This window comes from Lepidochelys olivacea (assembly GCF_965140295.1).
Source record: "Lepidochelys olivacea isolate rLepOli2 genome assembly, chromosome: 5".
Classification (NCBI taxonomy): domain Eukaryota; kingdom Metazoa; phylum Chordata; order Testudines; family Cheloniidae; genus Lepidochelys; species Lepidochelys olivacea.
This window is the reverse complement of record NC_140415.1, coordinates 59,871,998-59,944,086: the sequence shown is the minus strand read 5'-3', so window position 1 is coordinate 59,944,086 and position 72,089 is coordinate 59,871,998. Positions and strand designations below refer to the sequence as shown.

Sequence of the window (72,089 nt, the reverse complement as noted above, 5' to 3'; positions counted from 1 at the left end):
AAATCTATGGTCTGATCAAGCTTAATAGCCTAAGCTTTTGGAGCCGCTCAAGGTGTGGGAAACTGTGGGTGCTGGCCCTGTGACAAGCAGAACTATTCAAGGGAAAGGTCAACTTTCCACAGCAAAAAAAAAAAAAAAGAAAATCTAGCTCTGTCAAAAAGAAATGTTCAACTGTCCAGAGGTTGGAAAAATTATTCAGCAAGTATTCTGCTGCCTTGGAAGGCACATTAGGAGTTAAAAATCTAACCTTTTGTCTTCACTGTCAAACAAAAAAAAAGTGTGTTTTTCCCCACTGGGTTAGCTATCCCACTGTGAAATCCTAGTGGAGACAAGGCACTGTGGTTTTTACCATGAGGTAGCTAGGTTAGGTGACCCATGAGCAAAGGCATAGTGCTTACTTCGTTTAGCTACCATGCAATAAAAGCTATGATAGCAAATGTGTGTGTTAGGTTTTCCAGCTGTAAACCTTCCTTCTCCCCACCCTACTTTTTTCCAGCCTAGGGTTCACTACATCAGGCAATAAAGCCAAATCTCTTACTTTTGGATTATTCCTAATAAAACATTTGCCTCTGCTCTGTGTTCCTAGACCCCTGTTTCCATCACAAGATGACATGGTGTCAGAACTGACTGAAACCCACTTCCAGAGATGAGAGACAACATAAAAGGAAAGGAATAAGAGTGTCTGAGTGAGTGAGAGAAGAAACTCCGGCCTTGTGAGGAAAAAAAAGAGGGTTTGTTTACCTAAACTCCAATCACGCTGGGAGCTCTGCTGCTGGAGCGTAACTGAGAAATGCAGGAGAAAGAACAGCTAAAGCTCTGAGTAGAATTGCCACAGCAGGAAGAGCCCCCACTTCAGGACAAGCAGTGTTGTCAATTATCATGATCGTATTGTGAATCTTGCAATATTTGGTGCTTTTTTGAAAGCTCCAGTTTCTGGAATCAATCATCACAGAATCTCAGCTCTCACTAAAAAAAATAAATAAGTGTCTAGCTATTATGGCTTCAGAGAAAAGCTTGCAAACGTGAACCCCTAAATGTTCTAATACTAGAAGGCAAATAAAAAGAACTGCAAATTTATTATATTTTTTTTAAATCTCATGAGTTTTAAGCCAATCTCCTGATTTTTGGGAGCCTAACATGATTTTTGAATGCATGGGGTTGGCAATACAGGAGTTGGAAAGGATAGGGCAGAGAAAAATAAACTTAATTAAGAGGCATCTCTCGAGGAAAACTGGGCTGTAAGCCAAAATCAAAGAAGCTGCAGTGAAGAGCTTCAGGTCCCATAAAAACAGAAAGGGAGGCCCATTGAGAGAAAGAAAGAAAGAAAGAAAGAAAGAAAGAAAGAAAGAAAGAAAGAAAGAAAGAAAGAAAGAAAGAAAGAAAGAAAGAAAGAAAGAAAGAAAGAAAAAGAATTCAAGCTGTTTTATAGGCTAAGAAACAAACAAACAATACCATAAAACTGAATTTGTAAAGAAAAACAAGTAGAGCCAGTTGGAAATTTTTCAGAATGCAGGTTTGTCGAACTTGAAATTTCTCAAGAAAGTGAGTTGGGTTCGTTGAACTTTCAACAAATCACAGACACAGTTCCAACAAAATACTGCCAGCTTGCCTGGTGGGCTGCTGGGTATTCCCATCATACATTCTACAGGACTCAAGCCTTATAGGGTTTGCGACTCCGGAGCAATTTCCTCTTGGAAACACCAAGTTTTTGAAACGTTATTTTTCTTTATTTATTTGTGGATCATGAGAAATTTGGAAAAATTTCATTCTGATTTGGAACAAACCAGATTTGTGTGGATTTGGCCTGCAATCTACCTACTGACTACCCTTGCTGTACACCATGGCAGATGAGGCATGTGCCAGATTGATGGCACGTGATCTAACTCGAGATGAGAAGGATATATATAAAACAATGGACACTGAGGAACCCACACAGAATAAAAAGGGATAATACAAGTATGCAGATTTCATCATAATGAGGTTAAAAAACTCAAAAGAGAATAGGCTGACCAGATAGCAAGTATCAAAAATCGGGACAGGAGGTGGGGGGTAATAGGTGCCTATGTGAGAAAAAGACCCCAAAATCAGGACTGTCCCTGTAAAATTGGGACATCTGGTCACCCTAAAAGAGAAAAACAAATCAGCAACTTAGAGCAACTCAATCAGAAGGTTTAAGGAACATGCAATACAGAATGGAAAACTATGTGTAGAGGACACGGTAAATCTTTTATTCTGTTAGCTTTTACCTGACATGCAGGAGAGAGAGCCTGCCCAATGGGTGGATGGGGGAGTTTGTGGAGGCAGAAGATTGACTCAGGTGGCATCGTTGGGTTTTGGGAAATTAAAACAAATAGAAAAAAGGTCCTGTTGAGTTTAGGGAGGCAGAAGTGGTATCACTGGGTTTTAGACAGTAGTGTTGTGAGAACTGGGGATGTAGAAGAGGCACATGCTGGCTCAGAGGGATAAAAAGGGGGGACGAGGAACTTGGGAATGCAACGTTTAGGGAAAACATTGGGTTTCTGGGTTTGTGTTTTGAGGTAGCAGAAAGTGGGGCCTGCTAGGTTGTAGGGGTAGGGAAGATGTGTGTGCGGCTAGGTCTACACCATGACTTAGAGGTGTGATTCCCCTGCTCGTGAATGCATCCTTGCAGTAACTTGAGGAGAGTTAGACCTCGCAGAAATAATAGCATAGTTGCAGTAACATTGGCAGTGGCAGCCGAGGCATGGCTGAGCCATGCAGGGTACATACCCACAATTTTCTGGTGGGTTTGTACTCGGCATGGCTCAACCATTCCTCTTCTGCTGCTGCCTCTGCACAGCTACACTGCTAATTATACTTGTGCTAGCTCCCCAGCTGCTGTGAGTAGTATGTGTATACAAGCAGGAAAAGAATCACTCCCCTACTTTGTAGTGTAGACAGGAGAACTGGGGAGGAAGAAGGAAGAGGCCACTGAATTGGGTGGGCAAGTCAGGGGAACTACTTGCTTGGGAGGACTGGTCTTGCTTGTGAAGAGTGGAACAGAGAGTCTGCTGTATTGGAAGTGCCAGAGGAGCAGAAGCTTTCTGGTCTGAATTAGGACTTAGTTGAGGTTGAAGGGCTGGTCCCTAGCAGTCAAGGTCTAGGTCGACTTTCTGCACTGCAAAATAGGCAGCAGAAGCTTAGGGAGCAGGTGTCTCTGTTGCTGGGTGGGGGTATTGTGGGAGAGCACCAGCTGTGGCTCAGCTTAGCCTAGCAGCACCAGGAGCCAGCAGCCCCACCCACTGTATGTTCTGGTACTGATCTAAAGTCAGCAAATACCCAGTTTTATCAAGCCTAAGACCTGAGAACGGGCTCCCAAAATTGGGAGAGTTCTGTTAAACTCACATGGTCTCTTCCAGAGCTTTTTAAAAGAGCTATAATGAGCTCTTTGGAGCTACTCAATGAATCTCATGATGGATCCAATAATACAGTAACAAATGGTCTGTCTGCTTTGGTCAAGGAAATACTAAATAGTGACTCATTGAACTTCTCATCGAACTTACAAAGAAGCCAGGAAGAGAATTGGATATTCAACACCGCTGTAGTCAATGTCAAGATTTGTTGGATAAAATCATGTTGAATTTTATTTTCCAGAGACGGTCTGTAACTCCTAATATTGACCAGGAAGTGTCATTTTAACACTGCTACTTGTTTTTGTTCCCAGCGAAATTTCACCAGACAGATTAATGAGAAAACACTAAAGGGCATTGTTATGGTGCATCCACCCAGGTTTCCTTCCTGGTCTCTCTGAGTGCACCCCCCTTCAGGTCTTTTGCCTTTCCCCTCTCCTCGAGTAGAATCACATGGTCCTCCTTCTCTTATACCAGGACCTAGGCTACAGCACCCTGTGTCCACCGTTCTTACCCTGCAGGTCCTACTGGGTTCAACACTTGCAGTTCTTCTCTTTGGGGCACTAAGACCAGTTGTATACAGTTATCAGGCAGCCTTCAAAAACCAAAGTTTTATTTATTCAGGGTTTTCAAACTTCATTGCACCATGACATGCACAAAAAATCCTGCGGCCCTGGGGGGAAGAGGGGAAGGGCAAAGTGCGGGAGGCTGTAACCTGAGACCTACCGCCCAGAGCTGAAGCTGAAGCCTGTGTCTCACCACCCAGGCCTGAAGCCCCAGGACTTTGGCTTCAGCCTCGGGGCCCAGCAAGTCTAACGCCAGCCCTGGCAACCCCATTAAAACAGGCTCACGACCCACTTTGGGGTCCCAACCACAGTTTGAGAACCGCTGGTTAATTTTAATAGTAGGAACAAAGCATTTAGAGAAAAGGATTTTAAAACAGTCTACACACATCTATCTTAACTGGAATTTTACCATTCCTGATTGTAAGCTAGGCAAGTCTACCTTCTTCAGACATCTGATTGGGTACATGTATTGCAGTCTGGTTCCTCCAAAAAACTCCCTCTTCTCCTGAGAGAGTAGTTTTATTTATTTATTTTTTAAAAAAGCAGGAATTTTCTGTGTTCCTGGGCTTTGGCCCTTGTGGTAAAAACTAGTCTCGTAGATTGGCTGGGGAGGAGGTAAAATCTTCAAAGCTAAGAGTTTGGACATTAATAATTTGGTCCTTAATGGTAAAAAAACAAAGGTATTTCAGTGCCTAACTCCTAGTAAAATCAATAGGAGTTAGATGCTTAAATAGCTTTTAAAATCTGGGCCTAAGTGTCTACCATGGAGTGGCTTTGTCTTGAACTACTCTTTGCCCTTCCTGCTTGTTTTTCCTTACAGCTCTTTTATTGAACCAATATATTCATACAATAAACATCCCAATAACCAGGTCAATATACAAAGTGGTTCCACTTTTATCACAGGCATACGAAACAACATCCTACATAAAACTATTTAAAGTTATCAGAGATTCATAAAGGGGGCTCCTTTGAAGCAGAAGACCCTACAGAGATATCAGGAGGCCAAATAGATTATTTAAGACAAAAATGAAGCTGCATGTCTGACCACAGAGGAGCTGATATGTCTCGAGAAGTTACCTTGTAGTATTTCAATTATTTGATACATAACTTTCTTTTCTAGGGAATTGAATGTAATGGTAAGAAAGAGGACTCATTTTTCCAAAGACCAGGAAGAAGATTGGTGTGAAAAGAGAGAAGAGAGAGACCACCTGAGGGAGAAAAGGAGGAAGAGATAAGAGGGAATAATCAGTCAATAAGAGGGAAAAGCCCACTGTTCTTCCCATTTAATTGTAATTCTTATCCCTCCCCTATCTTTTTCATCACATATCTTCTTCTTTTTTCCCTGCTTCCTTTCTTCCCCTTTCAATCCATCTGCCCTGTTCCTTTCTCATTTCATGTTTGTTCCCTCCTCCTTTGAATTACTTTTCTCCCTTTCTCCTGTTTGCTTCTCTCTCATTTTGTCATTTTACAAGTGTTTCTTCATCTCTCTCTTTAGTGCTCTCCTTGTTTCTGTTCCATCTTTACTTCCTTTGGCCTCCTTTATCTCTACTTTTCTCTAGGAGTGTAAAAAAACCCACATACATTTTCTCATTTCTTCCTTTATTCCTCCTTGCTTCTTCCCTCATCCTTTTTTCCCTCTCCTCTTCCCCCACCAAAACTTAGGCAGAAGATCAAACTCTTCAAACTCAGCAACACAAATTAAAGATTTGATGGAACTCAAATGTAACTAATAAAATACTTTTGGATTAGCCACAGTTACTAACAGTTTTTAATAGCTGACAATCGGCAGTTTCTAATAGGAGAACAAGAGATTTGGGGGCATAAGTGGACAAAGTGGGTGAAGCAATTAAACTGACAATTCCTTGTTACAAACCGGTCCAACCCACCACCCTTTTTCTGGATATTCTGAATTTATCCTGGTTTAAATGGTATGCAAAAGTTTAAAGAACTGGGCTAAACACATTTATTGTAAAATATGGTTCATCTGAGATGCAAATTACTTGAATTTGTATTTTTTCTCAATAAATATCCTCTCATTTCACTTTCAGTCACTGAAAGGTGGAAATGAGAACTACATTTAATGATTAGAGCATCAGTACTATTTCATAAAGCTTGTTTTCAAAGATGCAATCATCCAGATGTTGCTGCCTTCAGTAACATTGTAATACTATGCATGTTCACACTTTGGTGTGCACTAAAGCACAGTTTATAAATGTATGAGATGCATAACTATGTCCGCTTTGAAATATCATTCTAAAATATATTAATTATCTCCAATAATCACATTTTCTAACCTTTTAATTGACTGGTATTTAGTGTTTAGCTATTTAAGAAGTGATCATAGCTAATCATCCACTGAAGTTAATTATTTGTAGATAGAGCTGGTCAGTAAAAGTATGCCTTTTCTGTGTTCAGAACGTGGCACTGTTCCAATTTCGTAATGGGCTACATTTAGAATGGTAACTCTGGTAGAATATTGATACTTCTAGCATGTGTATTACAACAGAATGAGTCATATGACAACACCTCTGATTAGGGTATGTGATGAACTGACCTGACTAAGGGCTATATCCTGAGCTGGTGTAAATCAGCACAGCTCTATTGATGTCAGTATAGTTGCTCTGATTTATACCAGCTAAGCAGTGGGACCTAAGCAGGGCAAACAAAACAAACACTTACTGATTTGCAAATACTGGATCATTCAGGATGAATACTGTCACTATAAAACATGTTTTTTTAAAAACAAGTAATTTGGAGCAAATTCTCCTTTGAGTTACACTGGTATGTATCTGGAGTAACTTCTCTAAAGGTAATGGTGTTACACCAAATTTACTTTGGTGTAAGGCTCAGATCACAATTTGGTCCTTACATAGAATGACCAGTAGTCCAAAATGTCCTGAAAAGATAGTTTCATTAGTGTTATGTTGTAAGACTTTTTTAAAGAAAAAAAACCCCTTAAATTGGTTATCTCAAATAGTATCTCCAGTTACCACTAATGACATAACAGATTAGGAATTGCACTAGTACATAATTTCCTAAGTACTCTGCAGTGCATCTATATTTTTAATTTTTGTTTCCTATTGAGCACGTGCAGGCTATAAATGTCAGCCCTTTAATAATGTCTCATATACAGAGTAGAACACAAAATTTCAAGGCTAGCACACACACACACACAAAGCCAGCAGATGGAATCTGAGCACATAAGAATGACTAGGTCTCACAACAACCATTGGAGAAGAATATACACTGATTTTCTATACATTGAACAGCTACTAAATCCAGGATACAGCTCTGTAATGAAAATCTTTTTCAAGGCAGTTTTAGCCTATTGCTGTGAGATAAAAGTTGAGCAGGAGATAGCAGACGCCTCTGTGCAACTGATATTCTTTTCATGACCACCTGATGCCAAACTTTCATTCACCAGCTAGAACTGAGTAAAGTAATTCATAATTCCTTATTCAGTGGCCATACCAGAGCAATTTTTGAGTGATCCATCCCCTCTTATCTACTTCCAGCTTCTGGCAGTTAGAGTCTTGGCCAGGAATACAACCCCAGGCTATCTTGGCTAATAGCCATTTATGGACCTATCTTCAATGAACTTATGTAATTCCTTTTTGAACCCTGTTATAGTCTTGGCCTTCACAACATCCTCTGGCAAGGAGTTCCACAGGTTGACTGTGTGTTGTGTAAAAAAATACTTCCTTTTGTTTGTTTTAAATCTGCTGCCTATTAATTTCACTGAGTGATCTCTAGTTCTTGTGTAATGTGAAGGAGTAAATAACACTTCCTTATTTACTTTCTCCACACCACTCATGATTTTATAGACTTCTACCATATCCCCACCCTTAGTTATCTCTTTTCCAGGCTGAACAGTCCCAGTGTTTTCAATCTTGTCTCACATTAATTGCAGTGTAGACATATGTGAGTTCATCATTAACATCCCACGGACTCAAAGTTTCTCTCTCTTTTTTCACATACTTTCACCTCTTTACCACTATGAACTTACACTATAATTATTTGTTCACCATCTCGCTTGGTGCTGTGTTTACAAATGATGGCCCCAATCCTGCAAACTGATCTGCATGAGTGGATTCCTGGAAGTCCCACTGACTTCAGCAGGAGTCCACATAGATCTCCATCCATGCAGATCAGCACGCAGAATCAAGGAGTATATGGGAATATCTAATTCATTTCTTTATGGGCCTCAAATGCACCTAATAAAGCCAGCAAAAATTTGTGGTTCCCATAATCTACCACAAGAAACTAATATCTGCTGTCTTAGCGCAGCAGCAAAGGAAAAAAGAACTAGTGGTATATTAAACAATGCATAAATGCACAGAAATCAGGAAATTGGATTGTAAACTCTTTAGGGCATGGACTGCATTTTACTCTGTGTTTGTAGAGTGCCTAGAACAATGGGACACTGACCCTGAATGGAATATGTGAGCACAAGTAAAATATAAATGATAACAACAGCATCCAATTTATAATAAAACAAAATGGTCTTTGTATGTGAAAATGGATGCATTGGGGGTTGGACTAGATGACCTTCTGGGGTCCCTTCCAACCCTGATATTCTATGATTCTATGATGCACCTGAAAGTGGATGTACCTGAAAACTTTTACCATTACAATTATGAATTTGCACTATAATTTGTTTGTTTTTTATCATCTGTTAGACAGAGAATATCTGCCACTAAGTTGTTTTCTATTCAAATGAATTCCAATTTTCTGATTATTGGATCTTATCAGAATCTTTGAAAATCGAACTTTTGAGCATCTTCATATTATGCCTTGTTTTTTCTCCTGGTATATATTACACTTCCTATTGCCAATTACCAAGTACCTTGCAACACTTTAATGGATATTAATTTTTAGATAAATGATAGCTTTTCACCTATTGTACTGTTTTTGATATAGAAATAGATATCTGATAATCTTTTATTGTATGTATACACTGAACAGACTTCATTGTTTTTAAATCTCTATAATATAAATTTAAAGTAATTAAAACCATATTATAAAAATCTGATGAAGTATCCAACACCAATTCAGGAGAAGTAAATGATTTCTCCTCATTTGAGCAACTTTCCTGTCCAAAATTATATGAAAAACCACAAGACTGAGAAAATCAAAACTAACTTGGAAAGTTTCAGAGAGGAATATCGTATCTAACAGAAATTTCAGAGGAAATTTAGGTAGGCAGAATGTGATTATATACATTGAAATTTGTCTAAGAGACTACGGCTAAAGTGCTAACTATTTTGCATAGTGCCACAGCATCTTTAATCACCACATGTGGTCAGGACCTCAGTTTTAACTGAAGTGTTATCTTAAAATGAATCCTCAAGCAGCTTAGTGCCCACTAATGCAATGCTTGAGCTCCAGTCCAATACTCTGAGGGAAGAATCCCATCTAAGATCACCAGAACATCATTCAATATCACTTGTATTTTCCTTAGAAGTTCCTAGCCCTATCCAACTACTGACGAGGACCAACCTTGCTGAATATGTTATATCTATCAGGACCACAACCTAAGGTGCTTGATCTATGCAAGCAGATTAATGTCCAACTAACGGGGTATGGGAGGAGCCTCATATTTTGAAGTTCTCTGCATGTATTTTTGACTCAGGGATGTGAGTGCTACTGGGGCTTAATTGGTATTCTCCCATTGGAAATAATACGTTGAGGTCCTGATTACAGAAAATCCAAAGAGGGGTTCAGATGTACCTTTTAAAATGAACCAAAATATGGCCATTGGGAGATGACTTTGCAATTTATTCTTCTACCTATAAGCAAAGAACAAACATATACCACCCTTACTATTGTTAATTGGAGTTACCTATGTAAATTCTCTAATAATGAATGGACAAAGAGATCCCTTGTCCTCCTTCAAGGAATACGTCTCAGTGGGTATTTTACTCAGCTGACTATTCTGTCTTGGTAATATTCCATAGTTCATGCTTGGAGGAAACTACAGAAAACATTTCTAAGGAGCTGAAGTTTTAAGCTTTAAAAACAGTAGTCATGGCATTCAAGAAAGTTAATAGCAGGATATAATAATTAGGCTAGGCATATCTTCCACTGAATCTCATGTAGCAAGAGCACAGACTCAAGACATCAGGAGAGGCAAATAAAAAGCACATTGATATTAGCTTAAAAATTAAATAGTAGAATTTTATATGGACCGTTACTTTGTAGCTGAGATATTATTTTCAATTTACAGTGAAAAGTGGAGGCCAGATCCTGAAATCAGTGGTTTTGCCTGAGAAAGGACTGACGTGTCAGTTTGTAAAGTTATTATGGAATATGATTATTTCCAGTCTGTTCAGACTCGTAAAGTGAGGCTCTCTCCAGTTAGCTGATTCAACAGAAACAATCCAGTAAAGTATATGCTATATTAGTTAAAGGTTTACCAAGTGAGTTCCCATGGTTTCCTTTTCCCTCACTGAATGCATTCACATGGACTGGAAAGGAACTGTGAAGTGGAATGCATCCGGGGTTAGGCCTCAGGATGTATTATTTGAGGCATATCAGGTTGTCTGGTCTACTGCATTTACATGGGAAACTTTTAAAGTTCCTTTCCCTTGTGCCAATTCCAACGCAAAAGTTCACGTTAAATGAAATCATTTTTGGATTTGTATTAATTTTGGAAGCAATCTTAGTAGACTATAGCTGTGTTCACACAATGTGTGTTGGAGACGAAAGGGGACTCAGGATGGCAGACCTAGGTTTTTTAAATGTCATGTTTCAGATGGGATGTTTATTGTTTTCCCCCAGTGTGACTGCATTTCAACAGAATTATATCGTAAACACGTATAACCTTCCTGCCTAGTGTAAATATTGTACTCCTGCCTTCAATTCCAGATTTCTGGTAAATAAATGATATTATGGGGTGGCAATGCTACAACCAGAAAAATATAGTCAGATCTTCTGATCCGCAAAATGAAGCATTCAGAGAAGATGCTGGTGTTTTTCCTGGTACTGTTCCTTGGAAGTCTTGGTGATGAGGGTTATATTTCATTCAAAGAACTTCAAGGGCAGCTTTGTTGGTTTATTAAAACTGATGTGGTACCAGATCATAAAGGTAATTTGACTGATTTGGTAATGTTCTGATTAATGCACTAGCATGAACAGAAAACACAGATTAACCATAATATGAATTGTAACACAACTAATTCCTCACTGTAACTCTAACAGTTGAGTCACATGCCGTTTCAATTATTTTACATGTTTGGCAGCCATTCTTCCCCAATGGAACAATAAGCATTAACTCAATAATCTGAAAGAAGCTTATAAAAACATAGTTGACATAACTTATTCTCTATTAAGAAATATGTTTACAGTAAAATGCCAGTTTTGTTTTTAACCACACTTGCATGTACATTTGAAAAGAAAGATCCTGATCTGAATGCCTTGAAAATACCTTCCGATTTGTCATGCTCCTCTAATATGTCAAATCATTGCGAGCTCAATAAATTAATGTTATTGCAAAGTGAATGCATGAAACATAATGGGCAGTGGGAGTTAATGAGAAAGAACTGTGCTTGAATTAAATAGAGCTTTAAGTTAGAAACACTTAACAGCAGAACAACAAAAGTGCTTACAAGAATAATCAACTCCAAATAATGCTTTCAATCATAGATCTCAAAGCACTTTACAGAAAAAGGTAAGTAGCCTGATCCCCATTTTACTGATGGACAAACTAAGGCTGAGAAATTAAGTGATTTGACCAAATCCACAAAAGGAGTCAGTGTCAGAGACAGGATTAAAACTCAGAAATTCCTGACTCCCATTTCTGTGCTTAGACCCTAATTTTCATTCTGTTCCCTCTATGGAAGGTAAGAAAAAACTGGGGAGGTGGCATATTTTCATTAGTTTTCTGCATTCACATTTTAACCCAATTGCACTGAGAGATACCAAACTTGCTATACTATTGCACTCACCATGCTGAACACATTAAATCATCCCATGACAAGTTATTAAACGATAGACAAACCTAGAATCTGGACAATTAGTTCAATTCCATTACTCTGCCTGGATGAAAAAGTTGTATGATTACCAGAAACGTATTCAGGTTTTACAGTTAAAGGTGATTTCAGAAGGAGAAAGAGTTTTTGGGGGTGGCTCCCTGTGCTCAGCCTTCTTGTGAAGGAACTTTCTGTCATACAGTGGGATTGCAGCTTCTTGGAAAGGCTAGCCATTTATCACAATCCCAAATGAAAGCATTCCTTGGACACAAATGTCTTTTTCTTCCTTTGTGTAATTACTGAGGGGAAAAGTGAGAAGGAAATGTCAAAACAGTGAAACAGTGGTGTATAGAGAGCAGTCACTTTGGAGCTCAAGCAGCTTTTGTGAGGATCTGGGCGATTTGTCAAACGATTGTGGCATAAGTCAAGCCCTGGGGTTGAAAGGGCTTGACCTAAGGAGTGCTGAAATCAGACAGTATAAGCACGGGGAATGCTAGGAGTTTCAGCTGTAGTGGAGATGAACAATGATGAGTGCTGGACATCACAAAACCTCATCTGCATAATTCAGGTAAGTAATTTTATTGGAACTGACAAGTATGTGACAGGCAGAGAAAGAGAAGGGAACATGCTCTTGCTGGGAACCTTTAAAGCTCTTCAGTTAGGTATGTGAAAATAAATGACAGCCAATCTCTTTACTAAAAAACCCTGTAAACAATGCCATTTTACACAGGGCTCACCCATGACCCTTTCATAGATCAGGCTATCCACTTTCAGGCCAGGCCACAAAAGTATCACACACAATGAAGTGAATTCATATTATGCAATACGAACTTTACTTTCCATAATTACTTTGTATGTAGTTGCTACTCAGTTTGGCAGGTACACTGCCACAGACAGGTTAGAGCTTAGACAGGTCTAGTACAGAGCTTATTTATTAACCACAATGGTCTATGTGAAGGTATTTCACCAGACGGATTGCATTGTTTTTCCTTTACAGTTTTGGTTTGCATGGGTCATACTGAAACTACAAATCTCAAGCTAAAAGGTCATAAGGTGACTAGACAACTCAACTTCTTTAAGACCTGTTGATGCGATTGAAGTGACCAAGGCTTTCAAGATCCTTCATTGACCTATTTTTAAAAAAAAAATATATATTTTTTTATTTTATCCTCTTGCCTGCATTTTAAGTCTTCTTTAGGTAGTCAACAGTACATTTCAACAGTGCAGCTCTTAAGAAAAATATACAATAGAGGCTTTTGAAAAGAAGATGCTTAACAGTGGCTTCTGATGACAAAAAAGGAGTATGCCATTTTTCTGATTGAAAACTACTAGACAAATGTAACCTGGATACAAGTATAACTCTTACAAGGAGTAGTTGAAAAACAAATCTAGCATTTGTGTGAAATAGTTACAGCTATCCATCAAAAGAAATAGGCAATGGCCACTATATCAATCGGTAGTTTTCCTTTTTTGAATAATTGAATTTTTGAGAGTCATTCCTTAATCTAAGCACTGAATTTCCTATATAAAATAGCAGTTGATATCTATATAAAGAGGCTTTCTTGCCAGATCCAGACCTCTAAGCCTGACAACAAGATAATTTATTGTGCAGACGGCTGAAGGATAGGAAAAAAACCCTCAAAATATAGAATAGCACAGTCTGACTGTGATTTGCAAGAGAAAAAATACAACTATAAAGCTTTTCAAACAAGTACAAATATCAAAACCACTTTGTCAAACATGAGTCACAAAATCCCTAAGCATTTCTGTATTACAGATACACAGCGGTTCTGCTTTCTATCTGCAGTGTATGGAGCACATGCATATTTGGACCAAACTGGATGATTTTACCTAATGAGAAGCATTTAAGGGTTCTGGCTGGATCAAATGTGGATCTCAGTATTATAAACAGTCCAATGCATAATTCACAAGGCTTAATGAATATTCCAATTCATGACAGCCAACTGGCTCCATAGGTCACACCTCCCAGTCTCATATAAATAAAGAATGAGATACTGGAAAGCATACCAGCTGAACCCAACTGAGTGCCAAAAACATGCATATTAATGAGGCACAATAAAAGATATACTTGACTGTCAGGAAGTGCCTGTGTTGTTTTCTAGTGGAGAGAAAGTTTGCAGTGTACCATTAAGTATACCGTACCGAGGAGCAGAAATTGAATTATATTCATAACATTTTAAATCCCATCTCATCATAATCCAGCATCCATAATCACTCCCATCACAACAGCGAAACAGTCTGGAGACATTCACACCCTCTGCACCCATGTTCCTTTGCAAGTCCCAACTTGGTAACTAAGGAGAGGAAGTGCTTCAACAGTGCTGTTCTTTTATGTTTTCTGTTTAGACCTTGGAACAGGATGAATGGTAGCTTAGATGAATGTATTTGTGCCATTTTTCTTGGCCCCAGACTATGTTTCCTCACTACCATGACATCTGAACAGAAGGAGAAAACATCTCCCTTTTGTGGCAGGCTAATTTAATTTGTACCTTCCACCTAGGGGTAAATATGTTTGTCTGTCTGTCTAAGCTCTCTTTGCCCACTTTCTTTTCTCACGGGAAACCCTGCTGAGTCAAAAGCAGGATATTGCTTAGTGCTCTAACTTTATTTTAAAGTAATTTAATTTTAAGCATACTCACACCCACCCTAAAGTGAAGCAACTGTAGAAGCTCCCTTGGGAGAGCCTTAATGACTTTTGCATGTCTCTTGTGTCACAGACGTCAAGGGCTTGTTGTTAGGGAGGTATTTGTCTTTTGGAATAAATGGTTTAAAACAAGATCTCTCTTTTGCAGTATTCTTAGCGTAAGATGTGTGTTTCTTTTTTTCAAAAATCCCACAGCTTTGCACATTGACCTACCACCTTTAACCACCCAGCATTATAAACCATTGACCTTTGCTCTTAGTTGATCTGGTATTATTTGAGATTTGACCTTATTTTGTCTGGAAATTCAGTCAAAAGATTTAAAATAAACAACTAACATTTATGAAAAAAACAGAAGTGAAATATGCCTCCAACAGCCCAACATTCATATTGTTCATCTGATTTATGCACAGCTTTTTTAAAATCAGCAAATATATTAAACTTTAGGGCATTATTTGAGTTAATGAAAAAAAAACTCTCTCTCAATTAATAAGGAATTTAAGATGGGGGTGGAGGGGTGGGAATGAAACTTAAATCCAAATTAAACTCATTTACAACACTTTTTGTTTATGCTAACACCACAAGTGTTTCCAAATGGTCTTACCATTAGATATCAAGATTTAAATGGAAATCTAAACAGCTCATTCAAGAAGCTGCATAGTAAGCAATTTCTTGCACATTATTCTAGTTTTTTTTTAACTCTTTCAGTGTTATTCCCCAATAAATGTTTGCCTATCACAGTTTTGTAATACTCTCAAACGAAGATCATATAATACTTTTAAAATAATAAACTATAGTTCTAATAGCTGCAGTAGTAAGTATTGCGATTACTGTTTCTGTTCATGGTTATGAGTTATTCATTTTTGCAGAAACATTTCACGAACACTTATTCAAAATAATTCGCATCCTGCGTTCTGATAGCACATAGGCATTTATCTACAGATAATCAGAAAGTTAGACACACATGGGGAGGGAATTTTTAAGATTAATCATAATAATATTAATAATTATAATATTGTTGTTTTGCTGGGGAAACTTGTTTCATTTTGTTTCTCGCTCATGCTCATTATAAATGAACCATACGATTTAGAGAAAGGAGACTCCTCTCTGAGCCAAAAATATGACGTAAATGATGTTATGTCCGTAGCAACAATAACCAAAGATTCTTGGGTTGTGCTACAATGCTAGCAAAAGGAACAAATCCAGTTTCTTCCCTGCCCCCCACAGCTACACAAAACCATAAATACTTCAAAAATGTTTCCCTTCGACTACCTGGAGCACCAAGCAGTGGAGATCACATTCATGGGGATATCACACTTCTGTGGGCATTGCATAAGTATGTCAGGATTGGATAGTGGGAGTGTTGTAGCTGGATGTGGCACACTGGCCTGTATATAGCACAGATTTGAAAAGCCTCAAAGCTAAAGGGGGGAGCAGCACACTGCTATTCCTCCCCACATTCTGCACTAGACGTTCTAGGTCCTACTTGGGGGTGTTTGGTGGGGATGCTTCTGTTGTCTTCAATCTCCATGTACTTCCTGAATTGCCTTGTACTTGTGCTTTGCTCACCCATCCAGGACTTAGTCCTAAGTGACACTAATTGCCCAGGCTTGTACTTTCTACCAACTGTGAACTGCACAATGTCAACACAATAAATAATTATAATTATATGAGGCATTTATTTAAAAAGATAGATCTAAGTATGGTCAAACAACATATCCAAATTAAATCTGGCCTATGTACTATATTACAAAAAATATGTTCAGCTGTAGTGAGATAGGGGAGGAGGCAAAAAGAATCCCTGACATGTTTCTCAGTGTTCTAGCCATGGGCCTCTTGTAGTCACAGTGCTTCAAACAACTTCCCTCAAGATTTGAAACTTTCACTTTCAAATCGAAACTTAACTCTTAAGACATTGCCTTTGACAAGAGTGCAAAACCTAGTTAGTAGGATTCCTTATGGATTTGCTTTGCCGCCAGGTAAATTCACTGTCTTTCCAGGTCATAAAGTGGTCACAAAATGCATGGCAGCAAGGAGAGAGTTCTCTTTAGGCCTGTAAAAAGGTATTTCCAACATCATTGCTAAACTGTATAAATCAAGGCCATCCACCAGTCCATTAGAATCTAGGCTCTTAAGGCCTATATGGACAAAGGGCTTAGTTGTTTATGTAGCAACAACATCTGCTTACACTCAGCCTCATTGTCAAAGAGTGGTGGGTTAAAAGCACAGGATCTTTATTCTGTCCATTTCACGCTGTATTATGTTTCATGTGGGAATATCCAGTCTCTAAGGCTTGATCAGTGCTTTAATCTGGTGGACTTTAAAGACTTAGCTGCTTGTAGTGAGAATCAGATCATCACCACCATTGCAGTCAGGGGACCACAACCAGGCTAATTTTGCTGAACAGTTTGAAAAATTTCATTTGGTCTCCAGACACCTTTGTAAAGTATTAGCTTTCCTCTGTTGCTCTGAAGCTAAAGCTCCTGTGTAAACATTTCTCCAGTTCAGTTTAACATACAATATAGTGTTTGGACTGGAATTCCTCTAATATTACATGTGCACAACAAAAGTCTATTCATTCCAAACCGACAGCAAAAAATATAAAGAATCCAAGCTCTTCTTCAGATCTGATTTTTAATACTACACTAAAATAAAATGTTTCTGAGCTTTGCATACTGTCAGGAGATAGCTTTCTGCAGCCCACACTCATTAAGAGAGTCTGAAAAGACAAAGTCTTTTTTGCAGTCAGTTTTTAACCAGAAATGTTTCTAACAGAAAACATACAAAGGAAGTGAAAATTGTCCTGTAAATATGTAATTGTGCTGCTCTCTCCCATCTGTTCCTTCGCCCCCACCTCAAGAAACAAAAAGCTTTGATGCAGTATAAATTTAAACAGTCAAGACAAATTTCTCCTCTCTGATTCATGTTATGGAGCAGTTATTGGTAACCCAGTTCTCTGCTGCATATTCCATCATTGCTTTGCATGTACAAGCTCCATTGACGTTGATGGGAGTTACTTGTGTCGAATATGCCATAGAGATCTGTCCTGTTGATATAAGTGTGGATCAGAAAGAAGAAATTTGCCCTCAGGCTGTATGCTATTTTAATTGCACTATACCAATTAACTGTACATCACTTTACCACAATATCACATACCACATTATAGCAATATGGCTTGCTATACAATACTTTGATACCTGTGCTACTGAATGCAAGAGCTAACAACATTCAGTATCATGGGACAAAGGTGTAAGAACTCCCAGTTGATTTATAAAAAGGAGGACTTGTGGCACCTTAGAGACTAACCAATTTATTTGAGCATAAGCTTTCGTGTGGTTAGTCTCTAAGGTGCCACAAGTACTCCTTTTCTTTTTGCGAATACAGACTAACACGGCTGTTACTCTGAAACAGTTGATTTCTGTATTTTAAAATATACATGTGACAATGTATCCTCATCTCTTTAGGCACAATAAAAAAAACCACAACAGTAGTTAATAACACTTACCAGTAGCAAGCTGCTGACTGTTACAAAATGGCCACTGAAGGGCTACAGGTGCCTCCTCTGCCAAATTCAAAGGACCAGCCCTTAGAAAGGCATGCTGGGAAAAAGCCTATGACAGGGCAAGCCTATCTTATGGAGGGCTAGTAGGGAACCTATCATTCACAAATGAAGTTGCTCCAGGGGAGAGGAGTTGCTTCTGTGTGTTGTATACCACCACTGTATCACATAGAGATATCAGTTATCTGTCATTTATTTGTCAAATAGACTAATACTGCTTGAAGAGTGTGTAAAGAGAGATTGATAGACTCATAGATATTGGCACCTATACACTTATAGTTATTGACAGAGCTTAACTCTTTTCAAGAACCTTTTAACTAATATTGGCATTCTGTTTTACACATTGACACTCCACCTGATGTACTGGAGAAGGCTTTCATACTTCATGTGTTTAACCAAGGTTTATTGTCATCAGTGTTTAATGTAGTTTACTACAATCATGTTTTTATTTTAAGGCTGCTTGGTTATATATGAATCAACAATCTAATATCCCTTATGAGAATGTGTAATCACAGTGGAACGGTAATCGCATGTGAATGCTGATAAGAGAGTTATATTGTATGTTTTAATCATGTATATTAAGATCCATGGGGGTTCCCTTTCTGTCTTCAGTAAGAAAAACTTCTAACAAAGTCAACAAACCCAAAGTATAACCAAGTTATAACTATAACTAAGGCCACTTTAGAGAGTGGGGTTTTTAGTCACTTCCTTATTTTACACACACTACACCTGAATTTAGTATATGATGCTTTCCATGATAATTAAGTTCCTGAATTTTTAAAAGGTTGATAGAGTAGTAAAACAGAGTTGGCAAGGGGCACTACACAGTCCTTACCCAGGACAAGAACAAATCAGTCACTGGAAAGGCTGCCTCAGGGAAGGAAATTGAGATGCTTTGCATCATCAATCTCCACATGCCATTGGGATGAATGAGTAGCATTGTATCATCACCAGGGGCACCAGTGAGGAACAGAATACCGGGAAGCAAGATTAAAGGAAGAGTGGAACAAATGGACAAATTCATGAAAGGAATAATGGGTAGTGTTTCATTTGTAGAATATTAAGGAGTTACTGATAGAGTATTTGGAGTTATTTCTTCTCTTCACCTAGAGAGAATCCCAGTTCTAGCACAATCACTCAATGTCTTTATAGGAATGGATGACTTGCCTAATAAGAGGGTCATATTCACATTTGAAGGGTATGCAATATGGATGATATTCATACTTCTGAATCTGAATCCTAATCACATCTGTGCACCACTCATCTCATAGGCCTTCTCTCCTACTTCTTACTGCTCCTCAGTGTGGTTTTTCTGGTCCCTCCAGGGGACTGGACTGGATGTGTGGATCTGCATTCTCTTTTCCTTGAGGCTATGGGATGCAGCTGCTGGAGTAATTATTTCCCCTCCTCTTGTGTCTCCCTTCTCCAAATTTTTAACAAATAGAATTAAGCTAAGGAGAAAGGCAGGAGCATATAGCATCTTTGAGATTTGCTTCTCACTGGTCTACAAGGAATAATCATGTACACCCAACTTTTCTCCATTGAATCACTGTGCTCAATTCACCACAGTTGGTGGATAGCAGTGATGGAAAGTATCTCTCTTTACACAGGTAGGGGCTGCTGTGGCCCAGCAGATTCATTTATAGGCAATTGCAGGTGATGTATGCCCTGTCACCCTCCCTCAGGGTCTCTGCCAGGTGAAAGGACTATTAACTTAAAGACTAGACTGCATAGGTCTCTGCCAGGGGAAGCTGTTCAAGGCTGAACGTGTGCAAAATGACTGTACAACCCAGATTTGTAAATGGTCACTAACAGCAGAAATGTGCATTATATTTATTTGATGTAGTATTTAAGTCACAGTACTTCCAAGGCACCATTTCTGTCTCTCTCTGCTCCGTCCTCCTGGCCCCTCTTATTTATTCTTCCCAGCTTACATCTTTTAATGAGCCACAACTCTTGATCCTTCTGCTTCAAGACCCTTCTTTTTTTTCTCTGATAGCCAGTTTGGGACACAACTTTCCTTGGTTGTACCCCTCAGCTGTGCTTGGCCTTCTCTGTCTTTGAGTTCCCCCTCTTTATTATATGGCCCTCATTTCTTTTTTCCTCTGATGAACTGTTTCTCCCCCTAGTTTTCATAGCCAACTATGAAAATCATTTCCTCATAGGAACATGCTATGAGGAAATGATTTTGACAATGGTTTCAGGTGATACAGTTTTGCATGTCACTGCCAGCCAGTGTGAATGGAGTGCAACATTTTTAATGATAGTTTTTGGAAATAATTCTGGAGATTAGCTAACCATTGTCAGGATTAGTTTTTGAAAATGATTTCGTAACAGAACCCATTTGGTGGAGCAGACAGGACTCATTCTTCATTGCTCTCTCTCTCTCTGTATTCCAAAGCCTCTCAGCTGTCTCTGTCAGCATCTTGGATCATATGTATTTCCCTTTCAGTTCTGATCCTGTTGCCCTTTGCACTTTCCAGGGTCCCGCACCATACACACACACACCCCTGATTAAGTGGAAAAAGTGACATCCTCAGTTCTCCGTCTCTAATGGTAGTGGGCCATGGAAGTTACACTTAAGCTCCACTTATGATTTCATGGGCCATGCAGGTGGGACTCAGAGGCTACAAAACCAGGCCAGATGAAAGTAAGAAATCATCCCAGCCTGCATGGGGATTACAGACAAATGTGAGATGATGGCAAAGCAGAGATGTGCCCAGTGCCAGGTGGGAAAAAAGCTAGAAGTATTCTCCCAGGTGTTATTTTACATAGGGCCCAAAACACCCCAACCCCTGTATAATTTTCTTCTACTGGCACCAATATATTTTACTTGTAGCTGGAGGTATTTGAAGAACTAGTCAAGATGTTTTCTGACTATTTATCAAAGGTGTAATCTCACATACTGCATGGTGCTTAAAATTCACTGTGCTAGAGGCAAAACAGCAGATAAGGTGTTAACATACATGTCACTGCAAGCTGGAGTGCTTCAACTGCTTCAGCAACAAACAAGAAGCCTTTCAACTAGCAAGATGTATTAACCAGGGCTGTATGCTTTAGAGTGCATAGGGTATGGGAAAAAAATAGAGAACGCAGTCCAACCTTTTAGAACCAAGGTGTAGAACTGGCTCCTCAGAAGCCTCTCCTCTCACTACCAGGTAGTCATTATTATAGCATTCTTGTGCTTGCCTTTCGCTGCTGAATCCCGTGTTCAGTCTCCAGTCCCACTGCAGGCTGGTCTACTCCTAAAACTTAGGTCAACTTAGCAGGGGTGAAAGTAACTTAACGGACTTACTGGTATGCAGGGCAGCCGGGATCCTGGGCAAGGTGCGGGGGTGGCTCTGGGCCCCTGGAAAGGGTGGGGCCCCGGGCAGAAAGGGCGGAGCTGGTGCCAGACTCCCCCAGGGCTCTGGTGGCAATGTAAAGGTCCCAACCTCAGCCTGAACCCCAGGCTTGGTTCCTGGCCATGGCTCTGTTCCTCACCCCACTCCTGGCCTCAGACCCACCCCTAGCTGTGGCCCCAGCCTTGGCCCCCTTACCCGTGTCCACATCCCTCCTCCCCCGGGAGCCACGGTCCCACTCCTGGCCCCGGCTCCCAGGGGGGCACGACCATGAAAAGTTTGGGGACCACTGCGCTGCACTGGTTTACAGATATGCCTCTATTTGTTAAGAGCCATATTCAAAACCCATTCAAGGGAATGGTATGACTCTCAGTGATTTCTGTGGGATTTGGGTCAGGGCCCAAAGTGGGCACGATTTTGTTTCGCTCTCGGCTACATTGTTTTAGATTTCCAGTATGAAACACCCCATAATTTCATCTTCACCCACAGAAGTGACAGAGCTGACCTTGTTAGTGAAAACAGAGGCAAAAAAAGCATTGAGTACATTAGCTTTTTCCACATCCTCTGTCACTAGGTTGCCTCCCTCATTCAGTAAGGGGCACACACTTTCCTTGGCTTTCTTCTTGTTGCCAACATACCTGAAGAAACCCTTCTTGTTACTCTTGACATCTCTCGCTAGCTGCAGCTCCAGGTGCGATTTGGCCCTCCTGATATGATTCCTACATGCCCGAGCAATATTTTTATACTCTTCCCTGGTCATATGTCCAACCTTCCACTTCTTGTAAGCTTCTTTTTTATGTTTAAGATCCGCTAGGATTTCACCATTAAGCCAAGCTGATCGCCTGCCATATTTACTATTCTTTCGACTCATCAGGATGGTTTGTCCCTGTAACCTCAACAGGGATTCCTTGAAATACAGCCAGCTCTCCTGGACTCCTTTCCCCTTCAAGTTAGTCCCCCAGGGGATCCTGGCCATCTGTTCCCTGAGGGAGTCGAAGTCTGCTTTCCTGAAGTCCAGGGTCCGTATCCTGCTGCTTACCTTTCTTCCCTGCGTCAGGATCCTGAACTCAACCACAATTTCTGTGTCTCAAGATAAAGGGGCAAGACTACTCTGAATGAAAATGTGCACCTTTTAGCTACAGACTAGGGACCGAATGGCTAGGCAGCAGTTCTGCGGAAAAGGACCTAGGGGTGACAGTGGACAAGAAGCTGGATATGAGTCAGCAGTGTGCCCTTGTTGCCAAGAAGGCCAATGGCATTTTGGGATGTATAAGTAGGGGCATAGCGAGCAGATCGAGGGATGTGATCGTTCCCCTCTATTCGACATTGGTGAGGCCTCATCTGGAGTACTGTGTCCAGTTTTGGGCCCCACACTACAAGAAGGATGTGGATAAATTGGAGAGAGTCCAGCGAAGGGCAACAAAAATGATTAGGGGTCTAGAACACATGACTTATGAGGAGAGGCTGAGGGAGCTGGGATTGTTTAGCCTGCAGAAGAGAAGAATGAGGGGGGATTTGATAGCTGCTTTCAACTACCTGAAAGGGGGTTCCAAAGAGGATGGCTCTAGACTGTTCTCAATGGTAGCAGATGACAGAACGAGGAGTAATGGTCTCAAGTTGCAGTGGGGGAGGTTTAGATTGGATATTAGGAAAAACGTTTTCACTAAGAGGGTGGTGAAACACTGGAATGCGTTACCTAGGGAGGTGGTAGAATCTCCTTCCTTAGAGGTTTTTAAGGTCAGGCTTGACAAAGCCCTGGCTGGGATGATTTAACTGGGAATTGGTCCTGCTTCGAGCAGGGGGTTGGACTAGATGACCTTCTGGGGTCCCTTCCAACCCTGATATTCTATGACAGCAGCCAAATCATACTCCAAGTGAGATGAGAAGCAGTAATAATTTTGTGAGCAAGTCACCATCAAAATCTTGCATATATTTTAGTGTTAACATATGGCTGTTCGTTTCCTTTCTGAACTGTATGACAGCGTTGTTTGTTTTGTGCATGGTAAATATTGTATATAGCACAAATCACAATGAAATTACTGTGAAGTCACTTGCTCATTTAATTATAGTTACATAATAACTCCATGGCTATTTAAGCCCTTCAGATTGCATTAATTATACTTGGAGTTAATTATTCCCATCCACTGTCATGGATGTATGTCATACAGTTTGGTAAAAACAAGATATATTTTTTAGAAACTTGCAGTGACTGAAGTGAGAGGTTTGAAAATGGCATGGCCATTTCAGCCTTAATTATATCATTTGGCACTGTGAATGCTATAATTTATTTAGCCTAATGTAACATAATGCAGTTATGTTATTCTCAATGAAGCGGTCATGCATTGCAATTTGTAGTTTACGTATACATATAGGTATGGATGAGAATTTAATTTTCAAATACATAAATATCAATTCCATAAAAATGCAGTCACAATACAGAGTCACCGTACAACACCATTCTTAGTGTTCAAAAACTAAACTTCAATATCTATCTGGTCACCAGGAGCTGTTTCTTGAGTTTCTGAGGTCCAAATCCTTTCTCTGTGCTCAGGCTTTGCATAGGATTCTCCATGAGAAATTAGGGGCCAGGTACTTAGATATTTTCCGACACAGATAGAACATGTAGAGTTATTCACAGAGGAAGGATGGGCTTCCATTTAAATGTATTTCTGAGATCTAGGTTAATTTCCAGCTGTATCACAGGCTTCCTGTGCCACAAACTTCTTGGTTTTCACCTCTATGTGCTACTATGATACAAATAAAAAAACCCCCACAATTCTGGTTTCTCTTCAGCCCAGAATGCCACACACTAGTGTGTGAACATCTGGGTCTTTTAGAAGTAGCCAAGTTTAAATTTGGTTGTCTTTGAAATAAGTCTTCCATTTGCAGATCTTATGTTCGATTATCGTTTAATTACAGTTTAAAAACACATAAAGAGGTGTGGCAAATTGCCAGCACGATTATGATGGGTCCCACGCTTCCTCTTCTTGTGTGTGGGGGGAGGGGGGACTTCAGGGCACAGTTTCCTGCCCCTGAACTAGGGTATCTACGGTCCCACTAGAAACCCAGAGAAGAGTAGTGGAGAGGGAGGGACCCAGGCCTGCCCTCTACTCTGGGTCCAAGCCCAGGGGCCCTAGGGATAGTGGCAAATCACTTGAACTAGTGCTTCCTTCCCCTGGGCTACTTCCCTCTCCTGCTCTTCAGCTTGTGGGGCTTCCTGCCCTCTCTCTGCACAAGCCGGGTGTCTCTTTACCTAGGGTCTTGGTCTTCTAGCCAGCCACGGCACTTCTCCAAACTCTCCCCTACTTCTACTTCTACTTCTCCAAGCTGCTCTCTGTTCTAACTCCTTTTCCTAGCTGATTGAAGTAGGGGGTTTTTATCAGGTGACTGGCTTCAGGTGGTCTAATTGGCTTCAGGTACTTTTAATTAATCTATAGCAATCTTTCTTTCCCTCTACAGGGAATAAGGCTTCTTCCTCCTGGGGCTTACATATCTCTCCTATATCACTCTCCTGCTGCCTTCTGGCCATGCTGTATCACAGAGGTATAGCACTAAGTTCTGCATTGACATGCTTCCGAAGCAACTTCATTATTTTCAGTGGAACTGCATGGGGGATCACTCAGAGCAGAATTTAGCCAATAACGTGTAGTACATTGAAATATATTCAAAGCCTAATATCCTATGTGGTGGATTAAACTGAAAATATGCAGCAGGAACACCACTCACAGGTATTATTTTCCCCCTCCATCCTGTCCTGCGCGGTGCAATTGGTATTGTATTTATTCTGGAATTAAATCCAATGTATTTTATGCTGTGACCATATTCTCATGTTATGGCAGCTGGATAGGAGAAAGCTGCTGCTTTTCTCACCCAGGAAGGCATGTTGAGTTTCCATGTGTTTTGGTGTCTAGGAAACAGTAGAGGCTTTTATATAGGGGCATAAGAATATAAGAATGGCCATAATGGGTCAGACCAAAGGTCCATCCAGCCCAGTATCCTGTCTGCCAACAGTGGCCAATGCCAGGTGCCCCAGAGGGAGTGAACCTAACAGGTAATGATCAAGTGATCTCTCTCCTGCCATCCATCTCCACCCTCTGACAAACAGAGGCTAGGGACACCATTCCTTACCCATCCTGGCTAATAGCCATTAATGGACTTAACCTCCATGAATTTATCTAGTTCTTTTAAACCCTGTTATAGTCCTAGCCTTCACAACCTCCTCAGCCAAGGAGTTCCACAGGTTGACTGGGTGCTGTGTGAAGAACTTCCTTTTATTTGTTTTAAACCTGCTGCCCATTAATTTCATTTGGTGAGCCCTAGTTCTTATATTATAGGAACAAGTACATAACTTTTCCTTATTCACTTTCTCCACACCACTCATGATTTTATATACCTCTATCATATCCCCCCTTAGTCTCCTCGTTTTCCAAGATAAAGTCCTAGCCTCTTTAATCTCTCCTCATATGGGACCGATTCCAAACCCCTAATCATTTTAGTTGTCCTTCGCTGAACCTTTTCTAATATCTTTTTTGAGATGAGGAGATGCATCTTCTTTTTTTCTCCCCTTTTAGGATAGAGGCTAGAAATTATTTTAAATTTGGAGGTGAGAAAGAGATTGAATATCTCATTCCCTTCTGCAGCAAACCTTGACAGCAACTAACTCCCCTTGACATGTAACCCTATTCAATATCTTCCACTGCATTCAATAAAAATGTAGAAGTGCTTTCACTTGAATTTTCTGGTAAATCAGTTGCAGTGAAAACGTTACAAGTGCTGACTTTTAAACTACCATTGTTAGGCTTCAGAGTGAACACACACTAGAGACAAATAAGGCAACTTCCATTCATTAGTCATGGGAATGTTTGGCATATTGGCATGGTCATGGATTCACTGGCCCCACACCTCCTGACTTTCACACCAAACCAATGCCCAATAAGGACCCTCACCCTGACCTTTCCCTTCAGGAGTTGCACACTCCCTGTCTTCTCTTGCAACAGTTTGACTGTGGCCAGGCTCTCCCATGCCCATGGGGCTGGGGACAGGATTGGCTCCTTAATGAAAAGCAGTGATATAAGAAATTTCAATAATTTGTTTTTTTTAAAGTCTTCAAGTATCTATTTAACCATTTCCTGAATTTAGCCTCAAGGAGTCCTAAGAACAGTATTGTTTCAGCTGTAATATTGCTACAAAATGATTTTCTTGAGAAATAATAGCCCTGTTCATTCTTGATACGCTGGGAAATTCAGTTTCCAAGTGTTGTGTTCAGCTGCCTGACTACATTTAAGGAGACATACCACACTTCTGGTGTTCTGAACATTATGCCAAACATAACTGTCAATATCGGTAAGGGTAATGGTAAAGGCGTTTGTTTCTGGAACGCTGGCTGCTTTCTCTCAGTACATTTTGTCTGTGAATTGCCTTCCCAATTAGGTATGCCACTATCATTTAGGATGTTTCCTGACTACTTACTATTAGTTTTCTCAAGAAGCAGTATTTTAGAACAGAAAACTCAATAGGTCTTTCCCATGAAGTCAAAGAAACCAAACTAATTAATGAGCGAAGTTGTTACATGTTGTGTCCCTGCTTACTGGGATCTTTTTGAATCAAAGCATTAAGAATTGATACTGAGGTACACGACTAACAGCTTTACTGAACGTGTCTCCACTGCACAAGTATCTGTATAGCACTGATTAAACCCCCAAACTGCTGTGCCAGCATGCCCTGCGCTCAATGTAAAACCAAAAGTGGTTTTTTTGGGGTTGCATTTTCAGGTGTTCCAAATTCCTACTCTGGAATCTGGAAGATAAATTCCCAGAACATGATTCTTATAGGTTTACAAAGGGCAATGCCAAAAGGCACAATTGTGATCATCTAATCTTACCTCCTGTAGAACACAGGACATAGAACTTCCTCAAAATAATTCCTAGAGCTGATCTCTTAGAAAAACAGCCAATCTTGATTTAATAATTGCTTGTGATGGAGAATTCACCATGACCTTTGGTAAACTTTTCCATTTGTCAGTTACCCTCAATGTTAAAAATTCACACTTTATTTCCAGTCTGATTTTGGCTAGCATCAACTTCCAGCCATCGGATCATGTTATACCTTTCTCTCTAGATTAAGAGCCCATTATCAAATACTTGTTCCCCATGTAGATACTTTCAGATTATAATCAAGTCACCCATTAACTGTCTCTTTGGTATACTAAATAGATTCAGTTCCTTGAATCTATCACTATAAGGCATGTTTTCTAATCCTTTCTTCATTTTCAGGGCTCTTCTCTGAACCCTCTCCAATTTATGAACATCATTCTGGACACCAGACCCAGATGCAGTATTCCATCAACATTAGCACCAGTGCCAAATACAGAGATAAAATAACATCTGTACTCCTACTAGAGATTCCCCTGTTTATGTGTACAGGGATCACATTACCCTTTTGACCAGTGTCATATTAGGAACTTATGTTCAGCTTATTATCCATCATGGTCCCCAAATCTTTTTGAGTCACTACTTTCCAGGATACAGTCCTCCATCCTTTAAGTATGGCCTATATTCTTTGTTCCTAGATGTATACATTTATAGTTAGCCATATTAAAATAGTTTATCAAGTGATCCGTTCCGTAACAGTGACCTGTTCTCTTCATTATTTACCACTCCCCAATTTTTAGGTCAGCTGCAAAGTTTATTGGTAAAGAATTTGTTTTCTACCAGGTCATTAATAAAAATGATAAATAGTGCAGGGCCAAGAGCCACCCTCTTCAGGACCTCACCCAATTGATGATGATTCCTGGTACACAATTACATTTTGAGACCTATCCGTTAACCAGCTTTTAATACATTTAATGTGTGCCATGTTAATTTTATATCATTTTAATCAAAATGGCATGCGGTAACAAGTCGAACACCTTCCCAGAAATTATATCAAATCAATACTATTACCTTTATCAGCCAAACTTGTAATCTCATTAAAAAAAAAAGATAAAAGTTAGTTTGACAGGATCTAGTTTCCATAAACCCATGCTGATTGGCATTAATTATATTACCCTCCTTTAATTTTTTATTTATTGAGTCCTGTATCAGCTACTCCATTATCTTGCCAGGGATCCATGTCAGACTGACAGGCCTGTAATTTGCTGGGTCATCCAGTTTACCCTTTTTAAATAGTGGCACAGCATTAGATTTCTTCAAGTCTTCTGGAACTTCCCCAGTGCTCCAGGACTTATTACAAATCAACATTAATGGTCCAGCCAGCTCCTTTAAAACCCTTGGGTTCAAGTTATCTGGGCTAGCTGATTTTAAAATGTATAATTTTAGCAGCTACTATTTAATATTCTTTTGAGATACTAATGAAATGGGAAGAATAATCATTATTATATGGCTACATCATCTGTTTTTCCCCCCAAATACAGAGCACAAATATTCATTGAACACTGCCTTCTCTACATTATTATTGATAATTCTACCATTTTCATCTTGTAATGGACCAGTACCATTGTTAGGATTCTTTTTGTTCGTAATATACTTAAAAATATTTTTAAAACCTTTCTTCTTATCCTTAACTCTGTTGGCCACATATTTCTCCTTGCATCCTTTTCTCCCCTTATCAAATTTCTACAGTTCCTAACTTCTGATTTATATTCATTACTATCAACTTCTCCTTTCTTCCATTTATTACATTTATTTTTTATAGCTGCCTTCAGTTCCTCTCTAAACCAGGCAAGTTTTTTAACCAGTAGGTCCCTCTTCCTTGATTGTGGTGTTGCGCCTTTTTGTGCATCTAGTAAAGTGTTCTTAAACAATTCCCAATTATCATTCACAATTTTTTGACTAAATTCTACCTCCCAACTGATTTGGCTCACAATTTAATTGCTTTCTGCTTTGGCCCTTTCAAAGTACCAAGAACATATATTACTAGCCTGGACATTATTCTGTTTGTACATTATAAATGTGATCAAATCATGATCACTTGTACCTAAGCTACCATTAATGTTAAGGTCTCTGAGCAGTTCCTTTTTATCTGTCAATATGAGGTCTAATATAGAATTCTCCCATATTGGAAGCAACATTTTTGAGTTAAGAAATTGTCATGTAAACAATTTAGAAATTCCAAGGATGTTTTAGTGCTGGCAGCATCTATCACTCAAATTGAAGTCTCCATGATCACAGAGCTCTTTTTGTTACCCATTAAACATAGGTGCATAAAGAGTTGGTCATCCTGTTCCCCAGTGTGATTAAATGGTCTGCAGCAGACATCAATTAATACCCCAATCTTGTTCTTTATCTGTTAGGATATTGATCCATAAGCATTCAAGATCACTTTCTTCTGAGTTATCAGTAACTTGGAAACAGGTAATGCCATTTTTGACATACAGTGCCACTCCCCTCCCCTTTTGCCCACTTAATTCTTCCTAAATTTGTTACAACCGATGATTTTAATATTCCAGTCAGGCAAATCATCTTTCAGTCATAACAACTGGATCAAATGTGTAGTACTAAATTAGCAATTCTAGTTCCTTTTATTTGTTACCCAGGCTCCTAGCATTGGCAATTAAAGAATTTGTTTGCTTCATGTCCTTTAGTTCCTGGATTAATCGTGTTCTTACCTTTTCAATTTTGTGTTAAGTGAGTGCTCATATTGTCCATCTCTTTATCCTCTCATTTTTAGTTATTAGTTTAATACCCTTCTGACTACTTTAGCCAGCCTGTCCCTGAGGAGATTGGCTCTCCTTTTAATGAGGTGGATGCCATCCAAACTATACAGACCCCTCTCCCCGTAGAAGGTGGACCAATATTCTACAGAACCAAAACAGTCTGCCCTACACCACATACCTAGCCAGTGGTTCACTTCCAGAATCTTAGGCCTTCCTTCACCCATGGACAGGAAGAATCTCTGAGAAGATCACTTGGATGTTCTTTTCCTCATCACACTTTCTCTTGTTTGCAACATATCCTGTGATGCAGTGTCTTTACTACAGATATGACCCATCGCCAATGGATTTTTGTCCGTCAACTTCAGAAGCCTACCCAATCTCAGAATAATGTCTTGTGTGTTGGCTCCAGGAAGGCAGCACACCATCCTGTTCTCCCTTGCAGAATATTCTTTTGATTCTTCGGATTCCTGAAACCCCAACAAAGATCATCTGTCTTTCTTGGATGGTTGGAGAACTATTTGTGGACAAGCTTTATTTTCTTACAGGTTCGGCCAAGCAGCCATCTATGGGTTTGTCTAAAGTACTTTGCTCTACTTTGTCAAAAGCTTTTGAGATTATTTTCTCTCCCACTGATAGAAGCCATTAACAAGAATAAGTAGCATCAAGTTGTCATGAGACAGAAAACAGAATACACACACTTGGCGCTTTCATTTAGCAGTTTGTAAACAGAGATTAAATTAACAGTGTGTTGTCTACACCTATAAACATTGTTTTAGGCTGTAAGTGGCTTGAAATACATTCTGTGTTTAATGGAAGGTGGAAATGATATTTTTAAAATGTTGTATAGATTAACATATATATTGAGAAGAAAATCAACAAATGTAATTGCTATAAAATTGAATTCATTAGTCATTTAATATTGTAGAAGTCACTTCGTGCTTTTCACCATAATGAAAAAATAAGGTATAGACTGTATTTAGAATTAAATGGAGTCAAATAACTTTTTATGTATTTAAAGAATACATTTTATTTTAGTTTGGCTTTGTTAAAAAATTAGCTGTGAAAAAATTAGGTTCACCTCACACAATATTAAACTTATTCTGTATTTTTCAGAAAAGTAGAGGAAACAGGAAATCAACAGTTAGCAACTCATCAAAGTCTGGCAAAAAATATCAGCCTCTGCATAACACAACTTCAGAAATAAATCAGGAATGTTGAGTACCACTACTTTTAAAGAGAATAGCTACCTCTCAAAGATTGAAGTACTGGTGTGTGTGTATATTGAGAGGCATGGGTGTTGGAGCTTCCTAATAGTGGGGGGGCCAAGCCCCCCCCCCGAGGCCCTGACCCCCATGACCACACCCCTGGCTAAGCCAGAAGCCAGAGTGGGGCCAGGGATCCCCCGCACCCCCCGCCAGGGGTTGGTGTGTGGCAGGGGAGGGGCGGCAAAAGCAGAACCTTGCCCATGTCCCTGCCCCCAGGGCTCCCTGCCTGGTCCAGGGCAGGTGAGATGGAGGGTCTGCCATGGCTCCCCGCAGCTTCCCTTACAGCTCAACCCGACTCCAGTCAGGGGGCGGAGGGGGGCTTGGATCTGCAGCCTGGCCATGGTAAAAGCCATGCTGGCAGCTGTGGGGAGCCACAGTGGACCCTTCACCTGCCCGTGGCGCAGGAGGCCCAAGGAGAGCTGCCCCCAGCCAGTTTCCCTGCCCCCTGGGCACCCTGCTCAGGACAGGTGGAGGCTCCATGGCTCCCCACAGCTGCCTGTGTGGCTCTTACCATGACCAGGCTGCAGCTCTGATGCCCCCCTGGCTGGAGCCAGGTTGGGGACAGAGCCATGTGGGCAGCTGTGGGGAGCTGGCACAGAGTCACAGACCTTCCTCCTCTATTGCCCTGGGCAGGGTGGGGAGTCCAAGGGGCAAGGATATGGGCTGGGGGCTGCTCTTGGGCCCCCCGCACTGTGTGTAGCTGGAGAGTCCACACACATTGCTCCCATAACTGCCTGGGCTCCTGTCCCCAGCTGGGTTTAACGCTGGCCTGGCCAGGGAGGTGGGGTCTCGGGGGGAAGAGGCAGGGAAGGGGGCAGGGTCCACTGGCCCCCCCGTTCCAGAGCCACTGTTGAGAAGCTTATACAGTACCTTGTTTATCTGATGTTTGCATATTCCTTTGGCTTTATGTAAATAGATGCCATCCATTTTTAGTTTTACCAACTGAGTAACTGTCTCAGGTCCCAACATTTAATTTGTGTGTGTGTGTTTGGGTCAGATTCTCAACTGATGTGAATGAGCATAGTTCCATTGACATGATATATATACACACAAACACAATGAGGAAGGGAACAGCCTTAGCATCAAAACATATTCTGCACCATCCATCAATTATAAGGAACAACAACTGAACAGGAGAGAAAAGATAACATAGAATATTGTGTATTACTTAAAACGATTGAAGAGGAAGGATACAATAAACTGTGTGTTAGGTGCAAAAATGTCAGTGAGCAAATATCTGATACAAATATTGCTTTATAAACATATGCTTTGAAAATATGCAACTGTAGAAAACAGACATTAACATTACTGCTATTTGCAAGTTATAAAGTTACCTAGTTTTGGAGGTACAGAAGTTTTCATATAACCCCTATTGCCAAAGTAGCTCTTAGGGACATGAAAATGATTAGATTTCTTCTAGAAATTCACTAAATACGGATTCACTTCAAAAATCAAGAATTAAATGGTGCTGATTTGTTGGCAACACTATAGGTATGGTACTGCCAAATCACATACTGTACAGTGAGAGGCTGAACCAAAAGATATAAAGAACAAACTAACAACGCTAGTCACATGCAGCATTTAGCTATGGTAACAGAATTGTTTTTAAACCAGGATTTAGACTTCATTTAAATAAAACTCTCCTCAAATTTACACGTTACAATGCATTCAGCCTGAAATGAAAGTACTTAGTGTGCTGAGTCTCAGTGATTAGACTTTAATTTCAGGCCAGCTTGGAAGGGTTGGAATTTGGGGATAGGAAATGTTCCTTGCTCGCAGAAAACATTTTAATTCTTTAGATAAATAAAGATTCACCCCTATAGCCTCCACCAAAGAATTATTCAATCATTTCTGAAAATGCTCCGTTGTTAAACAGTTCTCTTTAGTCTTAAGCTGAAAACCAGTGTACCTTGATTAAGAAGTGATTAATATTACTTGGTGAGAAGCTAAGCTGTCATATAATAGTCTGGAGGATCCGCCAAAAAGTCAGAAAGATATTACAACACAGCATGAGCTACTCTCTGATCTTCTAAATACCTGGACTGTATTTGCTTCTACAATTTCTGTCTTATCTAACCTTCTTTATATTCACCTGTACGTTTATATTAAAGCCCCAATCAGTAGTATGGCTTCTAACTGGGGATTTCACAGTGTACAGAAATTAACCATACAAAATTTGCACTTTAAAATCCTTCCTGCCAGTGCACTGTATTTCCAAGATAGTAAAGTCCAGAAAAAAATACAAATGCAAAAGCAGCTCTATATTATAACACACACACACACACATATATACACACACATCCCTCTAAATGTCACTGCATGACAGTGATTAATGGACACTGTTAGCAATTATTTATATTACAGTAGCACTTATTGGCCCTGCTGAAATAGAGCATTATTGTGCTAGGCACTGTACAAACATATTTAAATGCCATTTACTGCAACAAGCTATAACAATGTAAAAAACCTTGATACCAAAACAACTGCAGCCTGATTTGGAAGGTGCCCTGATTGAACTAAATCATTTTAAAAAACTTAATTTAGTTAAAGTGGTGCAAAAACTGCAGATAGAGAAGCCCTTAATGGAAGACTGTCCCTTCTAATGAAGTGCTTACACTCTAAATAGACAAGACAGTCACAAGGTGAGCAAGGAAACAGAGGTGAAGTTACTTGCCTGAGGGCATATAGGAGGTCAGTGGCAAAATCAGAAATAGAATCCAAGTTTCCTAACTCCCAGGCCTAATCCACTAAACAATACCGTCTTTCATGATTAAGGAGACTAATTATCAATTTAAATTTGGGCATGAATCAGCCTAATTTGTTTTTATTTCAGATCAGATAATCTCTAGTGGAACTGGTGACTACATTCACTGGGATGCATCAAGTATGTTAACACCAAGCCAGCTTGTCAGTAGACATAATGCAGACGTGTGGAGTTGGGCTGGTGTGGTTGTGCTCTCTACAAGGCTAAGGACAATTGCACTCTCTGCATCTGGAGTCAGGGACTGCTCCCTCCATATATTCCTAGGGGCTCAAAGGGGCCAGGAAAAATGCAGGCCCATGACCCCAGCAGTACCTCACAGAATAGGCTGGCTGTGGCCAAAGCATGGTGCACCACACAAGTTCCCACTCATGCTCGTGAACAGGGAAGGGATCGTGGCTTCTGAGCCACAATCTTTCCTGGAGCGTCTTCTGGATCTGTGCAGCTTCTCATCTCCCCAATATAATTTATAAAATATGGCCGCTAAAAATAGTTACTGGGAGTAAACTCCTTATATTGCTGGTCCTGAAAAAATGCATCCTCAGACTTGCTACTGTCTTTCAATAAGAGGTAAGCTCTGTGCTGATCAAATGAAGTACAGGCTTTTCTGTTGAATCTGCCTAAAACATTTGTCTTCTATCCCAGCTGCTAAAGCACACGGTCAATGATCTTGGGAGATGAAGAACATATGCCAGTAACACTTCATTTCAACAAGCTTACTTAGTGTTTCTTACTTTGATCTTTCACTGTACACTTCCTGGAACTGGAGTTAGTTACAAGCTAAAACAAGACCCAGAGCTCCCAAAGATTTAAGGTTTTTTTTTAAAAAAATGTTCCATTTGTACCAGATCCCATTACCAGGTATGTCAAATAAACCAGCTGGCCCTCAGTGGGTCTGCTGAAAGTTGAAACAGTTCCAATTCTATTTCACTATGTAGGTTCTTGTGTGGACCTCATCACCATCGTATTGAAGCACCTCACAATTGTTCATTGATTTTATCCTCACACTTCTGTAAGGTAGGGAAGTACTATCTTCATTTTATAGATAAGGAACAAAGGCACTTTGGATAGATTGAGTGACTCACTCAAGGTCACAGCAGAAGTCTGTGTCTGTGACAGGAACTGAACCAGGTCCCATGCCCTATTCACTAAACCATTCTTCCTCTCCATCCTTCATAAAACACATGGAATATTTATCAGCCTTTATGCTGTATTTATAGCTATGTTCAGTGTCAAAATTTCAGGTAGAGCCAAATTCTCTGTCACCCTCTGTGGATATGCAAGGTCCAAAGTGGAGCACAAATATTACATTTACATTACAGAGGGGATCCTGAAAGTGGAACACACCACAGGAAAAATCCACAACTCCAAGCAAAATTTGAAGTTCTGAAACTTTCTCTGAAGGAATGGTTGGAGTGTAGTAGGTAAGTTAGGGCAGCACAGGGAGTGGTGGCCAATGGGTACATGCCCAGTATAGACCCATTGGTTCATAATCCTGTTGGGAGGAGCATTCCCTGAAAACATTTCCTTACCATACACAGTCATTCAGTTATTTCTCAGTGACCATCACCACAGCAGAATAATGACATAAAAATAAAGGATCAACATTGCAGGGTTGTCAGATTGCATGCTCCTTACAACATAGTGCTGCTCTGTCTTGCTAACAAAAGTATTCTTATTCCAAAAAAGCATTGTTAAAATAGAATTAAGGTTCAGATACATATAAATAATTTAAGGGAATAAAACCTTAGTAGAATGCTATCGGGTTTTTTTAGTAAGTTTGTAAAGTGCTGGATGAGTACAAAGTATCAGTAAGGCATGTCAGTGTTAGAAATAGGATTAGAATTCCGTTGTTCTGGGTTCCCAGTCCAGTGGTCATTCCTTGATGATATGAAATTGCTAAGAAAGTGGCATCTTGTCCTCTTCACATTTTCAACTGTCTCAGAGTTCCAAATGTATTTGGTGTCTTGATGCTTATAGTCCTTGGAAGTTGAAACGAGTGCTAAACTGTTTTATAACATCTTCAGCATTCTCTAAAATGAACAAACAAAACAAACACATAGTGAATTCTTCTACATATGGTATCCTAAACGTTATTATTGCTATTATTATTTATGTTGTAGTAAAACCTAGAAGTTCCAACCAGATCAGTGAATTCCCCAGTTTACCATTAAGACAAGACATCTGAGAGAGAATTCCACAGTGTGAGAAACATCTGTCATGCTCATAGTTTAAGAACTACCAAGCCAATTTCTTTCAAACTTGACTTGTTCCTTAGATCATTTCTGATCTACAAGCCAATTTCTAAGTAAAAGCTTTTCAACAGTTTGACTTGCACATGTTCAAACTTTGTGACTGGAACATTAAAATAATGCATGTTTATCTTTTTTCCCCACCTTTCATCCATCACTTTTTTTTGACTGTGAGCTCAGTGGGATAGGATTCTGAGCCAGATCTTCAAAGGTATTTTGGTGCCTAAAGACGCAGCTAGGCTAGGCACCCTGTGGAATTTTCAAAAGTGCCATGGTGCCTAACACCCTTTAATCTCAATTTATTTAACGGAAGTTATATGCAACTACAAAAGGAGGGACTGAGGAGGAAGAGGCTACAACAGAAGCCACTCCCACTTTTCAAAGGCTATGTATGGAGTAGGTATGTATATTGATAATGATATTGGCTTACATTTTCAAAAGTGAATAGTGGTTTTCGGCAGAGATGATTGATGCCTGCCGATAGGGAGGGGGCATAGTGAGGGCAGCTGGCTTCGGCAGTGTTACTGAGCATGCTCAATACAAGCCAAGCAGCAAATCTAGGAGAGGAAGTACATGATCCTGCATGCTCTCTGCTCCCCACCCATGCAGTCCTGGGTTTACAGTGGCTCCAGTGGCTTCATGGAGCTGGACCCATACTTAGAAGAGGCCCCGGCCTGCTCTGCTTGCACTGGACCCCGAGACCCCTCTGGGTCCCCCAACCCACCACTTGCTACTCTTGGCCTGCTGCCTCCTCGGCCCCACTACCCTGCTCCTCTCTGCCCCCTAGACGGACCCCAATGAACTTCCAGCTCTGGGCAGTCTCTGCTTCCCACCACCTGAGGGGCCCCACCTGTCTCCCCGGAGCTGAGCCGCCTGCGACTGGTGCAGAAGCCCGGCCAGTCTCAGAGCCATGCTCCATTGCTCCCATGGGGGCCCACAGATAAGTTTGGTGCCGGGTTCACAAAAGGCTAATCCGGCCCTGCACCCATGTTGCCTCTGGTTTTGGGACACAACTGGAGACACGGTAAGGGGCCTGATGCACAGAAAGCATCTGCCCTCTGAAAATCATGCCCTTTGAGGTATCTTCAATTGGGCACCCAAAATCACTAATCACTTTTGAAAATGTTGACCATAAACTAGAATTAAAATGCATAAGGGATATTACTCACAATTCTTCGGGACATAAACCAACCACCACCTGCTTGGGTGTATGAAGAAATTTCTGGCAATGGCATGTCATTGCATCATTGTTCATTCTGAGAAGGTCTTCAAACCTTTGTCTGAAGAATGTGGTACTGACTACTGTGGGAGAAAGATTAATGGACCATTGATCTGATGCAGAACAGTAAACCCTATATGTTTATATTCACAAACACACAAATATTCATATATTTTCTGCCTTATCAGAGAACAAGCTCAGAATGTTGCGTAACTGTTTCAAGGAATCAGAGCAAACTTACAGATAAACATTCTGCATCATTTTCTCAATTACATGAAGTTAAGAAACAGCGTTTGACTACCCAGAGTTCCACATACTCCATACATAGAGGTCTCTGTCAGACTTCCTGCTATTGCAACAGTAGTCTTATATGCCCAGATCAAGGAAATTAATGGAAGTTAGGAGCCTAAGTACCTCTGAAGATCTGGACCATAGACCTTCCTAATGTACAAGTTAGTTTCTGATCAATCTGTGTTGAGTAGTGGGTTTTAAGTCATTCTAACTTATTAGGTATGTTTCTTTAAAGATTTTTCAGGGCTTCTTCTTTCACCTAATTTTTCATTGTCTATTTTTAATATCTCCCTCATCATCTTTATACTTTTATTGTCCTCACTAGATTTTCTTCTCAATTAGGCTTTTACATACAGGATGGAGATCTGCCTTACTATAGGCTGGATCATCCTTCACCCATGACCCATGCACAGAAGAGACAGTCCATACGTGTTTTTCCTTCCCCTTGTTTGGAAGTAGTGGTGACAGTCACCTTTGCAGTAGCATTCTCCTTCTTCCAGACCCCATGGATGATGCTCCATGGGTCCACACTGGAGAAGATTGCAGACACATGAGGCCTGGGGAAGGAACAGGAAACCTAGGTTGGGGTTGGGACACATATCATCCTCATCCAACCCTTTGGCAAGTCCTCAAAAATAATAATTCAGTCTAGAGCTGTGCTATCTTATTCACAGAGCCTGATACCCACCCTCTATCTAAGAGGGTTGAGGATGACCAGCTATGACCAGAGGGAAGAAACTGGTAAAAGGCTCCAGTGAAGGTGTGACACTAAGTATCATGTGGATTTGAGTGAGGATGTGGAGGTGGAAACACTATTAGCCTGAGCTAATGGAGAGGCACAAGTCCTCCCATGGATCCCCGGAGATCCACTAGGCTTGGGTTGGGACCTGTGGTCTAGTCCTTGAGAGAGAGCAAACATTGCCCTTCCCTGCTGGAATAATAGGGGAAGAACTCCTAGAGAAAGCCTTCTTTACTGCTACACACCCATGATTTTAAAGGGCTCACGATTTTTTAATACTTCATCAATATCATGTTCCTGCAGTAAAACATCGTTAAAAAACTATTGCTCAACAATTAAACATTTCTGTCTTCCTTAAACTCTGAATTTGAAATCCTGCCACAATACCCTTTGCAACTGTTTATATTGGTTCAGTTCCCTTCCTGTTATCCATTATTTTATTTGTTCTCTGCTTGTTAGCATTTTAGGCAGTACTTTGCGCTAGTTCTAATTTCCTCTTCCTATCTAATCTATGCAGTTGACTCAGTTCATCTGTCAGATTCCTCCTTTTGTCTGTGTGTGTTCCATTTTTTTCACTTTTTTTCCATCACAAGGTTCATGTATTCTTTTACAGACTCTTATTTACAAAGCCATATATCTCTGAATGTTAAATGCCAGCAACATACTTTGCTTTTTAAAAGCATTTTGCCTGAAAAACAAAGCATAGTTTTTATTCTCCGATTAATGCATGAAGGTGCTTTGGGAGTGTAATTCCCATTAGCACTAGTAGTAGTTATACATGTAAATCCCCATCCAACAATCGACACCCACCCACACCACCATTTGTTTATTGTGTCCGTCCTCTAATAACAGTAATCCAACTAAACATCCAATGCAGAGTTTACTAATAAGAGATAGAACAGTAGAACCCCGCAGTAAGTAGATCTAAGCTACGTCGACTTGAGTTACGCTATTAACGTAACTCAAATTCCATAGCTTAAATTGACCAAAAGCTGTAGTGAAGACAAGCCCTTTGAGCCAAACACAAGCACAGAACTAGTTAAAGTCCACAGGTGTGCCAAACATATTTTCAGACTTAATGGAAGGAGCAACGAAGCCCTTTAGTCCTGTGGAGACAGGTACAAACAATGGATGGACTGCCCGAAGCACATGGCAGATCAAAGCTATGCCAGGTGGGTCAAGGAGTTTCCCGGATTATGAATGCAGGGGTGGGGTAAGATATTGATTTTGCAGCCTGTTTGTTAGAGGAGAAAGTCAGCAGGAAACCTGGAGAAGCAGTTGCGAGCATGACTTTGAGATACCACATTATCCATTTCTCCTGTTATTGGAAACAACCCTGCAAGTTCCCAAATACTGGCTAACCACTCTGGCCAAAGAGACAATACTGTAAACTTCATGAACCAAGACAAGTCAGAATCTATTTCTGGAATAGATGTAAATTGTTTAGGAAATTGGAATGTACAGCTGATGGATGACCTCTCTGATATTTTTGGTGAGTTATCTGAGTAACTTAGGTTTCACAGGGTGGTATGTTTAATTCATTTTTCTATGTACAACTGGAAATCAAACAAGAATATTAAGCTGTCCTCCTTGTATAGATACATTATTATTAATTATTATTATTAATTATTTGTATTATGGTAGCAGCTAAGGCCCCTGGTCATGGATCAGTGCTCCATTGTGGTAGGCACTATACAAACAGATAAAGAGATGGTCCCTGCCCCACAGAGCTTACATCTCAGTGTTATATGTGTACAGTGTAAGAGCTAAATGTGGGATTCTATGGTCTTCATTGGCATTGGGGACATATGAATATCAGGAGCTCTGTAGGACTGAAATACTGTACTTCTGATCACATAAAAAGTTGACCACTTAAAAATCATTTATTTTCCATGGAAGGGTGGCATGTATTTGAATTTTACCTCTAGAAAGACAAAGGTGGATTGATCATAAGGACTAACTGGCACAGATCTTTCACTTTTGAAATTTTTAATGAATCACTGGTATTTCTATCCTTTAACACTGATGAATGAGGAATAATTCTAATAACAACCAATTTTATTTATTTAAGGAAAGCCATTATAAATGTAAACAATAGCACAGTTCAACAGTTATGAAGTCCTTCTTTTCTCTTCCTAAAGAATTTAATAGTCCTCACTAAAGCTATTCATTATCTATCTTCTTTAGAATTTTAATGAACAGATATGTGAAAATTGTTTAAAATGTTGAAATGCCAAAAAAATCTCATTGATTGAATCAAGACTGAGTTCAAATCCATAAGTGAAAATGAGTTTGGTGGTCTACATTTAGAGACATAGTTTGGCAGAATTCTTCACAGCTGGCAGAGGCCTATGTCTTGAATAATATTATCAGTATTGAAACTGACTAACTATTGATAGGCAAACTAGTTCAAATAATCATAGAATCACAGAAATGTAGGGTGGGAAGAGATTTCAAGATGTCATCAAGTCCAGCCCCAGTGCTGAAGCAGGACCAAGTAAACTTAGTTCATCCTTACAGGTGTTTGTCCAGCCTGTTCTTAAAAACTTCCTATTATGGGGATTCCATAACCTCCCTTGGAAATCTATTTCAGAGTTTAACTACTCTTATAGTTAGTAAGTTTTTTCTAATATCTAACTTAAATTTACTTTGCTGCAGATTAAACCCACCTTGTCCAAACCTCAGTGGACACAGAGAATATAGAATCATAGAATATCAGGGTTGGAAAGGACCTCAGGAGGTCATCTAGTCCAACCCCCTGCTCAAAGCAGGACCAATCCCCAATTTTTGCCCCAGATCCCTAAATGGCCCCCTCAAGGATTGAACTAACAACCCTGGGTTTAGCAGGCCAGTGCTCAAACCACTGAGCTATCACTCCCCCCAACTGCTCACTGTGATTTTTATAACAGTCTTAACATATTTGAAGACTTATCAGGTGCTCCTTCAGTCTTCTTTTCTCAAGACTGAACATGCCCAGTTTTATTTAACCTTTCCTTTCCTTTAAGAGCAGGTTTAATAAACCTTTTATATTTTGTGTTGCTTTCCTTTGGATTCTCTCCAATTTGTCCACATCTTTCCTAAAGTATGGCACCCAAATTGGACACAGTACTCCAGATGAGGCTTCACTAGTGTTGAGTAGAGTGGGACAATTACCTCCAGTGTCTTACATACAATATTCCTGTTAATATACCCCAGAATATTAGCTTTTTTCACAAGTGCATCACATTTTTGACTCATTCAATTTTTGATGCACTCTAACCCCCATATCCTTTTCAGCAGTACTACCACCTAGCCAGTTATTTTCCATTTTGTGTTTGTGCATTTGATTTTCCCCTCCCAAATGTAATACTTTGCATTTGTCGTTATTGAATTTTATCTTGTTGATTTCAGACCACTTCTTTAACTTGCCAAGTTTGTTTTGAATTTTAATCCTGTCCTCCGAAGTGCTTGCAACCCCTTCCAGCTTGGTGTCATCCACAAATTTTATAAGCATGTTCTCCATGCCACTATTCAAATCACTAATGAAAATAATGAATAGTACCGGATCAAGGACTGACCCCTGTGGGACCCCACTAGGTATGTTCTCAAAGTTTGACTATGAACCAATGATAACTTCTCTTTCAGGATGCTCTTTCAACCAGTTGTGCACCCACCTTATAGTAATTTCATCTAGACCGCATTTCCCTAGTTTGCTTATGGGAATGCCATGTGGGATGGTATCAAAAACCTTACTAAAATCAAGATACACCACTGCTACTGGTTCCTCCCTATCCAGTAGGCCAGTAATCCTGTCAAAGAAGGAAATTAGGTTGTTTTGGCATGATTTGTTCTTGACAAATCTACGCTGGCTATTTCTTTTAATCCTATTATCCTCTAGGTATTTACAAATTGATTAATAATTTGTTCCAGTATGTTTCCAGGTAGGCTGACTGGTTTATCACTTCCCAAGTTATCTTTGTTGCCCCTTTTAAAGATAATAAGCTTTCGTGAGCTACAGCTTACTTCATCGGATGCATACTGTGGAAACTGTAGAAGATCTTTTTATACACACAAAGCATGAAAAAATACTCCCCCCACCCCACTCTCCTGCTGGTAATAGCTTATCTAAAGTGATCACTCTCCTTACAATGTGTATGATAATCAAGGTGGGCCATTTCCAGAACAAATCCAGGGTTTAACAAGAACGTCTGAGGGCGGGGGGTAGGAAAAAACAAGGGGAAATAGGTTACCTTGCATAATGACTTAGCCACTCCCAGTCTCATCATGTGCCAGCAATGCCCCTCTGCCATGTACATTGGTCAAACTGGACAGTTTCTACGTAAAAGAATAAATGGACACAAATCAGATGTCAAGAATTATAACATTCATAAACCAGTCGGAGAACACTTCAGTCTCTCTGGTCACGCGATTACAGACATGAAAGTTGCGATATTACAACAAAAAAACTTCAAATCCAGACTCCAGCGAGAGACTGTTGAATTGGAATTCATTTGCAAATTGGATACAATTAACTTAGGCTTGAATAGAGACTGGGAGTGGCTAAGTCATTATGCAAGGTAACCTATTTCCCCTTGTTTTTTCCTACCCCCCCGCCCCCCCTCCTCAGACGTTCTTGTTAAACCCTGGATTTGTGCTGGAAATGGCCCACCTTGATTATCATACACATTGTAAGGAGAGTGGTCACTTTAGATAAGCTTTTACCAGCAGGAGAGTGGGTTTGTGTGTGTGTGGGGGGGGAAACCTGGATTTGTGTTGGAAATGGCCCAACTTGATTATCATACACATTGTAAGGAGAGTGATCACTTTAGATAAGCTATTACCAGCAGGAGAGTGGGGTGCGGGGAGATATTTTTTCATGCTTTGTGTGTATAAAAAGATCTTCTACACTTTTCACAGTATGCATCCAATGAAGTGAGCTGTAGCTCACGAAAGCTTATGCTCAAATAAATTGGTTAGTCTCTAAGGTGCCACACGTACTCCTTTTCTTTTTGTGAATATAGACTAACACGGCTGTTACTCTGAAACCTTTTAAAGATAGTTACTGTACTATGTTTGCCCTTCTCTAGTCCTCTGGGATCTCACCAGCCTCCAGGAGCTCTCAAAGGTAATTGCTAACAATACCAAGATTGCTTCAGCTAGATTCTGAAGTACTCTATGCTTTATTCAAATCAGCAGGCCTGATGAAATTCATCTCACTTAGCTAAATGTTCTTTAACATATTATTTCTCTATTTGGGTTTGTGCTCCTTTCCCATTGTTGTTAATGTAAGAAATTACCTGAACCTTCACCTAAAACTCAATTCAAAACTGAATTGAACTGAAAATATTCAAAAAACTTATTTTTATACTTTTCTTTGACTCTTTACTTTGTAGTTTTACTGAGGACTTATCATGGAAGTATAGAAATACCTGAAAAAGTCTTATTTATGATGTAGTCGGAACTGGGCGTTACTGGGAAGGATCTTGAGAGAAACTCTGTTCTCATGAGATATTGTTCCAGATTTCTAGACTGAAAAAGATCAGATAAGCTTTGGAGGTGCAAACAATTGGCTGGTTTCCCATCACTAGAACTGGCAGAACATGGTGAGGAAATTATACCATGCTTGGCTTCAGTAAGTGGTTTCACTGTGTCACTAAAATAAAACAAATTTGATTTTTGGTTTTCAAAAAACACTTTAAAATAGAGTCTAATACAGAAATCATTGAGTGTTTTGCCTATGTCAGGATTGGGCCTGTAGGTAGTAAACATTGATTTTATTCCATAAATCACTTTATAGTTGATATTTTTTTTAAAAGCAGCATCATCTTTCAGTAACTGTAGATCACTGAATACCTTTTTATATAATCTTCTGTACAAGTATTCTTACAACTTCCCATAGTGTCTATAAGTCACTTTTTTTTAAAAAAAGTACAGGACGGAACTGGAGCAGACAAATTAAAGGACACAGTTCATACTCAGTCATGGCTCTTGCCAGAAAAGCCATCTATCAGGAGATGACTAAGGAGTTTCATATGTGTGAATTTGCCAATGGGACCTGATGATGTGCCAAAAAAGAGTCATAACATTAGGAGTGAAGAGAAAAACTCAGATTCTTCAGCAATGCTCATTGCCGATAGAAGAGGAGTTAGCCTTCACAAAGAAGAGAAGGAATTATCTTCTTCCCCTTTGACAGGAGAATTCAGGAAGAGTTGGAAGCAGCCAGTGAAGCAGAGTTCCCCCAACATTACAAAGTGCAAGGCCCAGGTTAGACAATATTCAGTTCTGAACTCATTGACAGTAAGTCTTTGGCAGAGTTGGCAGTGGGCAGCTCAGGAGAGTCATGGATTTTAAGACTGGAGAGGACCACTATGATCATTTAATCTGACCTCCTGCATAACACAAACCATAGAATTTCACCCAGAAAGTCCTGCAATATACCCAATTAGCCTCAAGATTTGCCACAGACTGCCTGCATGACTGTAGAAAGTCACTTGTTCTTGTTGTGCCTCTGTTTCCCAATTTGAAAAATGAGGAAAATCACCCCTTCTCACTTGAGTGGTATGAGGATAAATTCATTAATGTTTGTGAGGTTCTAATATAATAAAGTGATGGGGACTTACAAGTGGACAGAAGGCATATTCATAATTTGCTCATCAAAGAAGGTGCTGATTATTATTTTTTCTATATTGCTGTCCACTCCTATGTTCAAGAATAATTTGTTTGTCAGTGTAGATTTGAAAACAATTTGTCTGTTTACAAACCTGAACCCAGCATTTTATTTGGTAGTGGTGGTTTGATTGAAAAATAGGCTACATACAGTACAAATCATTGGCTAGGCAATTTATTAAAGTCAAATGATTCATTTGAAGGAATACATTAACTGGGCCAAATTGTGAGCTAACATTCACCTTATGGAACACTGTTGAAGAATGGACAGGATATATAATAGAAATAGAATGTTGCAACACTTTTCAGCCATGGAGATTACAGATCTTGATTAGCCCATCAAATTGCTATGCTACTTTTTTCACTTAGGTAGAGGAATGTCTATTTTCATCACATGTAGAATAATGGTGGCATGTGGCTTTGGTCTTTACCCAACTGCAGCATGTTCTGGTATCAAGATTCATTAATTAAAAGACTATTCAGTGACAAGCAAACTAGCAGCACTTCACATTAAGCTGAATTACAATACCCAAACACTTTATTGTATTTCTGCCAGTTCCAGTAACTATATAATTGCATCCCCATTCTGACATCCTTCTATTGATATCATAGATCCATTGTGGCATCTGATTCCAAAATCTACTCAACAGTTTGCTATGCTGAAAACAAAAGGGTACCAAGTGGAGAAAACATTGGCTGTAAATGTAGAATAAATATTACTCAGGAAAGTATCACTAAACAATAGAACACATGCAGCTGTCACTGCCACACAAAAAATTAGCACATGAGATGTGAGATCTGCACAGGCAAGAAAACTATGTCCGTGGTTCTCCACCTATTTCATAATGTCTTCACATCACAAACCAACAATTTACAACATTCTCCCATCCAGCCAACCATCCTTTGCCAAAAGTCATGCCTCCAGGCCTTCTCTTCCTCTCTCTTTCACACCACATGCCTTCAACCCAATTTTTTTTTACCAAACTGCAATTGCCCATTTTAGATAGCCATAGGGTGTTGCTGTTGTCCTGCATTTTAGTCCAGATCCTGTTGTCCTGGCTGTTTTTGCTGGCACAAGGTGTTGTAAAAGTCTGTGCAGGTGTACTAGCTGCATGAGAGGAAAAGCAAATGACAGCAAAGGACCTATTTTCAGAGATGCCCGACTGAGATGCCCAAAGACGAAAAAGATGTGTATACAACACTTTTCTTTAGCTGCTGCCTGCTTTAGCTGCTACTTGCCCACATCTTAGAACATAAGAGTGACCATACTCGGACAGACCAACGGTCCATCTAGCCCAATACCGTCTCTTCCGACAGTGGCCAATGCCAAGTGCCCCAGAGGGAATGAACAGAACAGGTAATCATCAAGTGATCCATTCCCTGTCACCCATTCCCAGCTTCTGCAAACAGAGGTGAGGGACACCATCTTGTTAACTTCACTTTTGATTTGTCCTCTAAAGTGGTTTTGCTTGTTACAAATCAACAGTTCTGAGGACAGCATAGGAAAAAGTAAAGACGGCATCCGGCAACTCAGGAGAAAAATGGGAAAGAGGGTTCAGAGGTGGGAAAATGAGTGTGCAAGGCCTCAGAAAAATATTGGTGTGCACCTTCTGCATGTTACCTGCAGGCCGCAAATTACAGAGCAATTTCTTCTAGAGAATGGAATGACAGCTATACACAAAGAACTTCTGTAACAGTCACAAGCCCCCATAAGAGTCCTATTGCAAGAAAAGGCCACCACTCTTTTGCCCAGGGCAATCCAGAATGAGGTGGGAGCTAGCAAGATGACTTCTTCTGTTTTTGCTGCTCACTAGCTCAGCCTCATAAATGCCGAAACTCATATACAAAAATGTTAATGCTTTCCAATTGCTATTCTGAATTTATATTTATTGCAATACAACGTATCCATTAGTGCATCTATCACTGGTAAATTTGTTACTGCTTCAAATGTACAATACATAATGTTGCAGCAATTTCATTTTACAAGCTAATAATGTACTGTAATGTAGCTTACAATATCATGTAGATGTATTTGATTAGGGAGGTTCTACAGTCAGTCAGGCTGAATAGTGGATTACATGAGATTCAAGTTTTTAACTTATTTACTGTTCAAATGAACAGCCTTGGTGCACAATAAATGTGTTAATTTAACAGGTGTATCATTTTCTCTTTTCAGATATTCACTGAAGAGGAACAAATGTTAAGCAGTCTATTTTGACTCAAATTGAAGTACAGCAGACTTACAATGTTTTTGACACTTGACATGTTTGTTCTTTTAAAAAGAGCCGTAATCACATTTAACTGTTTTGTGAATTTCACTTAACTGCTTTATTTCATTGAGAACACTAACTTATCAAGCGCAGAAGATGTGACAATAATATGGTTTTCTGAAATGTAGTAAATAAAAATTACAGCTCTCTTGCAGGAAAGCTTTAAAAAAAATCTTGCTTGGAGAACTATTTTTCAAAAGTTTCAAACTTTTCCATGAAAAAAAAACAACCAACCAAACACGGTGTTTGTAGCACAGCATTACCCAGTGCTTTATTTGTGATTAAGGAGGTACTGGGCCTCAAACAAATAGGTGCTGGGACTCAAGCAAATTTTTTACTTTCATAACTGATGCAGCGAGTGCGGAGGTGCCGGGGCTCTGAATGGCCATCCCTAGGCCATGCTGGGGCTCAGCCCTGGCACAACTTAAGCACTGGCATTGCCAATAGTTAATGTTGTGTATCATTGCAGAGGGAGGAACGGCACTTGTGTATTGCCAGATGTGAAATAAGAGTGAGGCAAGGGTGTGTGGAAGAGACAATGATTAGGAGAGAGATTTTAACTATAACAAGGCTTAATCTTTCTGCTGGTTTTCAGGGCCTATCACCGGCCTTACACTGAGAGGAGGGATGGTTCTAGTAGTTACAGTGCTAGCTTGGGACTTGGGTTTGATTCCCTGCTTCACCGCACACTTCATATGTGACCTTGAAATATTTGGTAGTTAGCCACCTAGGTCTTGGAAAACTCTCGCTGAGCGCACATCTGCATCTTTAGGCACCTAAATACCTGTAAAAATCTGACACTTCAGCCTGGTCCACGCTTAACATTTAGATCAATGTAGCTCTGTTTGAGCACTGCAGCTATGCTGACCTAACCCTTGGTGTAGAATCAGCTAAATCGATGGAAGAATGCTTCTGTTGCTCTAGCTACTGCTGCTCAAGGAGGTGGATTACCTTCAGTGATAGAAATAACCTTTTTGTCATTGTAGGAAGGGTAGACACTGTGGTGCTACAGTGGCATAACTACAGCATCATAACTGTGATGCTGTAGCACCTGTAGTGTAGACATGGCCTCAGCCTCTGTACCTCAGTTCCCCATCTGTAAAATGGGGGTAATAGCACTTTCTTACCTCACAAAGGGTGGTATGGGAATAAATGCATCGAAGATTGAGAGGAGTTGAGATACTATGGTAAAGGGGCCAGATATGAACCTAATATTGGCTTGTCATTGATGAGACAACAATGATTGCATTTACTCCCAATTTACACCAGCATCAGACTTATCAGAGTCAGAATTTTGTATGTGGAGCAAAAATAAATAATGTGAACTAGCCTCTTGTTTTTATATTCTACATACAAAAGGATTCAGCTAAAGGAGTATGGCCATTAATGGTTTCAGAGGTTAGTAATTTTCTCCTTTCCAATGACATTGCCCATGGAGTGTATGCATATTAAACTATAGTGTTGAATTAACTCAGTTCAATTATTTAATTGAGATGCTAATAGGCCAAATTTATCATTTTATTCATTGGTAAAACTCCATGCTCATCATAATATTTATGTGGCATTAAAAAAAGAAAAGAAAAAGAAAGTAATTTAGATCCCTAATCTGGCTGTGTTCTTTGTAATACATTCCAACTGAGAAATGGGACACAACAGGAAATAGTTTAAAATTTCTTATGTAAAAGGGGACTATAACTGTCACTTCTGTGTAGTTTATAGTTTCCCAAGTTTTGCCAGTCTTTTATCCCATTCGGATGGCTAGTTTTTAATTTAACTCTATCATGTGCAAATTACCCGCATGAGCACTGGGGGAGGGGAAACATTCCATGAATAGCTTTGAAAATCCAAACCCTCTGCACATTATTATGAAAAGTAATATTACACCATTTTCTTACTCATCCTTAGTGCAGGGGATCAAATGGGAACATTTCTCCTACACTCCATAAGAAAGGGGCATGGCACACACAGCAGAGTTATTGGAAAAGGAAGCTAAAATATATGGTGTTAATGAAGTGAAATATTTTTCTCTTTGAGGTAAATTGAAATGACATGTGAAAACCCTTCTTTTTATTCCACTGGGGGAAAAAACCCGTCTTTTCAGATCCAAAGCCCAGTGACATCAATGGGAGTGCTTCAGCTGACATCAGTAGGCTTTGGATCAGGTGGTCCAAAAAACCCATATAGACTGAAAGGTCGAAGACCAACTAATCTTATGGCACAAAATGTCTGTGGTGGTAATGCACAGTTTGCATAGATAATCTCACCTGTATTGCAAGCAATGCTTTCACTCCACGGCATATATCCAAAGCAAAAAATTGGGCTTACTTTTTTTTTATTTCACGATCCAATAGGCAACTGTGAATTAGCTCTTTTCTAATGTGATGCGGGGGCCTATATTACATCCTGTCTGTACTCTACTAACACCACTGGCTTCCAATTCATGTGACATTTGTCTCTACAGTATGCAAAGTGGTTGGGGGAGGAGGATAGAAAAACACCCAAAACCTGACAGCATTTTTCATACATTCTGATCCGTTATAACAAAGTGAGGATTAATTGGTATGTGCTGCTTTTCAGGATACAAATCTATCTTGGAATGTATTAAATTATTTTGAATAATAAAAAAAGAAATAGATAATTTTCAATTCATGTTGGAAAATATGCTATGAATATGATCTGATATTTATGCATGCATATCAAAGGAATACACTAAAATGTTAGAGAAAAGGCCACAGGGCCTGCCGTGCTGTATTTTTTTCTCTTCTCGGGTTCTTTTGCCTATTTACTCCAGATTCCTTTCCACCCTCTATTTACTTTAGCAAAGTACTTTCATAGTGAGGTAAAACAAGTACAGCTGAAACATAGTATGAAGTAGAGCCATGAAGTGGGACTGAACTTCTGCAGGTCTCACTGCCATAATAGCGGGAGTGGGTAAAATGTACTTTGTTGCGCATGAAATTGGAAGGGCAAAAACAATAAACTGTGGTAATTTGCGGGGAAACACGAAATCTCTCGAAATTCAGCAGTGGAAAGCAAGTTTTTATTTAGGTTTAAATACTTAAATTTAAGAGAGGGATAGAAAGAAATTTGATGTCTCTTATAACAAGTGTTAAAGTATTTTTTTTACATGATTTAAGCAAGATTTCTTTTATTGGCAAAAATTGTGTCTGAATTCCGTTTATATATAGATAATATAGTAACAAAGGGGCAATCTTTCTCCTCCAGAATTTGTGGAATCTAAGGCTTTTATGGTGGGAGTGGGATAAAAAAAAATAGTCCCGTGCAGGGCTCTTGTATGCAACTCTGTGTAACTAAACAGCATGCAATCTTATCCTCTATGCTACTGCCCCCACCCACACAGCAGCATGTGTATTTTCCGCCCCCAATGCAATACCAGATTTTAAGTGAAAACTGCCTAAGGCTCTTTCAGATCTTGCTGATGTGATTGGATGAAGGATATTTTTACCTGACAGTCTCCTATCCTGTTATACTTATCTTCTCCATTGGAAAAAAAAATAAAAAAAGGACAATTACAACAGATTATTTTGACATTTTAAAGAGAAACAGTCTGCTTCTACCTATCCGGCTGAATGGTAATTATAAGGAATCTAAATTGTGAAAGGAAAACAATATCCTCTGGAAGCCTTAAGCACCTAAAGAATTCTCAGACCATAAATCTCTGATCATAAGTGTTTTCTTCATACCCCGCTAATATGAAAACACCACTCTATGACTTCCATCTTGCCATCAACTAGTTCAGGCTAGTGGAACCCCAATTTATAGTGCAAAAATTATATTTCATGTGTCAGTGTCACAAACATAAGCCTATTGTGTCATAAACCCCCTAAAACTTTTTAGGTTTATCTTATCAAAGCACAATAAATCTACTTCTAAAATAAGCTACCCCCTGAACACACAGTCATAGTTCCAGGCAAGAAAGTAAACACTAAATTCAATTTTATGCCAGATTATTTATAATGTAAGGATGCCACCAAAGCATTAGGTTCTCAAGTTGGTTGTTTGCAGCAACTCTTTTCGAACTCAAGCTGCAATCAACCATGCTATAAACAACACTGTTTGTGCTGTTTCTGATCCCTTGTAAATCAATAAAATAAAATAAAATTCCTTTGCCAGTAAAAAGAAAAGCAGATCCTCTAGTTTGATGCAAGAGATAAAACAATTCATCTAATTAGAACTGAGAAGAAAATCTTCAAAACAAGTCCAAAGGACAAAGCACACAAAACAAAGACTTCAAGTGATTGTAACTGAGACATCACTTTCTCTCTTCTCTGTGTATGTTTTGCTTACTTTTTATTAAAAAACAAAAACAAATGATGAACTCTGTACATACTCTTCTCTGTAAAAAACCCACGAGTCTCAATTCTCTCCAATGCTGCCTTTGAAATGAAAGGGGCACTACAGAGTGTCTTAATCCAAACAAGTACTATGTTGCACCTTAATACAGTGAGCAGAGAGAGGCTGAGAAAATATACAGAATACAACACAACATACAGTGGAGTAAAATACACATAAGTATGGCGACAGCTGTAACTGAATGGTAAGTGACTCGACTTAAAGAAACTAAACCTCTACAATTCTCGAGTGTGCACGCACAAGCATACACACACAGGATTTATTTATGAAACTGTGTCTTCTAAACACAGAATCTTGCACAGCAGAAAAGGCAATTAAACAGAACAGCAGGAAGCTGTCAATCACTCCAGCAACCAACCAAAGCATCTACTATCAAAGCAAATAACGTAAAAGTACAAAAAGATGGCTTCTATCAAAGCAAATAATGTAAACATGCAAGGGAAAATAAGGTTGTGTCATAAAAATGAAGAAAAAATTGTAACACTGCCTCCCACTATATATTTTTGTTTGTGTTTTCATTTGGCTAGACTAATTTTTCCACATATTTAACCTGGAAGGTATAACATTCATGAGCTTTTCTTAAAGTATTTTGGAGTAGCATGGTACTTACGTTGGTGTGGTGGGTTATTTTTGTTTGGCTGGCTTTTTTTCCATCTTAGTGTACAAATAAATGGACAGTCACAGCTTATCATCACTTAAAGATGCATGTGCATGCTGCAGTTTACTGAAACATGATTGGCTGCTACATAAATCAATCTGATAGAGATCGGTCCCATGAAGAAAAGATAAATCATTAGCTTGTGCTTTTGCAATGTAATTCATTTTAGATAGTGATTATTGATGATTTAATTCCACTGGTACATGTATATGTCTAGACCATGCTTTTATATAAAATGTTAAAGCAACAGAATATATTCATTCCAAGAAATGTCACGAGGAGGTAGTGAGTGCAATACTACCCATGAGATTTTACACGCATAGAAGTTAGCAAAATCAAAGTTATGGTTCCCACAGGAAATGTAAGACACCCCTCTGGTGTATATCTATTTTCTATTGCTGTGTGTTGTGATAACTTTTCTGACTAAATAAATGTTCTGTGCAAGTATGCTCAATGAAACCAAATTATGGGTGCTGTGAGAAACATAACTTTGAATTTTTTGACTTTTGTCCCTGTTAAATCTAAACCATAACATTGTACTAACAAGATTTTTGTTGTTTCTTTCAACCTCCTTTAAAAGTAGTGGGTAATTGCACACTGAAATAAATGCAGCACAGCCTTAATTCAATTCAAGTCCTTCAGGTGTATGAGACAAATGATTGCACAACTGACCATATTGTACCAAAATTGCCCAAATACCATATCGTGAACTTAATTTGTCCTTTCAAACCCTGTTGGCATGTGTGCATTGGTTATTTCTGCACACATCAAGCCAGTTAGGTGTTTGGACATCTCTCAAACTCTGGCCCACTAGGGATGAAATTCAGGCCTTTGCAGAAGGAACTTATGTCCTTTAAAAAGTATATAAATAGGACTTAACTGGGTCACAGGCCTGTGCAGGTCCTCTGCAGAGAAGTGAATTTCCTCCATGTGCATTTCTTTGACTGCATGATCACTGATTACAATAGAATTGTTAGCCAACTGTGTGGATGGATACTTAGGCTAGATCTATGCTACAGACTTACTTCAGTATACCTATGTCATTCCGAGGTGTGAAAAATCCACACCCCTGAGCAACTTTGTTAAACTGACCTTAAACCACCCCCCTTGTAGACAGCACTATATCAGTGGGAAAGCTTCTCTCTGACATAGCTACTGCCTCTCGCAGAGGTAGAGTTATTAGGCTGGTGGGAGAGGGCTCTCCCATCAGCTTAGAGTGTCTTAACCAGAAGCGCTACAGTGACGCAACTGCATGGGTGCAGTTGCGCGAATTCAAGTTTGTAGTATAGGCCTGCCCTGAGACACTATTACTAACGATAACAATAGCAACAAAATGCACTTTTATAGCAATTTAAATACCAGCTAGCTATTTGTCACAGTACTACTGTACAGCAGGTAATACCCATCTTGCAGATGTGGAAGCTGAGGCGGAGAGGTGAACTGATTTGCTAAGCTATCACAGTGAGGCACTGACAGTCAGGAGTTCCTGACACACAACCCTCTCATTTCTCTGCATCATGGGCCTCTCAGTTACATACAGGCTCTGTTTGTGCTGAGACTGAATCAGGAAAATGGTGCATTCTCAGTACTCACTATTCTGTTCTAATTTGTTTACAGCTTCAGTTCCCCCCAGCCCCGCCCCCACTAATCCCTTTTTCAAATTTAGCAAAGCAAGCATTCCTCCTGGAAAGCAATCACTTCTTAAATAAGACAGCCTGGGATTTATACAAGTTATAAAAAAGAGCATATGAAAAAGTGTCTTTAAAATATAAAAAAAATATTTTTGTTTCATGCTTGGATAAGTCAAACATCAACCAGAGACAATCTTACCAAACTTTCCAGAAGAATTTGCCTCTAGGCTGAGAGCAAGCATCAAAAAATTCAGGGCAGAACTTCACACAGGTGACTGATCTCATATCCTAGCAGCAAGCACAAACAGCAAATAAAGGATGGATGAGCACAGTGTGCTCAGAACATTTCAGCCCTGACAATGGGTCAGATCATCCTCCCAGGGGGAAACCTGAAACAAAGGTGAAGGGGTGGAGTAAAACTCCATAGGGTTCACCTTGAAGAATCTTCCTGAAACCATTCCCTATGGAGGGAGGGATGGAGAGGCCATGGATTTTGGGGGCCACATCCTACTTAGATCCATAGATTTTGGGGAGACACTTTTGGAATGGACATAGTAACCATTTTGAAGAGACAGGTGCTGCTGCACAGTAGCTGTACTACTTATAGCTCAGCCCCACTGCCCTGGTTTAGTAGTACCAGGGAGGAGATCCAGAGAGAGCTGCAAAGCTGTATTATCTCCTACCTTGACTTCTGTATGGAAAGCCTCAGGCTCTACAGGGGGACAATGCTTCAAAAAGTGGCAGCTACCCTGCTCCACTTCATTCCATCCTCACTCATCCCCCCTGAATTTAGCAGAGCTCTGTCTCCTTGGTGTTCCAGGGTAGGGGGATCTGAGCAAAGCAAAGAGGAGGTAAGGGAGGAAAAACATGCTGTCACAGAAGTGTCAGTTTCATATAGACAGGGGAGATCTGCTCTTTTGGGATTACCTTCTTCTGCAGATCCCATGAGATGGTCCAAGTTGTTTAAATGGTTTGTGGAACTTTAATATCACATAGAGAATGTGTGTGACACTCTGCTTTTGTCTCACTGGTTCGAACTGGGAAGAAATCATTTGCACACTCTAAGGATAACAGGATTGTTTTCCATTTTGATTGAAAGTCATTGCAATACACATATCTTTTTGAAGAAAAAACAACACCACAGCTGTACACACAACAATAAAGATATTCTAGGAACTAATTGATCCTATAGTATGTCCCATATCATTATAAGTGAATTTGACACAGCTGAAATAGATTATACTAACTACAATTAGGTTGACAAAGTGTTTGGAATGAAATAGGTTAGCTTTTCTTGGAAAGGTTGTTACATTGTTCAGACATCTTTTTCTTTGCAGAAAAAAAGTTGACTTTGATTGTCCTGACTTCCACAGTCAGAGTTAAAAGTTGGTATTTGTTGGACACTGAGCTTGTGTGTCTGTGAATGTTGCAAACTTTTTCCAAGTGATGCTTTACAGAATTGCTTTTAAAAACCCCAGAGGGTAAATAGTATTCTCAGAATAAACAGAAAAATGCTGACCTTGTCAGATTTAGCTGCTGAAAGCAAAGCTGTTTTAAGACTTGGAGGATCAAGGGTCATGGTTATAAACAATGCAGATAAAAAGAAAGGAAAAGAAAAGAAAGCTAGAAAGAAAAAAAGAACCACACCATGAATATAAGTAATAAATATGTTGACCTTGACAAAAAGGGAATGAGATATTTATGCAAAAGAAGAATGGAAAGAGGAAAAAAAAGAAAGAAGAAAAAGCCCACAAACTGTACTTGGAAAAATGTTTCTTAGAGCTTGTTTAAAGCCGGAAATGAGTCACTTTAGCTTCATCTGTTTTTGGTTTCAAAAGGGGAGAAAGGTCAAAGCTTCTTTGTTTTAAATAAGCTGGTCACTACTTCTGAAGTGTAACATGATAGGGTTCAAAAGCCTTAATGAAACTGGTATTTCACTGACAACCTGGGCTGCAGCACCTCGGCAGTTGCGTGGTCATGTATTCTAAGTCAAAGAAGTTTTACAAACAAAGGCACGGCAGAGCGTGACTTTGATCATGACCTTCATACCCCGGTGCTCCTGTGGCAGCCATATGGGCAACGTGATGGCTAAATCTGCCCCCTCCCACTATACTTTCACAAATTGCAGCTGCACACAAGGAACTCCAGAGTCATGTTCACAGATGTGAAATGGAACCATTACTCTGAGCTCCATACAATGCCTTTTAGAGTAGATTCTAATAATTCCATAGAAAATTGAAAGCATTAGAGAACCTCTATGTGACAGTAAAACTTCAAACATGTATTTCAACTACACACAGGAGTAAAAATTAAACCTTTAGAACACTATAGGTTTAAAATTATTTTAATGGAAATGGACGTGTAGAGGGTTTGAAGACTAGTAGAAGCACTGTTCCTTTAAAGAAAATTTGAGTGACAGTTTGTTAACCCTCTGACAGCCAGTCATACCCTTCCAATTATAACTGTGAGCCAGGAGAGAAGCTAGGTGAGGGGATAGCATAATGAAATAGTGTCATTGACAGGCAGTGGTAGTGCATTGGGCAGCAAGTTGGGAAGCAGGGAAAAATCTTAAAGGCGGATCTCTGAAGGAGTCAGTGCTATCTGTCAAGCTGTGCTGCAGTGGCTCAAAAGCCTAAGTACCAACCTCAGGGCAGACTGTTAAGAAGCAGGGCACGAACTCCAAATTGGTTGCGAGTTCTATACTTAGATTTCACCAACCAATTGTCAAGTGTAAACTCCTCAGGCACTATAACAGCCTTAACATGGAGTCACACACGGTCCCCTTGGGTACTTCAATCTGTCTTGCCGCCTAGGTAAGCCTACCTTTGTGATAAATGGTCCCTTACACCATGAATCACAGCAATATTTAGGTTACTTCCCATCCCAAAGGACCAGTCACTCACCCCAGGTCAATTACACTTTAGATCTCACACAAAGACAATGCTTGTAGCCAATCCTATAATAAACTATCTGAAGATTTATTAAATAGGAAAAGGAAATGAGTGTTATTTACAGGGTTAAGGCAGGTGAACACATACAAACACATGAGTTACAATCTTAAGTTTCAAAAGATAATAAAAGTTTTTATAATAAGCAAGCTCTATATGTCTGTTAGAACTAATCCAGGCTATGCCCTGGGGATCTCTTGCTCATGTCTAGAAAACCTTGCTCTTCAACTTGCAAGCAGCACAGAGGTACAGTTCCTTCTTGTTAGGGGTTTTTATTCCCTTTCCCCTTGCATTCTGAGCTTCAAACTCAGCTGATGGGAGGAATTTGCTTGCATGACTCATGGGGAAGCTGGGGCTGGGGAGAGCAATCAAAACATTTTTTGTCCTGTTTAATGTTCCACAACAGTTCGTCTAGTGTTGATGGGGCTTCCCTCTTAGGCAGGACAGAAACACCTTTGGTTGGAGACCAACATTTCATACTAGTTAATGTTTCTCTCTTGTCTAGTGACTTACAGTTACAGAGACTTGTAATACAAAGGCTCAGATATCTTATACAGACACAGATAGGGCTGCCAACTTTCTGACTGCAGAAAGCCGAACACCCTTGCCCTGCCCCCTGTCCCGTCCCTTCTCTGAGGCCCCACCCCTGTTCACTCGATCCCCCCTCCCTCTGTCGCTCACTGTCTCCTACCATTGCTCATTTTCACCAGGCTGGGGCAGGGGGTTGGGATGAGGGAAGGGATATGGGCTCTGGTAGAAAATCAGATGCCTGGCAACTCTAGATACAGACGTGATAGGTGAGATTAGTGCATGCAGCAATTTACAAGCATTCCATAAAAACTAAACACTAAACACATTCTTGTGATTATACTGATTATAATTTCACAATACTAACACAGAGGTGAACCAGACTGATTCTAGCTATTTGTATTTGTCAGTATTCAGCTGAGGCATGGGGAACTTAGCATGACCTGGCACCTGGTCTGCTTGTGCCACGCTACAGGAAAGGGGGGGGTGGGGAAGGCTGCCATATAAAAAGAGAAAAAGAGCAGAGTAGAGAACGGTGTCATGGGACAGAGTGGAGACATAGCGAAAGAGGAGAGTACAGCAGAGTGTAGAGAAGAAAGTCCATTGAAAATACTACTGCTAGTCTCATTTTCACCTATTGCTCAGACCCTGTTTCCATGTGTTTAAATCTGGCTTCCCCTCTTCTTCCACACAAATTTCAGATGTCTCATTTTCACCTTCAAAACTCACCACATTTACACTTTGAGCTTATTCTTGCCAAGCCCCGGCCCAAGTGTCTTTCTCTGCCTGCTCCCTCTACCTTCTTGACCACTCCCAACTTTGTTTCTTCTTTTGTGCTGTCACCTATGCCTAGAACATCACCCCAAGCAGTATTTGGTAAGCATCCTCCCTCCCTCTTCTTCAGTTCAATTTAAACAACTGACCTGTTGGATACTACCCTAAAGCCCATTTATGCTGATGTCTACATACTTCTCCTTGTTTATTACCTATACTGTAGCTATTCTTGCCTTTAGACTGTAAGTTCTTTGGGGCAGGAATTTCTTCTTTTATAATGTATAATATACTTGCCATAAAGTGCCATTTACTCCAGAGTACTGCAAAATAACAGTAATAATGACAACAGAGATATGGAGCGCTATCAGCAAAATGAGGAGGGTTCATTGAATTCAAAGGAAAGACTGTTGCTATACTTGTAGGTACAAGTGATTTTGAAAATGACGCACTTTGTTATTCTTTGCTGCAGCGACCCTTAAAACAAATAATTCACAACTATGAATTATATAATAAAACACAGGGGGAAAGATTACTGATTGAATGGCCTTTAGCTATTTCAGAGATGGCAACCTCTTCACTGTTAAAAGTAGGTTTTGAATCTGGATATTACGCAGAATCACACAAAGAGCTTTGAATTTCCACTGCCACCACTCAGTCCTCCTTCTATACCCATTGGACCTTTTCGATCTTTACCCTGATTGACATGGAGCCAAAGTGAATGGGAATTCCCGTTGCTCTACCTTTTCTGACAGTCTTTCCTCACAATCATATCTATTGTCTCCATTTGTGGCCAGAAGAATTATAAAGAAAGCCATGATTTGGAGTAGAGGAACTCACTGAAGCAACTGTGGCTGCCATGAAATCTCCAACTATTTGAAGCACTGAGGAGGTAGGCCGGAGGCATTCTGATGACCACAGAATAGACAGCTAAAGTGTTAACTGGCCTGGGAAAATGGAGAGATGGAAAAGGTGCAGAGGCTAGGACAATAGATAAATGTTCATAATGGAACAAAGATAACATTCTGCATTTTTGGGTTCATGTCCCATGTGCAGATATATGATACTGGAGGGAGGTGAATAGTGGAGTTCTTCAAGAATCAGTCTTGGGACCCATATTATTTCATACTTTTGTTAATGGCGTTGGCACAAAAAGTAGGAGTGTGCTCATGACATTTGTTAACGATACAAAGTTGAGAGGCATCATACATACAGTGGAGAATCAGAAAATTATACAGGAAGAATTTAACTTTGAAGAATGAATTAGCAAAAATTGGATGAAATTTAATAGGACAAAGTGTAAGGTCATGCATATAGGTCTAATAATAAGAATTTCTGCTCCAAATTGGGTGCTTATCAGTTGGATACAACAGAGGAGGAGAGAGACCTGGGTGTGTTGGCTGATCAGAGGATGACTATGAGCCACCAATCAGATGTGGCTGTGACAAAGGCAAATGCCTCCCAGGATGTATCAGGCATTTCCAGGAGAGATAGAGAAGTATTAATGTCATTGTACTAGGCACTGGTAAGACCTCGTTTGGAATACTCCCTTTCTCCCATACTTTATTTAGACTGTAAACTCTTTAGAGTAGAGATTGTGTCCTATTGGGTATCATACAGTGCTTAGCACACTTGCATCCTGATCTCTGTTGGGGCCTGCAGAGTCTACTGTCATACACAGTAATATTAATAAATTAACTGACCCCTCCACAATCCCCTGGTAACAAAGCACCATAAAATAATCTTCATAAAAGGCTCCATTTTTTGGTCTATTTGCCAGATTGTTCTGATTTGTATCCGTATCTGGTTTACATTCATCTCCCTCGTTGGCTGCTATCCGACCATTTCTACTTACTAGCTGGGAGAGGAGTCAAGCTGCTCCTTCAACAGCCAGTGATAATTGTTGCAATGTGAGGCAGCTGGCAGGCTAATGCACCTACACTAAAGCTGTGGCCTGCAGCTTGGAAAGGAAATTGAATGAATCTGAAACCTTTTGTCCCATTTGTTAATATTTTACAATTTCTTTTGATAAATCTCTTTTTTCCTGTCTCCATATTGTACAGCATGGGGCCGCCGAGTGCCTAATTTATTATTTGACAGTTCTATGCATGCTTCAAATAATGGATTGCAAAGTTACTATACTATTCCAAACAGGGTTAGCAAGTTTATTCATACAGTGAGAGAAAATGTTAAAAGTAAAAAGGAAGATTTATTTACCCTAGATTACTGAGAACTTGTAAAACATATAAATAAATGATAGCTTCCTTTGAATTTAAGGGTTGATTGGTTCCATGAGGGTCTTTATATATTCCTGCTAAATATACAACTGATTCTACAGAGAATTGCAGAAGGGGCGGTACAACTAATCTTTTACATTTATCTTTTTCTCTTAGATTCTTTACTTAAGCATAATCACAGTGATAAATCCACTTTGTGGGTGCAAGTGTGAGATGGCCAACCTGAAGTTTCTCAGACAGGCCTGAGGTCTCTAAGACCCACAACCATTCTCTTGTTCTTCTCATTTATCAAAGGGACCCTATGATCTAGCTTCTGCATTTGTATGACAACCAGGAGATTGCCAATTGTCTTGGAAATGTAAAATAAACACTTTTTCTACATATGTTAATGCCATTGTTTATTGACTACTTACTCAGCTTGGATGTAATTGGGGTCATTAGGGAAACATAAGCAGCTCAGAGGCTGTCAATACCTGACCTTTAAAATATTCACTACATTCGGTGTTACATGATGTTTAACAAGCTAGCCTTTTCATGAGAATGCAGCTGTTGTTTCCAAGCAAGCAGGAATAGAGGTGCTATTTCTTGCTGAAAACTTTTTTTAAAGAAGGGGTTTTATCTCGACCATGGAGTTGAAACAATTTGGAGCAAAATATATTTCATGGAACATCTATTTTGAGGTTCACATGCATTGGAAAAAGCTGCAACAAGTGTCACATGAAAGAAAAAAGAACCAAAAGAGCACCAGGATTAAAACATTCACCTAAAGTATTTTCATGTTATGATGTTTGGTAAATGTAAATCAAGCCACCTTAAGGCTGTCTCAAGCAAAACTTTAAACTGGGGTTCTGATTACTGAGAGAAGGTTGAAGAATCTCTCATCAGCAGACCATAAAGAAAAAAGCAAAAGCTATCACTAACATGCAGATGTTATCAGGATGTGACTTCAGCACAGCTATGCATCTCGACAGAGACACAAAACTGCAGATGTTTAACACATTATTGTGGAACCTAACAACAAACTATTCTACTGTAATTATTTACATTTTATACAAAAAGATATTTTATTTCTTGTGCCTCGACTGCAGAATTTGAGTTAATAGTTCCTGTCAATAAAAGCAAACAAGTTTTTCACTGAGTTAATTAGAGTTATTAATAGTTCCAAATTGGCTGATATAAAATGCTTCCATTTTAAGTTGATCTTAGAAAAACCAACCAAAACAAACAAAAAAGATATCCCACACTGAAAAAACAGAGTAAACTATGTTCTTTTAACACAATGTTTGAATTAACATTGAGTACTTTCAGACAATGGCTATATAAGCATACAATCCAGTGCAGAAAGGGAAACACAAAAAACATTAAAAAAATAAAAGTAATGCCCATGAAAACCAGAATTGTTGTGAAATGTGCAATATAGAAAGAAACTTGGGCTGCAGTCCGGAAAACATGTATCCATCCTGGTAACTTTACACACCTGAATAACTTTATGCACAAAAGCAATCCCACTTAAATTACTTGTGTGTAAGTATTTGAAGGGTGAGGTCTTGTACTGGTTTTAGCAAGCTGGAAAAAAGTTTAGAACTTTGAGGCAAACAGTTAACAGGTAGGATAGCTCATCCTGCACTGTTCACTAGACACAGTAACTTGTAAATCTAGAAAGCAAGACAAGTTGTTAAAGTAGGCCATGTGAGTACAAAATGCATTCTTGAGGTAATAGATTATCTGAAGTCACTCAGCTTTGAATCTGGTGTCCAATTCTTCTAACAGCTTTTTACTTCATCAGATTTTATTTGCTAGATTTTGAAGAGCCAGAAGCAAAGGATTCTGTGATGTGATTGGTTGTGAGACTAATTTTTTTTAATTAAAAAAATCATTGGTGTTATTCATTTTCCAAACATGGAAAAAGTGCATTGTTGTCCCAAATAAAAAAATCAACTTTTTTCTGTTCTCAACTGATAACCAGTTCAGAATGTATCAGTTGTGGTTGAAATAGGTCAGTTTACTAGTGCCCTCTTCTGCTTTACATTGGTCTCTGCTGCCCTCTCCTAACCTCTGCTCTCCCTCTAGCAGTTTCTGTTCTTTCTCTCACTGATCCAGCAGGACCTTGGCCCCCTCAGGTCCCTTATGTCAAACAAGCTGGCATCTACTACACTACACGGCCTGAAGGTGACTGCAGAGAGAGAGGGAAAGAGAGAGAGTAGTTCATGGAAAAGCAGGATAGCTTCTCTGAAAAAATACATCAATCACACCAGTCCAGCTATCTCAATTAACCCTTAGTTAAGCTGGGACCTCCTGGAGAAACTGAAAAGAATTTGAGGGAATAAGAGATGCTATCTGCCACAAGGATTACCACTCGACATGTGGATCAAAGACAATTCCACATTTTACCCTAGTGATTAGCTGTAATTAAATAAAATAAGTCTGTTTAAACTTCATTAGCAGCAAGACGTTTGCTACAGCAGGGTGGGCACAAATCATCCATTCTTAATTAAAAGATAATCCACAGGATGACCATAATCTTCTTCTAAAAATACACGATTTCCCCCTGAAAGATTTCCTTATCAAATAAGGATAAATAACGGTTTCTATGTGTTCAAGATATGAAGGAATGGATGCTCCTTCCTGTTTGCTTGAGTGAGTGCTGAATGTGCCAGATAACATCACTTTGGCATGCTATTATCTAAAATGGTAGAATACCTCACTTCAGCAAAGTCTCACATAAATCTTTGAAAACAAAGACATTGCATATGTATGAGCTGAAATAGATATGACAGTGTTGGCACATTAATATTCCTGACACTTGGGGGGGGGGGGATTTCAAACTTTTAAGGAGAAGTTATCAATGAATTCAGGCTATAGTTGGTGAAAGAGGGCAACTACTAATCAGGACTAACCAAACATACTGAAATTACATAGTAAAGGAAAAAGGTATTGGGTCAAATGTATATTACAGATAGTCCCTTAAGAACAACTAATTTGGGATAGAAATCAAGGTTGCACTCAGTATCACATAAATAGTATTCCGGGAGTATCAGTCTTAATCAGTGGAAAAAGAACACTACTCCTGTAGACACTTTGAGGGTGTATGGGTAACATATGTTTCCAATTATTCCATAACAGCCCTCATTAAAAGTAACTACAGAGCCTAATTGAACAGTCCTCTGCATAGTTGCTTTTGGACTGAAAATGGTCCTAGTGTGGCATGTTGTCGGTTATTTATCTATTTTTAGTGCTTGATGTGAAAAAAAAACGGTATCCACTTCACTCTGCTGCGTTGACATAAACAGCTGTCGAGAATGTAAATCATGCAATAGAACTGACACTGTAGTTCCAGCTATCTGATTCTTTTGGGGCTGATCATGATCCCATATGGAAAGGACCACTTCTGTAAACAACAACAAGTGTTTTTCCATCCGATGAAGTGAGCTGTAGCTCACGAAAGCTCATGCTCAAATAAATTGGTTAGTCTCTAAGGTGCCCCAAGTCCTCCTGTTCTTTTTGCGAATACAGACTAACACGGCTGCTCCGCTGAAACCAAAGAAAATATCAATCCCTCCTAAGCATTAACAAACCTTAGTGAATTATAATTCACTCTGAGACAAAAAATGACACTGGCTTTTGGTTTATGCTTCATTTGGATAGTGTACGCACTGATCCATTCAAATGCTGTACTTAGGCCCTGACCCTACATGGATGCAGGGGCCCACCCACAGATAGCTGAATGTACGGTCAGGACTTTAGATTGTGGGTAGACACTGGAACCTTTTACCAATCTATGAGGCACCTAGTATGCGTTTGAAATCATATGAATAGATGAAGTAAACAAAAGCCATTAAATCATTAGCAGAGGGTGAAGATTCTTGTGTTAGAATCTGAACATAATTCTTCAAACTCCTCTTTATAACGTAAACTTAATATTGAAATGTTTGCAGGTAGTGACCATTTCCCATAGAGTACAGCAGGTCTGTATACAAGCTGACCTTGAGGTTTAGGACAGAAGGGCTGTTTAAAAGATTGTCCATTACTGCAAACCTGATTTTTGGTTTCTGGCTCTCTAGCCATTTATCATTTTTTGCACATTTTTGCATCTCAGGCTTGGTCTGAGCCCAGACTCCTGACACCCCATAACCTCTCAGCTCACACGGATGAGGGCCTAAAAAATGGTCTTTCACAAACAAGCATGAAACTAGCTCTTGATAAAGGCATCTCAAACCCATCTGATGACAAGTCAGCTTTTTTATATAAGGGAGTGCCTCCAAATATTTTAAAACGTTCATAAAATCCTGTGGAGGTGCTGAGGTCAGTGCTTTCAAAACAACTAGAAATACATCTGTGCTTTGGTCTTGATTTAACTCTTTTATTACACTAATGCTATCTGTCATTTCCTGTGTGTGTCAGCATTGCTGTGACTGGCAAAACATCATGGATAGACCACATAAAAAAAGAAAGAATCTTGTACTGTGCTATGATAAGCAATACTGCTTTAAAAATATATTCCAAGGTGATAGATTATCTGGCAACAGCAAGATATTACATTTGCCATGGTCTTGAACTATAATATACACTGGGAGACAACTGTATAAATGGTATTGCCTCCAGTCTATTGTATTGGTTTCTAATTCTTTTATAGCTCCACTATTTTGGATAGGTCTCACTTCAAATGAAGTTTGCACTGATCTTGGAAATAGTGTAGTCCATTCCCAGTGCATATAGGCCTGGTTGTGTCTCTCTTCTATAAATGGAGTAGTAGTTTAGGCCCCAAATCATCAAGGTACTTACACATGGGCATAATTTTAAACACATGTATAATCCCACTGAAGTAAATGGAAATATTCATGTGCTTAAGTATCTTGCTGCATGGGACCTCAAATACTACTCCATCTGAGTAAGAGTGGCACAACCTGTCTTTACAGGGTGCCGACAAACTACTTTCACTGTCCATTTAGCAGGAATTATATCAATAGTTCTAACTTCCAATGGGAGTTTAGAATCATAGAAGATTACGGTTGAAAGAGACCTCAGGAGGTCATCTAGTCCAACTCCCTGCTCAAAGCAGGACCAACCGCAACTAAATCATCCCAGCCAGGGCTTTGTCAAGCCGGGTCTTAAAAACCTCTAAGGATGGAGATTCTACTACCTCCCTAGGTAACCCATTCCACTGTTTCACCACCCTCCTATTGAAATAGTTTTCCTAATATCAAACCTAGATCTCCCCCACTGCAACTTGAGACCATTGCTTCTTGTTTTGTCATCTGCCACCACTGAGAACAGCCTAGCTCCATCCTCTTTGGAACCCCCCTTCAGGTATCATAGAATCATAGAATATCAGGGTTGGAAGGGACCTCAGGAGGTCATCTAGTCCAACCCCCTGCTCAAAGCAGGACCAATCCCCAACTAAATCATCCCCGCCAGGGCTTTGTTAAGCCTGACCTTAAAAACTTCTAAGGAAGGAGATTCCACCTCCTCCCTAGGTAACGCATTTCAGTTTTTCACCACCCTCATAGTGAAAAAGTTTTCCCTAATATCCAACCTAAACCTCCCCCACTGCAACTTGAGACCATTACTCCTCATTCTGTCATCTGCTACTACTGAGAACAGTCTAGATCCATCCTCTTTGGAACCCCCTTTCAGGTAGTTGAAAGCAGCTATCAAATCTCCCCTCATTCTTCTCTTCCGCAGACTAAACAATCCCAGTTCCCTCAGCCTCTCCTCGTAAGTCATGTGCCCAGCCCCCTAATCATTTTCCTTGCCTTCCGCTGGAGTCTCTCCAATTTGTCCAGATCCTTTCTGTAGTGGGGGTCCCAAAGCTGGATGCAATACTCCAGATGTGGCCTCACCAGTGCCGAATAGAGGCGAAAAATCACTTCCCTCGATCTGTTGGCAATGGTCCTACTAATACAGCCCAATATGTCGTTAGCCTTCTTGACAACAAGGGCACACTGTTGACTCATATCTAGCTTCTCGTCCACTGTAATCCCCAGGTCCTTTTCTGCAGAACTGCTGCTTAGCCAGTTGGTCCCCAGCCTGTAACAGTGTATGGGATTCTTCTGTCCTCAGTGCAAGAGTCTGCACTTGTCCTTGTTGAACCTCATCAGATTTCTTTTGGCCCAATCCTCCAATTTGTCTAAGGTCACTCTGGAACCTATCCCTACCCTCCAGCATATCTATGTCTCCCCCAAAATTAGTGACATCTGCAAACTTGCTGAGGGTGCAATCCATCCCATCATCCAGATCATTAATGAAGATATTGAACAAAACCAGCCCCAGGACAGACCCCTGGGGCACTGCGCTTTAAAAGGCTGCCAACTAAACATCGAGCCGTTGCTCACTATCCGTTCAGCCTGACGATCTAGCCACCTTTCTCTCCACCTTATAGTCCATTCATCCAATCCATACTTTTTAAATTTTCTGGCAAGAATACTGTGGGAGACCATATCAAAAGCTTTGCTAAAGTCAAGGTATATTACGTCCACCGCTTTCCCCATATCTACAGAGCCAGTTATTTCATCATACAAGGCAATCAGGTTGGTCATCCATGACTTGCCCTTGGTGAATCGATATTGACTGTCTCTGTTCACCTTCCTCTTCACCAGGTGCTTCGAAATGGATTCCTTGAGGACCTGCTGCATGATTTTTCCAGGGACTGAGGTGAGGCTGACTGGTCTGTAGTTCCCTAGATTCTCCTTCTTCCCTTTTTAAAATATGGACACTATATTTGCCTTTTTCCAATCATCCAGGATCTCCCCCAATTGCCACTAGTTTTCAAAGATAATGGCCAATGGCTCTGCAATCACATCAGCCAACTCCCTCAGCACCCTCAGATGCATTAGATCCGGACCCATGGGCTTGTGCATGTCCAGCTTTTCTAAATAGTCCTTAACCTGTTCTTTCACCACTGAGGGCTGCTCACCTCCTCCCCATACTGCTGCCCAGAGAAGCAGTCTGGAAGCTGACCTTGTCTGTGAAGACTGAGGCTGTCAAGGTTCCTCCCCCACTCTGAACTCTAGGGTACAGATGTGGGGACCTGCATGAAAAACCTCCTAAGCTTATCTTTATCAGCTTAGGTCAAAACTTCCCCAAGGTACAAAATATTCCACCCGTCGTCCTTGGATTGGCCGCTACCACCACCAAACTAATATTGGTTACTGGGGAAGAGCTGTTTGGACGCGTCTTTCCCCAAAAAATACTTCCCAAAACCTTGCACCCCACTTCCTGGACAAGGTTTGGTAAAAAGCCTCACCAATTTGCCTACGTGACTACAGACCCAGACCCTTGGATCTTAAGAACAATGAACAATCCTCCCAACACTTGCACCCCCCCTTTCCTGGGAAATGTTGGATAAAAAGCCTCACCAATTTGCATAGGTGACCACAGACCCAAATCCTTGGATCTGAGAACAATGAAAAAGCATTCAGTTTTCTTACAAGAAGACTTTTAATAAAAATAGAAGTAAATAGAAATAAAGAAATCCCCCCTGTAAAATCAGGCTGGTAGATATCTTACAGGGTAATTAGATTCAAAAACATAGAGAACCCCTCTAGGCAAAACCTTAAGTTACAAAAAAGATACACAGACAGAAATAGTTATTCTATTCAGCACAATTCTTTTCTCAGCCATTTAAAGAAATCATAATCTAACACATACCTAGCTAGATTACTTACTAGAAGTTCTAAGACTCCATTCCTGGTCTATCCCCGGCAGAAACCAGCATACAGACAGACACACAGACCCTTTGTTTCTCTCCCTCCTCCCAGCTTTTGAAAGTATCTTGTCTCCTCATTGGTCATTTTGGTCAGGTGCCAGCGAGGTTACCTTTAGCTTCTTAACCCTTTAAAGGTGAGAGGAGCTTTCCCCTGGCCAGGAGGGATTTCAAAGGGGTTTACCCTTCCTTTTATATTTATGACAGATATTATTATTATTATTTATATTTATTTTTATATACTTCAGCTTTTTCCACATCATCTTTCACTATGTTGCCTCCCCCATTCTGTAAGGGTCCCACACTTTCCCTGACCTTCTTCTTGTTGCTTACATACCTGTAGAAACCCTTCTTGTTACCCTTCACATCCCTTGCTAGGTGCAACTCCAATTGTGCTTTGGTCTTTCTGATTACACCCCTGCATGCTCGAGCAACATTTTTTATACTCATCTCTAGTCATCTCTCCAAGTTTCCACTTCTTGTAAGCTTCCTTTTTTGTGTTTAAACTCACCAAAGATTTTTCTGTTAAGCCAAACTGGTCGCCTGCCATATTTGCTATTCTTTCGGCACATCAGGATGGTTTGTCCCTGCATCCTCAATAAGGCTTCTTTAAAATACAGCCAGCTCTCCTGAACTCCTTTCCCCCTCATATTAGCTTCCCAGGGCATCCTGCCCATCAGTTCTCTGAGGGAGTCAAAGTCTGCTTTTCTGAAGTCTAGGGTCTGTTGCTCTCTTTTCTTCCTTTTGTCAGGATCCTGAACTCGACCATCTCATGGTCACTGCTGCCCAGGTTGTCACCCACTTCTACTTCCCCTACCAATTCTTCCCTGATTGTGAGCAGCAGGTCAAGAGGAGCACGGCCCCAATTGGTTCCTCCAGCACTTGTACCAGGAAGTTGTCCCCAACACTCTCCAAAAACTTCCTGGATTGTCTGTGCACCACTGTATTGCTCTCTCAGCAGATGTCAGGGAGATTGAAGTCCCCCATGAGAACCAGGTCCTGTGATCTGGAAACTTCTGTTAGTCGTCCAAAGAAAGCCTTGTCTACCTCATCCTCCTGGTCTGGTGGTCTATAGCAGATGCACACCACCCTGGTTGCTCTCATCTCTGAACTTACTCCAAGAGCTATTTTTTAAGAGCTATTCGGGTTAAAAAAAAGTCCATCAAAAATGCCAGTAATCTACTACAGTTTATTATCGGAAAAAGTTAGCCCAAAGACAGATTCCCATAAACCTGTTTGCCTTTTGACTGAAAAAAAAATCTGTTGTTTACCAAAAAATTCATTATATATTAAATAGACAAAACGTTCATGGTATGGAACCACTGATATTCAATGCACAATGAAAATGAATTCACTGGATTCTTTAAAATGTTCTCTTGCATGTCATTTCATTGCAGAAAATAATGAATTGCTGCCTCTTCTTCCTTCCAGTGCATATTTGGGATAGTTTACATGACTTTGAAATGGCTTAAATACTTCATCGCCTACTGTTGTATCCCCTCATAAAGAGAAGAAAAAGACATTTACTTTCACTGTTGACTACATGGATTTCTTACCACCATATGGGACTGAGAAAAATGTAGGTAATATTGCTTTTAAAGAAAAAAACAACAACGAGCGTAAGATAACATTTATATAAGAGTTATATGAAAAATATCTAATCAGATACAAGGAGAATCCCAATACATGTACATACGTTTTAGGGCAGTAGGAAGATTTTGTAAAACCTCTGATAAAAAAGAACTAATAATATTGCCTTGGAATGTTATCTATAGCTAGGGATATAATTATGTTCCCTGTAACTGTTAATTCTGAAGGTTTGTACATATAGAAATTATATCCACGTGTACCATATTCCATTAGAAAAATCCAATATGAATGTAAAATCTACCCACCCACTTTTTCCTTCTGCTTATATAAACCAGCATACCTACCACAGATCTTCTGTGCCTATACATGCTTCAGATTTCAGTCTGACGAGTAAATCACATCTCCCCCCCACACACACACACAAACCCACTATCCTGTTGGTAATAGCTTATCTAAAGTGATCACTCTCCTTACAATGTGTATGATAATCAAGGGCCATTTCCAGCACAAATCCAGGGTTTAACAAGAACGTCTGGGGGGGGGGGGGAACAAGGGGAAATAGGTTATATTTTACATTTTTATGTATACAGTATTACCTTTTGCTAGGAAGAATCACTGTGACTGCAGTGGCAGCTGAGGCACTCTGAACTGTCGCCTAACTTTTTTTTTTCTTTTCTTTTTTTCCTTTTTTTAATTGCAAATCGGAATTTCAGAGTGTCAGAGTGGTTGGTTGATCAGGGGACAATTTTCATGACAATTTTCAGCTAGATGTTACATTTAAAAAAAACCTCTAAGAATAAACACGATAGTTTATTCAGCTGAAAACTTTTAAATTCTTCCTAGTACTAATAAAACATTTTTATGATTAAAATAGTTTTCGGTATCATATGTTTGATTTTTCTCTATGGAATACTATGTATACATCTATTTGTGTGTGTCTATGTACAGACGTTTGTAACTATAGATTTATAAAATATATATAAATCCCTAATATATGTATAAAATAGTATTCATACTAATGTTTATATTGCTATTATTTTTATATATAATACAAAAATGGTTCCAATACATGGTCTAATTTTAAACTGTGATTTTCACAGGCACAGTACTCACCTGTGTGAAATCCCATTGACTTCACTGGTACTCTGCATGGCCATAGAAGTCCATTCACAGAGATTACAATGCAAGATCAGGGCCTCAATGGCAAATAATGTGCAGTACGTCTTAGTTTTCTGCACACACAGAAACGTAAGCATGCATGAATATCTAAAGCAAAAGAGTAGCAATTGCAATTCTGTTGACTTTATATTATTTTGAAAAATCTGTATTTTAAAATATGTTTAGAAAATATATCATAGCGGAATATATATTTTATGGGTTAATGGATATTTGGAAGTAGCTTCTTTGAAAATATAAAATATTTTGTAGGCACAGAAGCATATTATAAACACAACAGATGGGGTGGTACAATTACTGTAGATTCTGTAAATCTTGACCTTTCACACTTAATGTCTCTCTCTCTCTCAAAAAAAAAAAAACAATAAATCCAGTCTCATCAATCAGATGGGGAGTGGGGGGAGAAAGATGTGATTTACTCGTCAGACTGAAATCTGAAGCAGGTATAGGCACAGAAGATCTGTGGTAGGTATGCTGGTTTATATAAGCAGAAGGAAAAAGTGGGTGGGTAGATTTTACATTCATATTGGATTTTTCTAATGGAATATGGTACACATGGACATAATTTCTATATGTACAAACCTTCAAAATTAACAGTTACAGGGAACATAATTATATCCCTAGCTATAGATAACATTCCAAGGCAACATTATTAGTTCTTTTTTATCAGAGGTTTTACAAAATCTTCCTACTGCCCTAAAACATATGTACATGTATTGGGATTCTCCTTATATCTGATTAGATATTTTTCATACAACTCTTATATAAATGTTTTCTTACGCTCGTTGTTGTTTTTTCTTTAAAAGCTATTACCAGCAGGAGAGTGGGGTGGGTGGAGAGAAAACCTTTGATAATGGTAAACACCCATTTTTTCATGCTTTGTGTGTATAAAAAGATCTTCTATACTTTCCAC

The 72,089-nt window shown here is 39.7% G+C and overlaps 1 long non-coding RNA gene across 1 annotated transcript; it reads right to left on the bottom strand.

Annotated features, from left to right (window-relative positions):
• Positions 1-31,227: 31,227 nt before the first annotated feature.
• Positions 31,228-54,966, bottom strand: LOC311520639. The gene is made up of 4 exons (XR_014711649.1): positions 54,908-54,966; positions 42,876-42,960; positions 37,567-37,699; positions 31,228-36,178 (listed from the first exon to the last, which is right to left on the bottom strand). It is a non-coding gene; the product is annotated as an uncharacterized lncRNA (long non-coding RNA).
• Between the last annotated feature and the right edge of the window lie 17,123 nt (positions 54,967-72,089).